This window comes from Benincasa hispida, chromosome 2 (assembly GCF_027475165.1).
Source record: "Benincasa hispida cultivar pf3 chromosome 2, pf3_genome.v1.1, whole genome shotgun sequence".
Classification (NCBI taxonomy): domain Eukaryota; kingdom Viridiplantae; phylum Streptophyta; class Magnoliopsida; order Cucurbitales; family Cucurbitaceae; genus Benincasa; species Benincasa hispida.
This window is the reverse complement of record NC_143479.1, coordinates 41,302,674-41,374,762: the sequence shown is the minus strand read 5'-3', so window position 1 is coordinate 41,374,762 and position 72,089 is coordinate 41,302,674. Positions and strand designations below refer to the sequence as shown.

General features: G+C 34.9%; 1 protein-coding gene across 1 annotated transcript; it reads left to right on the top strand.

Annotated features, from left to right (window-relative positions):
- Positions 1-60,578: 60,578 nt before the first annotated feature.
- On the top strand, positions 60,579-61,823 carry LOC150037893 (uncharacterized). The gene is made up of 2 exons (XM_090311063.1): positions 60,579-60,872; positions 61,704-61,823. Exons 1-2 carry the CDS (start codon positions 60,579-60,581, stop codon positions 61,821-61,823), a joined length of 414 nt encoding a protein of 137 aa, XP_090167189.1.
- Positions 61,824-72,089: the final 10,266 nt, after the last annotated feature.

Here is a 72,089-nt window from a genome sequence, read left to right as displayed (position 1 = left end):
GAGATTCCAAGAAAGGTATGTTGTCTTTTAGGCATGAAATTCATCTGTCTAAGGAACAGTCTCCCAAGATTCCTCAAAAGGTTAAGGTTATGAAACGAATTCCATATGCATCAACAATAGGGAGTTTAATGTATGTCATGTTGTGTATTCATCCGACATATGCTATACAATTGGAATTGTCGGCTAATATAAATCGAATCCCGGATATGATCATTGGACTGTTGTTAAAAACATTCTCAAGTATCTTCGTAGAACGGGGGACTATATGCTCGTGTATGGTGCTAAGGATCTGATCCTTACTGGATTTACTGATTATGACTTTTAGACTGATATAGATTCTAGGAAATCTAGTTTGGTTCATTATTCACTCTAAATGCAGGAGCTAAAGTTTGGAGGAGTATCAAGCAAAGTTGTATTACTGAATCCATCATGGAAGTTGAGTATGTACACCGAGAAGATGTGATTATCACATAGATTGCCTTTGAAGACAACTTGGCTTATCCATTTACAAAAGCCCTCTTGGCTAAAGTGTTTGAGGGTCACCCAGTGGGACTAGGACTGTGAAATAGATAGAACTAGGGCAAGTGAGAGAAATATTGAATATCTGATGCCCTAGTTTATTGTATTTATTCTCTTATTACTCAATATTGTATATATATTTGTATATATATGTGAAATCCACTGGAGTTTTAGTCCAAGTGGGAGTTTGTTGGGTTGTATGTCCTAAAACTCGCAATTTGTAATGTTAAACATATTTTATTATAGAAAAAATATGTAATTGACGCTTATTCAATAAAACTGTTATTGAATATGTGAATTGCACTTATAAAGACTAAATCCAATAAACTAAACATTCATGGCTATTATTTGAATACATGAACTTTATTGGAGATATAAGAGTGGATTAAGTTCAATAAATAGCCAAAATTGTCTATAGTATACGAATAAGGCTGGGTACCTTATTCTGGTAATACTATCAGATGTGGCTCACTTTGTAGTTGTTACAATTTGTTGTAAAGTGCTACAAACGAAGTGATCCTGATTCGTTCATGTATTGACATGAGAAGCGGGGCGTTCTATGCAATGAGTTTGAATAAGATCGAAACAAGAATTAAGTCACTCTTACTTTATAACGTTGTTTACTGTTTAAGACTGACTATTTCAAAACGATGACCTAGGTAACTTGACTAAATTCTGAGCCAACAATGAACTCATGTTTATTCATGATTATCCTTAGATTTGCATGAGTGAGGGTTGACTCAATAGTCTCGGCTCAATAAGCCTCTCATTTCAGTGGTAAGATCAGGTGGATAGCTAGGGACATAAGGCGCAAGACGAAATTCACTCCTACCCACTTTTAGGGATAGTAGAGCGGTTGTTCCCTTAAGTGCTGACTCTGGGTGTTGAACAAAGGGTCCTACCCTCTCATTGGCCCGAGAGAAACTTGGTTTAGTGATTGGATCACAAACCAATTGTTCATTAGAGAATCAGTGGGACTTAAAGACCAAGATGTATTCTCGGGGGTAAAACAAGTTTTGGCCTAGCCATTATTACGAACAACCTATGAAGGATTAACTTACTAATCCTGATTATATCAAGTGGACATAATATATCTACAGTGAAAGGAGTGCAACTATTGGGCTTTAGTGGAATGAACGGTAGTTAATGAATGGTGATTAATTAGGTTAAAGAGTTTAGCTAGTTAATCCTAGATCGTTGGACCCGTGATCTGTAGGTCCATGAGGTCCCCCTACTAGCTCATATCGGACTAAACCAAAGAACAATGTGACAAATGAATATATACAATATATTTAACCTAATGTTCAATTGTGAATTAAATACAAAGAGAGAGAAAATAGGAGATATTTAAATAAGATTTAAATAATTAAATATCAAGATTATGAATAGGGATTCATATTAATTAGTATTACTGTTGGATTTAATATTAAATTAAATTAATTAAATTATTTAATTAATTATTTAATATAAATTTTATCTTAAAATTAATTATTAGAATTAATTTTAAAATTAAATGGAATTGGTCAAAATTGCATTAAAATTCAAATTTGTTAACTCGGTCAAAATTGCAATGAAAGTCAATGTATTGACTTTTGACTTTGAAAATCAAAAAGTCAAATTGGTTGACTTTGGAATTTGAGAGTCAAATTTTGACCAAGTTAATGGAAAGATCGAACATTTGTGAGTGGAAAATGCCAATGTTTTCATAACTAAGTGTTGTCTTCATTTGAAGACACTTGTCCCACTAAATCCGACTTTGATTTAGTGGATTTTTTAGTGTCAAATTCTCATCAAACTCGAAGTTGCATGTTTTGCATATAATGACCTTTAAAAGAAAGAGTGGAAATTTATGAGAATTATGTGATAATTTCATAATTGTTTTTTCTCAAATACTTAGCTTTTTCCACTCCAAATTATTCACTCATTCGATCCCACCATCCCATTCTAAGGCCGGAGAATAGTCGGGAAGACTCTCGTGATGGTCTATAAATTGTTCGTGAGGAGATTGGAGTTGATTTGGAGAAGACTAGAGACTACAAAGATTGTATTTCTACTTTGCCTTTATTCTTGTTTCAATTGCATTTTTATCCTTTGTAATTAACCTAATTAGAGTACTTTAGATCCATTTTTCTTCCGCTGCACATGTGTTCGTTCCATCACTTAAAAAGTCTTGTTTGTGGCCTTCCTTCTTTTCTGGTTAATCCTATGAATTAATAATCGGATCGGCAACTGATAACAGGCTTTATCTGGGTTCAATTCCTTTCTTCCTACCTAGACAAGCATTGGATTAATTCCATCGATGCTTGTTTGGAGCAAGGTTGACTTAATATCGAGAAACAGCCACCGAGGACTTTATTGCACCTCTATGTTGGTTTTAGCAAGCTAACAACGGAAGAATTCAGGATTATTAAGCACTCTAATTCATGCATTTTAGCAAAAAATTAAGCATGTTGATACAATTTGAAGACGGTTTCAGAAATGCCTTTGAAGAACTCCTTTGATCTTCAAATTCAACTCCAAGCTTCTCAACTACTAAGTGTAGACCACCAGAATATCTTTCCTACTATTCTCTATGATCTTAGATTGAATTGTGGGACTCAAAATGAGTTGAGATTAGAGGAAATTTCTGAGGTGAACACACTTAAGTTGAGGAACTTTTCTTCAAAAAAAAAAAACTAGCAAAACCCCTTTTGCATGCCTCTTTCTCAACCCAATTTTGCGTGTTTCTAATCACTTTCACCTGCTTGAAGTTTGTGAATGGAATTTGACTCAAATTCAAAAGCAAATATAGGACAAACCCACTAATTTAGAAAAACAATTTTCCTAATTTCAAAATCAATTAATTGAATTTTTATTAAAATTGAATTTTTAATCTAATTTTCAAAAAATTAAATTAAAAAAAAAACTTATTTTCTAAATTTGAATTTTCACAAAATTAAATTAAATTAATTCTATTAATTTAATATAAAATACCAGATTAATTACATATGAATTCCAAAACCAAGAATCTCTATTCATGTAATTCGATATTTAAATCGAATTTAAATATCAACCAATTCTCCAATTTCGTTTAATGCAGTAATTAACATGTAATTATATCAAATATAGTTACTAATTCCCTTAATTTGAATTTGAATGTTTCAAATTCACTCGTCACGCTATTCTAAGGTTTATTTTGTTTGTGAGCTAGTGAGGGTACCTAATGGACCTATAGATCATGGGCTCCACTGATCCGAGATTAATCAGCTAAACTTTTTAACATAATTAACCACACTTTGTTAACTATCGTCACTCCATTAAAGCCCCGCAGTTGCACTCCCCTCACTATAGATATATTGTGTCCACTTGATATAACCATGATTAGTAAGTTAACCCTTCACAGGTTATTCGTAATAACGACTGGGTCAATAATTGTTTTATCCCCGAGATTAACTCTTGTTCCTTAAGTCCCACTGATCCTCTAATAAATAATTGGTTTGAAATCCAATCATCAAACAGAGTCCCTATCGATCCAATGAGAGGGTAGGGCCCCTTCTTCAAGACCCGAAAATAGCATTTAAGGGAATAACCTCTCTATTATCCCTAAAAGCGGGTAGGAGCGAATTTTATTCTGCACCCTATGTTCCCAGCTATCTACCCGGTCTTACCCCTAAAATGAGTGGCTTATTGAGACCTTTTTGTTGAGCCCTCACCCATGCAAATCTAAGGATAATCTCGAATAAACAGGAACTCATAGTTTGCTCAGGATTAAGGTTAAGTTACCTAGGTCATGCTTTGAAATAGTCAGTCTTAAACAATAAACAACATTACAAAGTAAGAGTGACTTATTTCTTGGTCCAATCTTATGCAAACTTTTTACATAGGATGCCTTCACTCCTCATGTCACCACATGAACGAATCAGGATCACTTCGTTTAGAGCACTTTACAACAAATTGTAATAGCTACATAGTGGTCCGCATCAGATAGTGTTACCAGAATAAGATACTCAACCTTATTCGTATACTATAGATCATTTTGGCTATTTACTCAAACTCAATCCACTCTTATGTCTCCACATAAAGTTCAAGTACTCATGTAATAGCCTTGGATCTTAAGTTTATTGGATTTATTTTTAAAACGAAATGAGCAATTCATATATTCAATAACTACTTTATTGAATCAAACTTCAATAACATCTTTATTGATTAACTGAATAAGTTTATCTTTACAAACCACGAGTTTTTTGATATAAAACCCAACACTTTATGTCTCCATCTCTCAAGTCGAGCTCAATCTCTTACAGGTATTGTTTGGTGTGGAGTGTCGCCCATAATTTTGAATGGGATTCAAAATTAAAGTATACAATATAAAAGAGTAATATAGCTGAATATTATATAAATATGAATTGGATTCATGTGTAAACTATATGTTATAATTAATATGAATAAAATTGATATTAAAACTGTAAGTTATGAGAGAGATATGCATTTGAAGATGATTCAAATGCAGCTTTATTTAAATATATGATATTTAATAATATTAATTAATTAATTTTTAATTATTGTTTATTATTTAATTAAGATTAAATTAATTTTTTTAATTTAAGTTTTAATTAAATAAAAATAAAACTCCGTAACAATTGCAATGGAGTGGTGAACGTGAGAGGGAGTTATTCTCCCTCTGACCTTTCTCTATTTTTTCTTTAAAAATACAGATTGTCGACAGTGAAGGGTGATTTTTTTTTTTAATCGTACAGATCTCATACAAAAGCACTATCTCATTCTTTCTCTCAATAAAATGACAGAAAATTCTTCCCATCCCTTCCAAAAAGAAGGTTCGCACAAGCCCTATCCTTGCTGGAGAATAGTAGGGAACCGCTTGTGGTCATGTTCTTTTTGTTTGTGATTGAAGAGTTCTTGATTTCAAGAATTGGAGAAGATTTCGAAGAAACGTCTTCAAAGGTAAATATTCTTCTCCCATTGTTGAAAATTCGGCCTCTAATATACTGTATTTTCCATTTCTTTATGATGTTGTTCTTGAATAAAATTGAGGCAAAAGCGTTCATATGCTTCCATATGAGTGATAGCTCTTAAAAAGAGCTATATTTCTTGCTTAATTTAGGCTCGTTAATGGATTTTATGTGTTAATTATCTTATTTCATAGGTATCGAGCAATCAAGAGGTATAATTAGCTATTTAACGAGAAATGAAGTGAATTTGATACAATTTGGAGGTGATTTAAGAATACAACTACACAAGACAAAATCATTCATTCCCTAATGTCTAGGTAAGTACATAAATTGCTCCCTTTAGGGCTGATTAAGGCTTGAACAATGTGGTGTTGCACCCTCTCTTGGCTTGAGATGGGTTTGGTCATAGTTGGACTAGGATTTATTGTTCATTAAAGTGCTCAATGGTATTTAAGGAGTAAGATGTAACTATAGGGGCAAAATGGTAATTTTTGTCAAGCTGTACTTACGAGCAATTTGTGAAGGGTCATTTCATTGTTGACTGGTTATATCCAATGGACATAGAACTATATCTGTAGTGCAAATAGTGCAGCTGTCGGTCTTTAGTCTAGTGACCGATAGTTAATGGATGTTGAGTAATTTAACTAAATGAGTTTAATTAATTATTCAAGTACCTTTAGAACTTCAATCTACAAGTCCATAATGTGCCCTTTATAGTTCAATAGGGATTATTGAAAATTAATTTTTGATTAATTTTAATTGTTCAAATTAGTTGAGAAAATTAATTACATGTGATATAATTAATTTAAATTAATTATATATGATATAATTAATCTAATGTATTCGATATATTATAATATAAAGTTTATATATAGAGAAATTAAATATTTGAATATGATTCAAATACTAATTATATGAATGAGATTCATATAATTGAATTTAGTATCAATGTGATTTATATTAAACACCATGCATTATTGAGAGAATTAAAACTATAGAAAATATTGTATTTGATACAATATAAACTATAACTTACATGTTATATTTGATATATCATGTAGTTTAATATATATATATATATATATATGTATGATATGATAAGGTAGTTATCATAGATATATATTAAATAATTTATTAAATTTTTTTATATTATTATATTAATTTTTTGAATTAATATGGGAGCTCCCCCCCCCCCCCCCTTTCTCTCTCAATATTACGTGGGTGGGTTATGTATGGTTGGTTTATCTTGGAGAAGACCTATCATCTTCTTCACACAGATGATTTTAGAAAGGTCGATCTCTTTGTATTAAACAAGAAACACACAAAAGAAAATTTCCTCTCTCAAACTCCCTCCCTCTTCCAAAATCTGAAAGTCCACATACTCCTTAATATTCTCACTTTACCCTAAGGAGAATACAGAGGAAACATTTGTGGTGGTGTCCTCACTGATAGCTTTTTAGTTCATGTTTGATCGTGATTGGAGATGAGGATTTTGTGAAGAAGTTGGTTTCTTCAAGGGTACGTATTTCTTCCAACCCAAATTCCTATTTCTTCATCAGTTACATGCTATAAATTTCTAAATTTATGCATAGTTTATGTATTATACATTTCCAATTATGTGAAAATGAAAATTGGGTTGATCCCCACTTCCACTACGGAACTTCACAGTTCCTTCATGTCACACCCCCTCCCGAGTTCACCTCTCGAACTCAAAAGGAGGCGAGAGGACGACAGATACCACCTTTTCATAATACCTCTTGCCCAACAAATCTATACTAGCTTTAACTTAACTTAAGTTGAGTTTTAAGAAAAACATTGTAAGTATAAATTATTTGGAAATCAGTTTATACAACTTGGAAAAGTTTTTACAATCATTTTCCCAACCCCGATTACAACTAAATAAATAATATTCTAGCTAGTGTAGACCTCGACTTCCTACAACAACCTAGACTCTTCTGCTACCTACAAAGAAAAACATAAGAGAAAAGTGTGAGCTTCAGTGAGTGGTATCAGTTAGAAATTATATTTCAATCCATATAAATAAAAGCATATCCATATTACGAGGTTAATACTCAAACCTCAGTCTCGAACGAGTTCGTTCTCTGCTCCACCTACACACACAGTAAATAGTTAAGTATAATTCTCATAATTTCGTCATATCTATTATGTCTCCTATATGCACACAGAACCTCTTCTTATGGGCTTAGAAGGTAGGCTCATCGGCCCTCTGACCATCCCATACGAGGTTCCTCCCACAGGCTTAGGAAATCATAGCCCTTAACCATCCCGTGAGGTTCTACCACGGGCTCAGAAACTAGGTTTTTCGACCCCTTGACCATCCCGACCACCTATTCTCATCCTCGTTTTGGCTACTCATTCATAACATAAACATACAGTCTAAAAGATATGCTTAGGTTCCTTAAAATAATACCACTCACACTTTTAATTGCAGGAACCTTCCTCTCTTTGCAAGTTCCCTGGTTCCCCTTGGTTCTTTCTTAACTCTCGGGCTTATACTAGTTCATTAATCAGCTTAAAATCTCATCTTTAGGGCTAGAATAACTTTAGAATACCTTATTAGACCTAAACATAGCTAACCAACTCGTACTGGTATGAAACTAGGCCCTTAGACACCTTTGGACAACAGTTTGATGAAAGGCAAGTCTTCCTTAAGTAGTTAGATGCATGACAACACCTTTTGAACCATTGGATAACACTTGATCAACTCATGGACCTAGGCTGGTTGCATGGTCTACTTCTGCTCAACGCATACCCTTTGTGGTCAACCCCAAAAACCCTAATTTTCTCTTAATCACTCCTCTTTGAGTATTCTTTGAAGGGAGAATGTGTTGTGAGCTGAAATGAAGCTTCCTTGGGGTATTTATTGGCCTTCAGAAGCATCTCTATCATCAACGACAAACCTCCAATGCATGACACTTATATTACATGAAAATCCTAAGTGTCAGCAAGATGTAATGTCCAGTTTTGGGGTCGTTGACACCTTCTACTTGCATGAGATCTTTAGTTGTCCTTCCCATGCAGTGTCCAATGCATAGGCCTCCCTGAAGAAACTCGTATTGAAGGAGATCCTTGAGGGGAAGCAGATCGTCTAAATTCTATTAGTTATTGAAAACTACATTTACAATAAACATACAAGATATGCATTCAAAATAAGATGCAGCATGCTTGATACAAGAAAAGGGTTCAAGATACATTACCTTTGAAGACCTTTTCTCTTCATTTAACTCCCTCGAACAATCACGAACTCAGGAAGTCTTGAAGACCTTCTTCAAGAACTTCTCGAACCAAACAAAGACACAACCATAATGAGCCTTTGGTATTCTCAGGGTGAAAATCCAGGAGTGGTGGGCTTTGATTATTTTGGTTAAGAGGGATTATTTGATTTTGGAGGAAGAAGATTAAGAGAACGCATGAAACATTTTCTGCAAAGTCTCAATCGTGTAATCAATGCGTTAATCGTCGAGGAAGAAGAAGAAAACCAAATTTCTTTTATTCCTCTTGCTACAAAAATAATAAACACCCACTAAGGTGGTTGAAGAGAAAAGAGGGAAGTTATTATTCAAATAATAATCAAATAATATAAATAAATATGATAACTAACTTATCATATTATATTTGTATTAAACTATATGTTATATCAAATATAACATATAACCTATAGTTTTAATATTGTATCATATACAATATAAACTATAGTTTCTTTTCTCTATTTTATGGAATTTAATATAAATCATATTTATATTAAATTTAACAACTATGAATCTCATTCACAGAAAATATATTTGAAACTCATTCAAATATCTATTTCCTCTAAATAAACTATAATGTATCAAATACATTCCGACAATTATATCATATATAATTGGAATAATTTAATTATATCAAATATTTATTTTCTCTTATTAATTTGAACAATTCAAATTAATCCAAAAACTAATTCTGAACTAAATCCTTTTGAGCTACAAAGGGGACCTTATGAACTTGTAGCTTGAAGCTCCAATGGTACATGAATAATTAATTGAACTTTTTAATTACACTATTCACCATCTGTTAACTGTCGAGCATTCCACTAAAGACCAACAGTTGTACTCTTCGCCTACAGATACTTTTTAATGTCCATTGGATATAACCAATCCACAATACGATGACTCTCCACAAATTACTTGTAAGTACAGCTGGGCCAAATTACCGTCTTGCCCCTATAGTTACATCTAACTCTTTAAGTACCACTGATTTCTCTAATGAACAATAGATCATAGTCTCACTATGACTAAACCCCTCTCTGGCCAGAAGAGGGTGTGGCACCACTTTGTTCAAGATCCAAAATCAGCCCTTAAGGGAGCAATTTATCTATTTATCCCTACATCGGGGAAGAAGTGAATTCCATCTTATGTAGCTGTGTTCTCAGCTCTCCAATCAGATGAATCGCCAAAATGGTAGGCTTGTTGTGTCGACAATCTGGCCATTCTCACCCATACAAATCAAAATACCGCCCTCATAAGCAGGAGTTCACAAGTCAATCAAGATTTAGGTCATGTTACCTATGGTCATCCTGGTGAAATGAAAGTCTTTATTATGAACGACATTATATAATGAGACTAAATATTTCATGGTCCGGTCTGATATAGACTCCTTTATATAGAATATCCCCGCTTGTATATCTAATACATGAATGATCGGGATTAGATCATTTGTAGTACTTTACAACAATTGTAACACCTATAAAGCGGGCCATACTCGTAGTGTCACCAGGATAGGATACCCAGGCTTATCCATCTACTACAGACCGTTTAGATTATCACTTAAACACCATCCACCTATATTTCTCCAAATAGACGTTTAAGTAACAATGATAACCTTGGATGTTAGTTTATTGGTTTGTGGTTGATGCAACTAAAATATCACATATTTTATAGATAAAGTGAATAAAATGTCATATATTTTATTAATCACATAAGAGTTTGTTCATACAAAGTTTACAAACTATAAGGCCTTACAAAATTATGGTATCAACCCCAACATTCCCTTAGATGTCACTCTGGCCTTTTGCATGCCCTAATATGCGTCCACCTCATCCTAGGCTCGACCAATGCTTCATTTGGTAGAGTCACGTACTCCATTTTACTATCAATCTGACCTTGTTCTCTAAGTTTTCTCTCACCAACGCGTGTAACCTAGGTTGGACCCATGGTTGCTTCAACAACCAACTTCCATGCGTCTAACACCTCCTCCATGCATGCATGGTAGTATTCTCAATGCATGCTCCCTTAGATTTGGATGTTTGGTTTCTCTACTCATAGCTTCCTCTTGAGTCTCAACAACAAGCATGCGCCAATCTTCCTCAAACATGCATCCATTTTCTTCAATCATACGTCCATCTAGGGTGTTGGGATTCCATGGTGTAGCTTCCCCTCCAAAGGTTTGTCTCATGCTTCCACCTTACTCCTCCTAGGGTTCTAATGGAATGCTTGAATCTTCCCATGTTCCAACCCTAATCTTTTGCGCCTATTATTTCCTTATGTGCCAACTCTTCCTCTTCTTCTTCTTATTTTGTTCCTATTTCCTCTTGCTATGCATAGTCTACCTTCCATACTCAAGGACTTAGCCATATGTTCTCCTTGTTATACTTTCCCTTACATAGATGCGTCCATATGGCCTTGGATGTGCTAATTGCCCCATCCATGCATCCAACTCTTCCCTTCTAAGGGTTTCCTTTCTATGATGTGTCCTATGTGATCCAACACTTAGCCAATTCCTCTCCTAGAGTACCTTATGTGTCCATGACACCTTCCTTATACGTCCATGAGGATATCCTATGCATTCACCTAGTTGTTTAATGCATGGTTCACTTTACTCCCCTCATAGCATAGCTTCCTTCTTCCCTTCACCATCCAAAGTTATCCAAAACTCTTTTTAGGATGCGTTTACTATGCCTTTATGCATCCAAGGCTTTCATTTACTCCTATCCATGAATTCAACTCTTACTCTCATAGTATAGTTTGGAAACTTAACCAAATTTTGGTCTCCCAACCCACTATGCCTTCAACACTTAGAAAGTTTTCTTCTTCTAAAGCATAGTTTAGAGACTTAGTAAAATTTTTTCTCCCAAGGCTTGTACTCCAAGCTACTTTCTACCTCCAAGGGAAATCCTATAAGGATGAGGGTGTTACACTTTATTTGAGACTTGAGCAAAGAACCCTACACTCTCACTGGCCCAAGAGGGGTTTCTATTTAATGCTTGGACCATAAACAAGTTGCTCATTGGAGGAGCACTGGTACTTAAGGATAAAGAAGTAACCAAGGGGTAAAACAGTAATTTTGACCCAGCTGGTGTTACGAAGACTCGTGAGTAACTAATTTGTTGTTATTGGTCCGTGGACACATAAATATATCTATAGTGAGAAGAGTGTAGTTGTGGGTTTTTAGTAGAGTGTACCCACAGTTAATGAATATTTATTAATTTGGTTAACGAGTTTAGCCAATTAATCTCATATCGTTGGAGCTTCTGATCTGTAGGTCCACGAGGTCCCTTTCCTAGCTCATAAAAGGAATTAAGGTAATTATGTCTCGAATAGAGTTTGAAATGTTCAAATTCACTTAGGAAATAGTACAATGTATAATGATACATAATAATATAAAGTTTATATTTTAATTAAACTTTATAATATAAATTGAATTTTGGATATGATTCAAAATTAATTTATGAGAGAATTAAATATTTGAAGGAGTTCAAATACTAAATTAATTTGAATTGCATTCATATTAAAACTATAGATTAAGATTAATGCGTATTAAACACACATTAAAATTATAGGTTATGAGAGAAGTACAATTGAATATGATTTATATGTAGGTTAAATTAAATAGGTGATATTTAATTCGATAATTAATTAATTGTAAGATTAAATAATTTTTAATTTAATTAATTGAATTAAAACTATAGGTTATGTGAGAGATGTTTCATTTAAATATGATTTAAATGAAATCATTAATTAAATTAGATTTAATTAATTATTAATTATTTTAAATTAATTATTTATTTCATTTTAAAATCAATTAATAACTTCCACATAGGGGAGTTATTAGAAATGTGGGATAGCTCCCACGTTTCATCTTTCTCCATTGGTTGATAGGTTTTATAGGAGATTATTCTCTTAACAAAAGGGTTTTGCGGAATAATAAAATCTCTTTTTATTTTCCTCAATTTTAAGATTGGTTCCCAAAAACCAATACCAAAATTCTCAAAGAATAGAGAGGTTTTGAATAGGTGGGTTGAATTGCATTCTGAATGTCGTTTGCGAATGAATGTTTACGATAAGTTTTGGCCTTAGATTTACATGTTTGATTTGATCAATTTGTAAAGGCCACTGCATTTTTTGGCATTTTATCATACTAGTCGAATCTATTATAAGTCCATGTCTAGAATTAGCACTACTTGTGGTGAAGATCGAGACCATTTTTTGCCAAAATAGTCAAATCTTTGCATTGTGCACAGTTCAGCTATGGTTCAGGGCGATCCAATTCAGTTTAGCTGGTTCAAGCTTTTATGTGAAGGAACACTTGAAGGTCTTTAAGCAGAAACATGGGATCGGACCCAAACCCAAAATTTATAGAACATTAATTTTACAGAAAAAACATATAGATTATGCATTTAAAAGATAATTGCAGCATGCTTTAAAAAAAATATTACAGAATAGAAAATGGATTTAAGAAACCTTACCCTTGAAGAACCTTTCTTCACGAGATTCCTTCTCTGAATCTTGTCACATACAATCTCGAAACCTCTAACTGTCAATGACGATTCCGCCACGAATGTTACCACTATATTCTCTGGGTGAGAATCTAGCAGTTTTGTGGCCTCTGGCTACGGAATTGTAGGAAATTTTCAGGTAAAGATTCAAAAATAAAGCAACCTGATTGGCTTCATTGATGATGGACTCATTCATCTCGACCGTATTGAAGTGGACCATCATGTTGAGAACATGTTCTCGAACAAATGCCCTTTTAAGATGTGTTTGAGAGTGGCATGTCTGAGTTGTGCAGACGGTTATCTGAACATTCCTTTCAAGGATTCCATAATCTCATGAGCCATGAGTATGGGCTAATGCTTCTTGGCCAAGACTTCGGAAAAGCTTGCCAAGATATATGCTCGGACCTTATTGTTTACCCATGTCCATTGCTCGTACGCTTCTCGAACATTTCGAGCAACATTGAGAGCTAGAATGAGAAGACAATCCTCCATAAGGATAAACGCAGGTCATCGATGATAAGGATTGTGTTGATTGTGTTTTTCCCTGAAGTGTAGTTTTTGCCCTTTAGTTTATCAGCGACGAGTAAATTTAGGGTTGCGGAAGTCATATTCAAGTAAGTCTGCTAAAACCATATAAATTATTTATAGTTAGTCTAAATTGTAGTTAGTCTAAATTGTATTAAACCATCAAGACAACCAATTAATTTTTTAGCAAAATAGTCTAATATACCTCAAGTGACATCTATTTTTCAATGATGTTTCAGTGAGGTAGGACAAAAGTCACCGTAGGGTGATCAGGTGCCCCTTCACTAAAATGAGACAATCTCAACTAATAGACATAATAGCTCCTTGTTATGTCATTATTAGTCACCATTTTTCTATCCAGAATTTGTTAAACTTTAACAATTGTTGTAAGTGTAAACCCTCATTTTACGTCCTAAAGTTTCACCCTAATGAGCCAATCGTAGGGAAAAACTGATTGGGATATGAAACTAAAGTAACCTCATCCATTGTTGGAGTTTGAATAAAGAGACATACAAAAATTCCATTCTATAATAGGGGGACGCTCAAGGTGCCACGAGGCCATTGTTGACTCACTTTTGGATAGGTAAGGATGTATGATGTTCTATGCTCATGATGATGCGATACTACTTCTGAATATGCGTTAATTATGGATGTTTATGTAGTATGTCACAAGTTTCCTTACGATGGAACCAAGTGTAATTCCACTGCAAGTTTCTCGGTGTGATCTGAGGTCGAACACGGGGACTGGTTTAGGTTATTGTGGTACGTTCATGATATATGCGACCAGGTTTTCAATCTTTAAAAGTATGTGTGTACAGGTATATAAATTGCAATAAAATAAAGTAAAGCAGTAAAGATACGATAATAAAATAAAAATATAGTAAACCTAAGCTAGATGATACAAGATACAGGCTTCATGTATGAGATGTTGGGGTCAAGGCTGGCTGTGAAAGTTGTGCAAAGACGTGGGATGCGGCGACAAGTCTGATGAATAGAATAGAAAGAGAAAGACAAATAATATAAACAATGCAAGTTCTTAATCGCATTAAAGCTACAAATACTATTCCGTTCTTCTCTTGGCGTACACCTCTAGGTAATCGTCTGCGCTCCCACATGTCTGTGGTGAAACAGAGACTAACGTAATGAATGCAAGGTTGCTTCCATGTCTGGAAGTACTACTCGCTTTAGTTAACGCATTCTTCTAACCCTCTCTGGATAGATCATAATAGAATCTTCACTTCTGCTCTCACAGGTAAAGATGTCGTCTAGCATGCCTTAGCTAAACGCATTTTATATCTTTAACATAAATTAAGTACTTGGTTAATTCATATTGCTTATCAGGGAATTAAGAAAACATCATGAAGAAAGTGATTGACGGGTGAACGGAAATAGAGAGAAAATGGTAAATGGAAGCTATCGAAACATTTAATATCTCTATTAAGCGTTTGATACATGGTGTGTGAATGAAGAGATAAAGAACAATGAAGTACAACAATGAAAGAGATAGACAGAAACAAACAAGTGCCAATGTCTTGGCACTGATTCGATGAAGATCCGCTTGCTAGATAGGATGGTTTTGATGGCAGGAAGAGCTTCCCTCTCAGGCTTGCTCCACCGGTAGCAAGGATCTTTGCACAGAGCTTTCAATCAGGTGTTTGGCAGATTAGATCTGAGATTCACCTCTCAGCTTTATCTCGTCTTCTTCCCAGATTCGTTTGCTCATCCTTTTCTCTCAACAATTTTGCAGCACTTACCCCGTATCCAGTAGCATATTTTTTTCTCTCAAATCAATGGGGTATTTATAGGTGCAGATCTTTGACTCTCTCCTTGTGGTCCCCTCTTGATTGTTATGGTAATTCCGAAGTTGGAGGGATATTATTCCTTCTGTTATGCAATCAGACCGTTAATTCTGCACAACCCTTAGTTGTACACGTGTCTCAATCCTCCGTTTTTTCGTTGCTCAGCTGCATCTTCCGATCATGGGTTCGCATGTGGTGTTTTTTTTATTACCGCATGCAGTTGAAACACAGCTCTGGATCAACTGTCGCATTGCGCCATCATTGCGGTAATCGTCTCTACATTGTTGATTGATGGGCGCATTGTGACAAAGATGCGTTGATTAGTTTCTGATGAGCCTTTAGCACAAGCGGTGACTTGGTCTCCTGTAAAACAGAGTAAAATTCGACTTGTCTTCCATCTTTATGGTGTTAGTGGGTGTAATTGCGATCATTTATAATTATTGTAATACTAGGCTAATTTTCATACAATCGACACATATTTGCTAACTTTTGGCCGCAATATCTAGATAAGGTGGCATAAATAACTTATATTTCTACAAGTTATCATACCCCCAAATTTAGATATATGCTTGTCCTCAAGTATATCTTCTACTAAGGCAATCATGCTAAATTCCTATCCTCTATTTTTGTGACGATTGGTTGCTCTGAATGCTGCACTTAGGCACATTACTTGACATCGCAATTTCGTTCTATCCTTGCTAATTCTTAGCAAGCCTTACTTTATTCTTCTATATGACAAAATTCTCCTCAAAGATGTTTTTCTAGTTTTCAAAATAGAATGTTTATCTCTTATTTGTCAAAACAACTCGATGTATCTATCTACGATGAATTGCGTCATTTCTTTATTTAGAGACTGTTGGTCATTGTTACACTCTTCGTTTTGGCTTATCCCCGCGGGTGTCATGCGGACATCCAACTACGGTTGTGTGCCAATTTCAACTTCAATTCACGAGGATTAGAAGAGTCGTCTCTTACATTTTTTTTATTATATAAATATATATATATTATTTTTTTAATTTTTTTTTATACTGCGTTGATCCTGGAAACCCATCTTTGTTTTGACTTGCTTCTACGGGTGTCATACGAACATCAAACTAAGAGCAGGCTCTTTTCAAAACTAAACTCTTATCAGGTTGGGAATATTTTTAAGGGTTTTCCCTTGCGCTGACATTGGAGTTTTTTTTTTTAATGAAAATGGACACATTTTCTTAACTACAACATAATCTTGATCTCATCTGCTCAGACCTTCCTCACCCCCAAATTTAAAGATGAGCAAGGTTCTCATTGCGTTGTTTGGACAGACTAGACAAACACTTAGAAGAAAATTTCAAAAAGAAGGAGCAGAACATTGAAAGATAAAAGATAAAGTACTGCTAAACTAAGTATTAGCTAAGTGTTAGTCAGAATTTACTAAGTATGAGAAATGTTTCTAAGTGGAAACATATATTACATCATCAGAACGCAATGAAGATCATAAAAATAAGAGATTAAGAACATTACAAAAATTGACAAAGGAAAATAATGAAAAAAGCACTAGCAAAAAGTGGAGTGAATATATACTCTGATTGTATTGACTATTAACAAGTATACAAATAAATTACAAATGAACGCATTACAAAATTTTCTATTGCCTGTACAAGAGTCAAAGAATTTTGATTACTTTACAAATTTTATTTAGAAGGGTGCATGATTCAGAATTCACACCATACTTCCAATAAACGCAGATAATTTTTTCCATCCCCGCAACACACCCCTTAACTAACGCATTTCAGGAGGATATCTCAACATAGTGCATTTGGCTAAGGACGGGCAAAGGACACATATGAGCGCAACACACCCCTCAACGCAATGCATTTGGGTGTACTAGATACACAGTCACTTACTTATTACACCCACCCTCTCATAGTTTACTTTCCTATCCTCTTAATTCATCAAAACGCTAGTCGAAAAGATCTTGCGGTGATTTATCCACTCATTCACAACAATTATATGACCAGTGCTACTAAATTTAAGATAAGGAGAAACATGCAAAATTAAATTGGAATGAAATATAAAAATATTAAAGACTGATTCTACTAGACAGTAATTGACGGAATTTAGAAAACGGTAAAAGAAAGCTATAAAGAAAGCGAGTAAACATAGATAGGAAGGTCGATTGAACGAAGTTCTTAGAGTTACCGCAATCGCTTTCCCTGCAAGCAGTTTAATTCTGCTTGCCCAAGTCAATGGTGTCCATGCGTCGATTGAAGTCGCCTCCATAGTAAAGCTTAATCCGTTGACCATTGAATTGAATGCGCTGTTTCCATCTAAAGTTGTTAGTTCCACTGCGCCGTGAAGAAATATTGTCTTGATTCGGAATGGCCCAGACTAGCGAGACTTCAACTTTCCTGGAAACAATCGCAAACACGCGTTGAATAATAATACCTGCTGACCTTTGGTGAATGTCCGATCGTGTATGCGGTCATCATGCCATTTCTTTGTCTTCTCCTTGTATATCTTAGCATTTTCATAGGCATCCCTTCGCCATTCGACCAACTGATTCAATTGCAGCTTCTAGACTTTCCTCGCACTGGCTAAATATAACTTTAGCTTTTTACATGCCCACATCGCCTTATGTTCTAACTCAAGTGGCAGATGACAAGCTTTTCCGAAGACCAGGGCGTACGAGATATGCCAATTGTTGTTTTGTAGGCAGTCCTGTAAGCCCATAGTGCTTCATCAAGCCTTGGTGACCAATCCCTCCTGGCAGTATTAACTACCTTTTCCAAGATGGTTTTGATTTCTCTGTTAGAAATCTCTGCCTGCCCATTAGTTTGTGGGTGATACGCGGTTGCAACTCGATGGCTGACATTGAATTTAGTCAATAGGTTGGCAATTATGTGGTTGATAAAGTGAGAGCCCTCATCGCTGATTAAGGCCCGAGGTGTCCCATATCGAGCAAAAATATTCTTCTTTAGAAAATTTGCCACAGTGGCCGCATCATTCTTGGCACATGCGATGGCCTCAACCATTTCGATACGTAATCAACTTCAACCAGAATATATTGATGACCTTCTGATGGTAGAAACGGGCCCATGAAGTCAATTCCCCAAACATCAAATAATTCAACTTCTAAGATTGACGTCAATGGAGTTTCATTTCTTTTAGACATATTCCTCGTCCTTTGACACCTGTCGCATTGCACAAAATGGGCATGGGCATCCTTAAACAGTGTTGACCAAAATAGCTGCACTGCAAGACTTTTGCTACCATCTTTTGCCCCCCAAAATGTCCTTCAAATAGAGACTCATGACAGATCTCTAAAATGTGCTTTGCTTTATGCTCAGGAACACATCGCCGTATTATATGATTAGGTCCTTGTCGATATAGGAAGGGATCGTCCCAGAAATAAAATTTGGCATCATGTCTTAGCTTCTTCTTCTGCTGGTATGTATAATCATCCGGTAGTTGACTATAAAATATGAAGTTTACTATGTTCGCATACCAAAGAACATTAATGTCTACTGCCATCAGCAGCTCATCGGGGAATCTTTCTTCAATATCTTTTTCTGTCCCTTGAACCTCGCAATTTTCCAATCTTGACAAATGATATACGTCTTGGTTCTCGGTACCCTTCCGGTCTTTGACTTCTAGGTCGAACTCTTGTAAGAGCAACACCCACCGTATCAACCTTGGTTTTGCATCCTTCTTCGTCATTAGATATTTAATTGTAGAGTAATCCGTATACACCACCACATTTGTTCCAATTAAGTACTGTCGAAACTTCTCCAGTGCAAATACCACTGCGAGCATTTCTTTTTTTTGTGTGGTCGTATAGTTCTCTTGCACGTCGTTCAATGTTTTTCTTGCATAATAAATAAGATGCAACACCTTATCCTTGCGCTGACTCAAAACTGTGCCCATAGAATATCCGCTGGCATCGCACGTTAGGGCGAATGGTTGCGTCCAATCGAGCGCAATCAAAATGGGTGCGGAGATGAGTGCATCTTTCAATGTATTAAATGCTTTGGTGCAGGCATCATCAAAATTATATTCGCGGTCAGCTTCAAGAAGTGCACTTAGGGGTCTTGCGATCTGGGAAAGGTTAGGAATAAATCTTCTATAAAACCCCACGTGTCCCAGAAAGCTCCTAAGTGTTTTTACGTTCAAAGGTGGGAGTAATTTGGAAATTGCATCGATTTTTGCCTAATCAACTTCCAATCCTGCCTTGGAGATTTTGTGACCCAGAACTATTCCTTCTTCCACCATAAAGTGGCATTTTTCCCAGTTCAAAACAAGATTTGTTGCCATGCATCTCTTCAAAACTTTTTTAAGGTTAGACAAACAGGAGTCATAATTACTGCCGAAGACTTAGAAATTATCCATGAATACCTCGACTGACTCCTCCAAGTAATATGAGAATATTGCCATCATAAGTGCCTGGTGCATTACAGAGTCCAAATGGCCTGTGTCAGAATGCGAACATACCAAATGGACACGTGAAGGTTGTCTTGTCTTGGTCCTCTGGCATAATTGCTATTTGGTTATACCCTGAATAGCCATCAAGAAAGTAGAAAAATTCATTCCCCGCAAGTCTGTCTAACATCTTATCAATGAACGAGAGTGGAAAGTAGTATTTTTTAGTGGCCAAATTAAGCTTGTGATAATCCATGCAGATTTTCCACCCCGTAGTTGTCCTTGTGTGAACCAATTCATTCTTTTCATTAGTGATGTCTGTCATCCCCCCTTTCTTCGGAACACATTGCACTGGGCTCACCCAACTGCTAACAGATATCGGGTAAATGACACCGGCGTCCAGCCACTTTACTATCTCTTTCTTTACATCCTCCTTCATGGCAGTGTTCAAGCGGCGTTGACATTCTACCGTTCCATTCTTTCCTTCTCCCAGACGGATCTTGTGCATACAATACGAGGGACTGATTCCTCGAATGTCAGCCAAGGTCCATCCTAAGGCTTTTGCATTATTTCTTAGGATCCGTAGGAGAGCATCTTCTTTCTCCTTACTCAATGATGCAGAAATGATAACTGGTAACGTGTCGTTACTTTCTAAGTAAGTATACTTCAGGTGCACTGGCAATGACTTTAACTCTAACACGGGTGGCTCTTCTAAAGATGGCTTAATGTGCTGCGATTTTCGTTCAGATAACTTGAGCGGTTCAAAATTCAATTCAGTATGAATTGCGGTGCAGTCCTCCTCCTCCATGTCCTTCAGGGGTTTGTGCCACTATTTTCCTCGCAGCTCTTCGATATATTGGTAGTTCTCTATATCTCCCAGGTACTTCAATGCATTGAGTACGTTGAATTCTACCTCTTGATCGTCAACCCGTATGGTCCACTCTACTTTCTGCACATCGATTAACGCTCGCCCTGTGGCAAGAAATAGACGTCCCAGAATGATAGGAATTTCTCTATCGGCCTCATAATCCAATATAACAAAGTCTGCTAGGAAGATAAACTTGTCTACTTGCACGAGAACATCTTCTATCTTGCTCTCCGGAAGCTTTATTGATCTATCGGCTAGCTGTATTGTGATCACGGTTGGCCTTGCTTCGCCAATGTCCAGCTTCTTAAAAATTAACAAGGGCATCAAATTTATGCTTGCCCTAAATCACACAGCGCGTTTCCCACCATCTTCCCTCCTATGGTGCAGGGCAATGAAAAAGTTCCAGGGTCCTTCATTTTAGTAGGGAGAGTATTTTGAAATAGAGCGCTACACTCATATGTTAGTGCAACTGTTTCATTTTCCTCGATCTTTCTCTTGTTGGCGAGAATATCCTTGAGAAATTTCACATAACTCGACATCTGCTCTAATGCTTCTATCAGGGGAATATTAATGTGTAGCTATCGGAGAACATCCAGAAACCTCTGAAACTGCTTGCTGTCATCTTTCTTTTTTAGCCTGGACAGGAAACGTGGAGGATCCAGCCGTGTTTCTTGTTCACTTTTCTGTTGGGTGAGGTTCTGTACTTGTTGTGTGTCATTGGCTAGAGGTTGCGTTGATTGAGAATTCATATCTTGAGGAGCTTCATCTTTGGTAGATGGTCTTACTTTTGAACTGGTGTTGCTTCCGTTATTAAGTAACTGGTCATCATCGATAGTCAAATTTACTAGTACTTTTGTTACCGCACGTGGTACTTTTGGCATAATAGGGGCTGTCGTTCTGCCACTCCTCAATGTCACCGCATGACATTGTTCTTTTCCTCTTGGCCCCGGCACTCCTAAGTTTCCATGCTGTGTACCAGGCACTTTCTTCTTTTATTCCCTCACAAGCTAATCTATCTGATCTTCTAATTCTTTAAGAGAGTTAGCTTGTGCTTGTCTCATTGCCTCGCTCTTTTCAATGTAATGTTTTAATGATGTCTCCAGAGACGAGCTACTGTAAGAGGTATCATATGCGAACAGTTAGTCACAGGGTGGCATACCTTGGGAATTACTTGGGCTGCAATCCGGATTAGTGAAGACTGAAGTGTTGCCTCGATCCTCTTGATAGCTGAATTTATAGAAACTATGGCCCTCCTGATTGAGATTCTCATCAAGACCAAAAAGTGGGTGACCCCACCAACCAGGGTTATGGTTGTTGCCCAATGATTCATCATAAATAGCATATAGGGTTGTTGATTCCATGGGCAGACATCACCGGATATACCTCTCCCCATTGAGTGCACTCCAATGTGGTCCCATGAGTCACCGTATTAACCTGTGTTGTTCTATGAGAGAGAGTTCTCTGCTGATTAGCCACCGTCTGGAGGAGCAAGGTCATTGTGGTCATTTGTTCGACCAATGCGCTCATTGTGTCCGTTGGCACATTGGCCCTTTCTACTCTTTCTTGCTCTGACCTCTTATCTCAAGCCCGATATTAATCCATTAGTCAGAATGTCGCGAGATGCGATCCAATATGTTCTTCACTTCCGTATATGACTTATTTATTAATCCTCCTTCTGCGGAGGCATCGGCAACTGCTTGCGTTGATTGGTCGAGGCCATTGTAAAAGGTTTCCATCAAAATACTGTCAGGAATCTCGATATACGGACAGTTCTCGCCTGCTCAAGGTTTCATAACCCTTTGGTTTGAAATTCAAAACCTTCTTCCACCTCCTTGCATTGACAGACGAAGGGAAGAATCTGTTCATGAACCTATCAATAAACTACTCCCATCCATTAATTTTATCTGGCTCTAATGCTTGCGCCCACCTCTTTGCTTCATCCGACAATGTATATGGGAATAGGTATAGTTTATGACTTTCTTGAGTTACATTAGGCATGGAGAATGTGCTACACATGTCTACAAAATTTGTCAAATGAGCGTGTGGGTATTCTCCTTGTAATCAGGTGCCCCTTCACTAAAATGAGACAATCTCAACTAATAGATATAATAGCTCCTTGTTATGTCATTATTAGTCACCATTTTTCTATCCAGAATTTGTTAAACTTTAACAATTGTTGTAAGTGTAACCCCTCATTTTAGGTCCTAAAGTTTCACCCTAATGAGCCAATCGTAGGGAAAAACTAATTGGGACATGAAACTAATGTAACCTCATCCATTGTTGGAGTTTGAATAAAGAGACGTACAAAAATTCCATTCTATAATAGGGGGACACTCAAGGTGCCACGAGGCCATTGTTGACTCACTTTTGGATAGGTAAGGATGTATGATGTTCTATGCACACGATGATGCGATACTACTTCTGAATATGCGTTAATTATGGATGTTTATGTAGTATGTCACAAGTTTCCTTACGATGGAACCAAGTGTAATTCCACTGCAAGTTTCTCGGTGTGATCTGAGGTCGAACACGGGGACTGGTTTAGGTTATTGTGGTACGTTCATGATATATGCGACCAGGTTTTCAATCTTTAAAAGTATGTGTGTACAGGTATATAAATTGCAATAAAATAAAGTAAAGCAGTAAAGATGCGATAATAAAATAAAAATATAGTAAACCTAAGCTAGATGATACAAGATACTGGTTTCATGTATGAGATGCTGGGGTCAAGGCTGGTTATGAAAGTTGTGTAAAGACGTGGGATGCAGCGGAAAGTCTGATGAATAGAATAGAAATAGAAAGACAAATAATATAAACAATGCAAGTTCTTAATCGCATTAAAGCTACAAATACTATTCCGTTCTTCCCTTGGCGTACACCTCTAGGTGATCGACTGCGCTCCCACATGTCTGTGGTGAAACAGAGACTAACGTAATGAACGCAAGGTTGCTTCCATGTCTGGAAGTACTAATCGCTTTAGTTAACGCATTCTTCTAACCCTCTCTCGATAGATCATAATAGAATCTTCACTTCTGCTCTCACAGGTGAAGATGTCGTCTAGCATGCCTTAGCTAAACGCATTTTATATCTTTAACATAAATTAAGTACTTGGTTAATTCATATTGCTTATTAGGGAATTAAGTGATTGACGAGTGAACGAAAATAGACAGAAAATGGTAAATGGAAGCTATCGAAACATTTAATATCTCTATTAAGTGTTTGATACATGGTGTGTGAATGAAGAGATAAAGAACAGTGAATTACAACGATGAAAGAGATAGACAGAAACAAACAAGTGCCAAAGTCTTGGCACTGATTCGATGAAGATTCATTTGCCGGATAGGATGGTTTTGATCAGGAAGAGCTTCCCTCTTAGGCTTGTTGCACCGGTAGCAGGGATCTTTGCATAGAGCTTTCAATCGGGTGTTTGGCAGATTAGATCTGAGATTCACCTCTTGACCTTATCTCGTCTTCTTCCCGGATTTCGTCTCTTAAGCACTCAACTCAGCCTTTTCTCTCAACAATTTTGCACCACTTACCCCGTATCCAGTAGCATATTTTTTTCTCTGAAATCAATGGGTTATTTATAGATGCAGATCTTTGACTTGAACCTTGTTGTCCCCACTTGATCGTTATGGTAATTTCGAAGATGGAGGGATATTATTCCTTCTGTTATGCAATCAGATCGTCAATTCTGCACAACCGTTAGTTGTACACGTGTCTCAATCCTCCGCTTTTGCATTGCTCAGCTGCATCTTCCGATCATGGGTTCGCATGCGGTGTTGTTTTTATTACCGCATGTTGTTGAAACACAACTCTAGATCGACTGTTGCATTGCGCCATCATTGCGGTAATCGTCTCTACATTGTTGATTGATGGGCGCATTGTGACAAAGATGCGTTGATTAGTTTCTGATGAGCCTTTAGCACAAGCGTTGACTTGGTCTCCTGCAAAACAGAGTAAAATTCGACTTGTCTTCCATCTTTATGGTGTTAGTGGGTGTAATTGCGATCATTAATAATTATTGTAATACTAGGCTAATTTTCATACAATCGGCACATATTTGCTAACTTTTGGCCGCAATATCTAGATAAGGTGGCATAAATAACTTGTATTTCTACAAGTTATCAGCCATGCACGAAACTTTACATCAAACTAATGAGAGAGACCAAGGAATATGTTGTGACACATCTTGCTCCCACTTACTATAAACACTCTCTCCATTCACCTTGATAACGACTTATACAAATGTCATACGTAGGGGGACACTCAAGGTGCCTCAAGACTGAGTATCTCACATTGTGAACTTTAAGGGAAGAACGTGAAGAGAATAAAATGAAGTACATATACCCCATTTTCCTCCCACTGAATGTTTTACCTAGGGTTAATTAACTTAGGAAAATCCAACTACTGATTTTGACAAAGTGAAAGTTTAATTTACTCAAAAACAATACTTGCCTTTGGAAAGTTAAACAATTTTGATTAAGATCTGTTAAACTCTTTAACAAACTTTAAACAAACTTCCATGCATATAACAAATCTAGCTAATTTACCTTTCCAGGTAAGTTCCTAGGTAAGGGTGTTATGTTTCTATCAACTTAAATACCCTAGCCTAGAAAGAACTAGCCTAGACAAAAGGTTCCTTTTAGATACATTTGTTACGTAGTTAATCTTTTATTAAGAATAAATTTAATCCTATTAAATCAATTAAAAGATTAAACATATAATTCTAATCTCATTAGAAATGTGATCTTAAGTTTATTTGACTCATGTTTTAAAACACTTTTAAAAGATGATTTTAACCTAAGGTTTGTATGCAACTCTGAATTATTGAGTTTAATTTCTAATTTCATTTTTGTTATAACAATTATAAGTAAATGAAATAAATTAAAACCCTACATTGCAAGTAAAGTGTACTTCAGTAATTTTATAAAAATTATAAATTAACCTAAAGTGGTGACATGCTTCATGCAATTTCATTTCATTACTAACATACATAACAATTATATACTAAAGTAATGAAATTATTAATAACACACTTTAAACATACATTCATACTATATATTATAACTATTATAATATAAATGATGCATGTATATGTTATTAATGCCTGCATGCGCAAATTATAACATTTATACTATATGATGCATGAGCATGCTATAAAATAAAACATGCATCTAAACATATATTATAACATTATAATATAAATGATGCATGAAATTAAACGCATAACCTATAGTGAGATTTTTATACTATATGGAATACAATATGACATATAATAATAAAATAATAATACATTACATGCATAATTTAAAGCCAATTAATGGATCGAGATTGGACACCTAATAAAAATACAAAATAAGAGTCAGTCGGTTCAAAACAAGTGAATCAGGTCTTGAATCACTCGACCTGAACTGCCCATCAAAGATCGCCCAAAACCAATGCATAGCAACGATGGCACAGAGTTATCACATAGCAACGGTCGCATAACACTACACCTAACAATAATCGTATAGTGTTATCGCATAACAACAATTTCACAAAGCTATCGCATAACAACGATCGCACAACACCATGCCTAGCAATGATCATATAATGCTATCGCATACCAACAATCACATAGAGCTATCACACAACCACAATCGCATAGTGCTATCATATAGCCGCTCACACCAAGTGCCATCGCGTAGTAGGCATCACCAAGCAATGATCGAATGAACTTTCTTATTCTTCCAAATTGGACTTCTCTTTCTCCAGAAAACATACTCCGAACAACACGAGCGACTCAAAACTCTAAATACAGACTCAGTCGCATTTAAACGCCTACAAGACATGGGCCCTTACAAATAAATTTGTAAATTGAATGTGATAAATATAAATAGTCCAATTCCGAAAACATCCAATAATCGTAAAAAAAATACATTCCATAGATAATCCATCACATGAATTACAAAATGAAAAATCCCTTTAGAACACTGTAAAATTAATATGAAATTTTTGGAAAATTTTTTGCCAGAAACTTGGCTCTGATAACCATTGAAGGTTCTTGAGTGGAAGCATGGGATCGAACCCAAACCCAAAATTTATAGAACATAAATTTTACAACAAAAACATACAAATTATACATTTAAAAGATAACTGCAAAATGCTTAAGATTATAGAATAGAGAATGGGTTTAAGAAACCTTACCCTTGAAGAATCCTTCTTCACGAGATTCCTTCTTCAAATCTTGTGATGTATAATCTTGAACCCTCTAACTATCAATGAAGACACAACCATAAATGTTACCTCTCAATTCTCTGGTTGAGAATCCAGGAGTTTTATGGGTTTTGGTTATTTTGGAAGAGATGGATTTTGAGAGAGATGAGAGGAAGCGATGGGAATCCAATTGTCAGAACACTTTTCTTTGGATGTATATCACCTCTTGTTAAATCACACCAGGAAGAAGAAGAAGTTCTTCTCTTCTACCCCACTAGCACGTTTTAGAGAGAAAAGAGGGGAAGAGAGTTACAACTCCCTCCGAAAATGATTTTTAAAATAAATAAATTTAATTTAATTTAATTTCATAAATCAATTTAATATATATTTATATGATAACTACCTTATCGTATAATATATATATATATATATTAAACTATATGATATATGAAATATACCACATAGTCTATAGTTTCTATTTTCTCATCAATGACATTTAATATAAATCTTTTTTATATTAAATTCAATTATATGAATCAAATTAATATAATAAATATTTCAATCATATTCAAATATTTATTTCATCTCAAATAAACTTTATATTATAATGTGTCAAAATACATTATAGTAATTATATCATATATATTTAGATTAAATTAATTATATCGCATATAATTAATTCCCTCAATTAATTTGAACAATTCAAATTAATGCAAAAATTTATTCTCATTAGTTCCTGTTGAGTTACAGAGGGGACCTCATGGACCTGTAGCTTGAAGCTCCAACGGTACGTGAATAATTAATTAAACTCCTTTACTTAAATTATTCACCATCCGTTAATTGTCAGGCACTCAACTAAAGATCGACAGTTGCACTCTTCGTACTACAGATATATTTCTATGTCCATTGGATATAACCAATCAACAGTACAATGACCCTTCCCAAATTGCTTGTGAAACCCGGATTTCCATTTTTCCTACTTAAGCAGGTGATTAAAAGATTAACTAAGTAAAAGTTAAATCCTATGTTGAAGTGAAGGAAAATTTCTAGGTGTTGAATAGATTTTCCTTGAGTAGTTTTGAGTTAAGCTTAAATTAATGAAAAATTGACTAAGTGTTAGACTAGGCATTGGCATGCATTGGCCATAAGATCTTGGAAAGATTACTTGGACAAAAGGAGAATTTAAAGTGGGAGTAACGAAAGCCTTGGAGGTTAGACCAACGCATTAGGCTGGATGGATGCATTGGATGCGTTGGACGCGTTGGATGCATTGGATGCATTGGATGCGTTGGATGTGTTGGATGTGTTGGATGCGTTGGATGTGTTGGACGCGTTAGATGCGTTGGATGTGTTGGACGCGTTTGATGCGTTTGATGCGTTGGATGATGGATGCTTGGATGTGTTGGACGCGTTGGACGCGTTGGATGCGGCAGTGCAATACTATGCGTTGATGCTAAGCCAATGTGTTGGATTCGTGCGACCTTGCGATGCATTAGAGGTTGGTGATGGCTTACACGAGGAATGTGTTGGACATAGGCCATGCGATAGACTAGGTTGGACGCATGGTGTTGGCTCTTGCGATGGCTAAGTTTGATTATGATGGTTAAGTTGGGTTGCTAGGCGTTGAGTAATGGACTATGCTTGAACAACCAAGAGTTAGACACATATAAAGGACGAGATCACATAGAAAACGTCATCAAACCATGTGTCTTCTTGGGAGGAAGCCCTAAGCCTTAAGAATTTGAGGTGGTTGCATCAGATTGGAAGCTTATGCATTGGTGAAAGGAGAAGATGACACTTTGGATTGTGCTGATGCAAGATTGCGTTGATGGTGTAAGGAAGAGACACTTGGTCATGCAGCCAAGTAGGAGGTGTCGTGTCACACCCCGCCCCAGACCACCCTTTTAGCCTAGGAAAGGGCGTGACTGCAGCAGTTATCAACCCTTTGGTTGACACTTACTGCCTAATAACTCTTGCGGAAATAACTCTTATACCAATGAAAAAATTTAACAATCAATTGATTAAGTAGGCCCATTTTATTTTACAACAATGTATCATTTATACAATTTCAAGACTTAAATACAAATTACAACAACTATAAAACCCTCTGGAAGTGTAACTGTGGCACGTGGCAGAACTTGACTTTAGTAGTACCCTGGAACTCTTCATCTTTCGCTATCTGGGGGGGTAAAACATAAAAATTGAAAACTATGAGCTATAAAGCTCAGTGAGTGGTGCATTTAGATAAACAAATAACTTTTTCAACAGAAATATACTTTTGAGAAAGCAATACATAGTCAACAGGAACATTACCACAAGTTCATTATTATTTTTCAGCCAAACCGTTGGGCAATCCACAACTCGACCGCTGGTTAAAACAATCAACATCAGCTTGACCGCTGGTTTTCACATAATAAAAACATCCCTAGTACTTTCACACGTATACTAAGACAACAACAATTCCTGTGTAAACTTTCCCTGTACCCATTATCCCACCAATGTGCACATCGACTATTTTCCCACTAACTATGCTTAGGTAACTTGACTTTATTTCCTACCGGTCGTCACCAACTATCATTTCTCGCCGAACGAAACTGACTATATTTTCTCGCCAAGTACCCTTTTCAAGCATGCTAACTATGTATCCCGAGTACAATTTCAGTTTCCAAAACAAACATACAAGCAATATCTTAACAAACATATATCCCTGATCATGCCAATTTAACATTATCCCCTATATATATTTACCTATATATAGAAATTATATCAACAATACAACACACAATAACCACTCACATTGGTTGGTTAGGAACTTTCCTTTCCGAAATTCCTTAGGTTTCCTTGGTTTCCCTTTTGAACCCTAAATTCCAGATTCAAATATCAGCTTAGATTACTCATATTTCCAAACCTTATTTTAAGATACTTCCTTCTGAAAAAATGTTCTAAAATGTCTCAGGAAACTTACAATAAAATCTTAGCTCCCAAATCTTCGTGGTTTAGCCGAAATCTTCAAAAAATCAATTCTAGCTCAGCTTACCCGATAGCCTGACCCTTCTGTCTTTTTCTCAGCTTCCAGCCCAATTCCTTGGAGCTTCTTCTCCAGTAGCCCCACCATGAAAACTAGACTCTTTTAGCTTTCATATGGCTTTAGAATCACTCCAAACTCTACCAACGCATGGTCTTGTCCCACTTAGTCCTCACACACTTTTCTTTATGTCCTTTGAAGAGAATTTGAGTTCTCATATGAAGTCCTTGGCCCTATTTATAGGCGTTCAAGATTGCTCCATGGCCGACATGTGAAACCCAGATTTTCATTTTTCCTACCTAAGCAGGTGATTAAGGGATTAACTAAGTAAAAGTTAAATCCTATGTTGAAGTGAAGGAAAATTTCTAGGTATCGAATAGATTTTCCTTGAGGAGTTTTTAGTTAAGCTTAAATTGATGAAAAATTGACGAAGTGTTGGACTAGGCATTGCCATGCATTAGCCATAAGATCTTGGAATGATTACTTGGGCAAAGGGAGAATTTAAAGTGGGAGTGACGAATGCCTTGGAGGTTAGACAATTGCATTAGGCTGGTTGGTTGTGTTGGATGATGGATGCATTGGATGCGTTGGATGCGTTGGATGTGTTAGATGCATTGGACGCGTTCGATGCGCTGGATGCGTTGGATGATAGATGCGTTTGATGCGTTTGACGCATTGGATGCATTAGATGCATTGGACGCATTTGATGCCTTCGATGCGTTGGATGATGGATGCGTTGGATGCATTGGACGTGTTGGATGCGGCAGTGCAATACTATGCATCGATGCTAAGCCAATGTGTTGGAGTCGTGCGACCTTGCGATGCGTTGGAGGTTGGTGATGGTTTGCATAAGGGATGTGTTGAACATAGGTCATGCGATAGACTAGGTTGGATGCATGATGTTGGCTCCTGCGATGGCTAAGTTAGATTGCGATGGTTAATTTGGGTTGCTAGGCGTTGAGTAGTGGACTATGCGTTGAATATCCAAGAGTTGCACATATAAAGGATGAGATCACATAGAAAACGTCATCAAACCATGTGTCTTCTTGGGAGGAAGCCTTAAGCCTTAAGAATTTGAGGTGGTTGCATCAGATTGAAAGCTTATGCATTGGTGAAAGGAGAAGATGACACTTTGGGTCATGCTGATGCAAGATTGCGTTGATGGTGTAAGGAAGAGACATTTGGTCATGTGGCCAAGTAGAAGGTGTCGGCCATAGAACAATCTTGGACGCCTATAAATAGGGACAAGGACTTCAGATGAGAACTCAAATTCTCTTCAAAGGACATAAAGAAGAGTTTGTGAGGACTAAGTGGGAGAAGACCATGCGTTGGTAGCAAGACCATTCATTGGTCAAGAAGTTCGAAGAGGGGAGATGCTGTCGGGCAGAAAAGATAGGAAGTAGCATCAACTTGGAACAAGGAGTTCTCCCAGAATACTGGTGCATTTGGTGTGGTTTCAAAGCCATCTGAAAGCTAAAAGAGTCTAGTTTTCATGGTGGGGCTGCCGGAGAAGAAGCTCCAAGGAATCGGGCTGGAAGTGGAGAAAAAGACATAACTGTCAGGCTATCAGGTAGCTGAGCCAGTATTGATTTGTTGAAGATTCCGGCTAAACCACGAGGATTTCTGGGCTAAGATTTTATGTAAGCTTCATGAGACATTTTAGAACATTTTTTCAGAAGGAAGTATCTTAAAATAAGGTTTGGAAATATGAGTAATCTAAGCTGATATTTGAATCTGGAATTTAGGGTTCAAAAGGGAAACCAAGGAAACCTAAGGAATTTCGGAAAGGAAAGTTCCTAACCAACCAAGGTGAGTGGTTATTGTGTGTTGTATTGTTGATATAATTTCTATATATGGGTAAATATATATAGGGGATAATGTTAAATTGGAATGATCAGGGGATATATGTTTGTTAAGATATTGCTTGTATGTTTGTTTTGGAAACTGAAATTATACCTGGGATACATAGTTAGCATGCTTGAAAAGGGTACTTGGCAAGAAAATATAGTCGGCTTCGGTCGGCGGAAAATTATAGTCGGTGACGACCGACGGGAAATATAGTCAAGTTACCTAAGCATAGCTAGCGGGAAAATAGTCGATGTGCACATTGGCGGGATAATAAGGTACAGGGAAAGTTTGCACAGGAATTGTTGTTGTCTTAGTATACGTGTGAAAGTACTGGGGATGTTTTTATTATGTGATAACCAGCGGTCAAGCTGGGGTTGATTGTTTTAACCAGCGGTCGAGTTGTTGATTGCCCAGCGGTTTGGCTAGAAAATAATAATGAACTTGTGGTAATGTTCTTGTTGACTATGTATTGCTTTCCCAAAAGTATATTTATGTTGACAAAGTTATTTGTTTATCTAAAGGCACCACTCACTGGGCTTTATAGCTCATGTTTTCCAATTTTTATGTTTTACCCCCTCACAGGTAGCAAAAGGTGAGGAGTTCCGGGTGCTGCTAAGGTCAAGGTCTGCCACGTGCCACAGTTACACTTCCGGAGGCTTTTACAGTTGTTGTTGTAATTTGTAATTAAGTCTTGAAGTTGTATAAATGATACATTGTTGTAAAATAAAATGGGTCTACTTAATCAGTTGATTATTAAATTTGTTCATTGGTATCAGAGTTATTTCCGCAAGAGTTATTAGGTAGTAAGTGTCAACCAAAGGGTTGATAACTGCTGCAGTCACGCTCTTTCCTAGGCTAAGAGGGTGGTCTGGGGCGGGGTGTGACATTGCTCGTAAGTACAGTTGGGCCAAAATTACCGTTTTTCCCTTGTAGTTACATCTGACTTCTTAAGAATCAGCAATCCCACTAATTAACAATAAATCATAGTCCAACTATGACCAAACCCCTCTCAAGCCAGGAGAAGGTGTGAAATCACATTGTTCAAGCCCCAGAATCAGGCCTTAAGAGAGTAATTTATCTACCTACCCCGACTCGGGGAATGAGTGAATTCCTTCTTGTGTAGTTGTATTCCGAGCTTCTCAATTAGACGAATCCCCAAAATGGTAGGCTTGTTGAATCGGCAATCTGGTCGCTCTCACTCATACAAATCAAAGAACCGCCCTCATGGGCAAGTGTTCACAACTTACTCAGAGTTCAGGGCATGTTACTTGTGTTCATCCTAGTGAAATGTAAGTCTGTATTATGAACGACATATATAATGAGACTAAACATTTAGTGGTCTAGTCTTATACAAACTCCTTGTGGTCTAGTCTTATACAAACTCCACTTTATAGAATATTCCCGCTCACATGTCTCCACATAAATGATCAGGATCATATAATTTGTAGCACTTTACAACAATTGTAACATCTACAAAGCGAGCCATACCCAGTGTCATTAGGATAAGGTATCCAACCTTATCCATCTATTACAGACCATTTAGGTTATCACTTAAACTTGATCCACCTGTATGTCTCTATATACATGTTTAAGCTACAAGATAACCTTGAATGTTAGTTTATTGATTTGTAGTTAATGCAACTAATTTGGAAATAAAATGTCACATATTTTATTACATAAATAAAATGTTTGTACAATACAATTACAAACTATAAGACCTTAGAGATTTATGGCATCAACCCTAACAGTCTGGTCTAGTTTTGTGCTGGGTTGGCTTGGTTCGTGGTTTTGGGGTCCAATTCGAAGCAATTCGAGTTGGTTTGGGTTGGTTCAGTCTAGTTCTAGAGCGGTAGAAGCTGCTTTTAAAATTTTGCAAAACTATTGTACTTTATTGCTTTATTTTATCCTAAGGGCCAAATTACTAGTTCATTTGCTATTTAATTACTTTATGGGCGTCATTTACATAAATTCCATTATAGGTCAAGCATGTTCATCCATTTTAATATATTATAAGGGTGATAATATATGGTACTAATGCATGATATATATATGTGTATGTGAGTATATATATGTATGTATATATATATATATATATATAATTCCATGAGTTATTTAATATATTTTGATATGTTAAATATATAAAATTGGAAACTTATGATGCATGACATTATTTAAGCAAATATAAAGGGTTATATTTATTAATGTTTTGTATATGTTTGGTTGATTTTCATGAGTTGTTTAATATAAGTAATATATTAATAAAGTTGAAAATCAATTTGCATTTAGCATGACATATCCATAGTTTTATAAAATTGTTATATTAAAGTCATAAAATTTGATTGTTAATTAATTAAACCATAGAAAACATGATTATACGGCAAATAATTAATTTTGTAATATTTATAAAATTAATGTTTAGTAACCGTCAATCTATAATAAAGAGTTGCATGCAAACTTAGGATCTCAGAAAATTGGAATTAATTTTAAAATTTTTAAAATTAATGTAGACCTTAGATCACATTAATTTAATAATATTAGGATTAAGTCCTATTTTTTAATAGATTTAAAATATGACTAAATAGGACAAACATGACTTTAGGTTATTAGAGAACTCTACCAGTGAAATTCTATATAGGTTGGGGGTACATAAGTTGATAGTTTACGAAACACCTCTTACTTGGGAACTTACTTGGAACTTGAGTTGAATTAACTTTAATTTTGCTAGCATGCAATATCACTAGGTTAATTAAATGGTTTAATTAACCTATAACATCAGAGTAAAGACCATATTACAAGAGTTTTAATAGGCATAGACTTAAATAGATTCATTAGCCGAAATTTAACTAAGTATAATAAAACCCTAAAATGGTAGAACACTTTAGTGGGAGAAAAATGGTATATGAGATATATCAGTTTCTAGCTCTCACGTCTCTAAGAGTTCACACCGTGAGATCCATGCTCGACTTCATGTTGCCCTAGGCATGGCCTCCGTCAGAAAGTGTTTGTGTGGGTCAATACCAAGGTGAATAGGGAAAGTGTACATAGTAAATGGGAGAAGGATCCGTGTCAACGTATCCTATAGTCTCCTCCATTAGGTTACACCATGAGATTCCTATGATTCGCCTGCATTTCATCTTGGAGCGACCACCTCTTTGGAGGACTTAATCATAGGATTCGGAACAATGAAAACTCCAATAATGGATAGGGTTTCTTAGGTTAATCTTCAATAATTGTCTTTCCTTACGGTAGCCTGTTGAAGTGTACCTCTGGGATCTAAAAATTGTTGGGTTACACTTACAAGATTAATTAAGCTAGTTAATGAATCATTGGTAAAAAAATGGTAGCTGATATCTATACAAATCTAGGAGAGGGGTAGTTGATCATCCTTCGGTGGTTGTTGGTTTAAACCTCTGAAGTATCGTTGCCAAAACTAAACCAATAGTTTAATTAGGATTCTTTGATTACTTGTTTTAGCTGAATTGATTGGATGCTTGTATTTTGTGTAACGGGTTAAGGAATAATAACTGATACGGGAAATTTTTTGTTATTCATTTCAACATGTTTTCCACAATTATATCCTTGCTAAAGAACAAAAAACTAACAGGTGAAAACTATACAACACAGAAATCTACTTGAATACAATTCTAGTTATAGATGATCTGTGGTTTGTCTTAATGAAGGAGTGTCCTCCAATCCTTGCTCAAAATTCATCCCAAGAAATGAGGGATGCTCATGACTGTTGGACAAAGGCCAATGACAAGGCCCGAGTCTATTGATGCATTGTAAATGATAATGCAAATATGGTGTGAGTTGCGGTGATGTGTTATGCATTACACATGCAAGCTTTCCTAGTAAAACCCAAGTATAAGCCTCATTAGGTTTCTTAGTAAGTCCAGGGTCGAACACAGGGACTATTGAGTAAATATGCGACAATAAATTTGATTCCTTTGCGGTGGTGAAAACAATTAAGTTAGATGGTGTTTTGATTAAGTATATTTCCTATGCGACAGATTCGAGTAAAGAGTTGATGAAATCAAGAATTTCAATGAGTATGTGATGAACGGGTTGAGAAGGGATTTATCTAACACTTCCTAAGATTGCGTTCAAGTTATGTGATCATGCTACACACACATAACAACATGTCATCTCTCAATGCAAATGCCATAGTTCCTACTTCTAGGACGCATGCGATGTGTACGATAATGTCGATAGGCTTATGTCTAAGTCTCTATTCTTGTCTATGCGATGATGAATGATGCACACATACACAAGGTGACCGCATACTATCATATCCTATTTATAGGGTGCATGAGATGCATAATAGCAAACAGAACTTATGTCTAAGTTTCTATCTCTTGCTTATGTGGTTCTAATCTGACTCTCTCAAGCCTATATTCTAATCTGACTCTCTCAAGTCTAGATTCTTTCTTTAAACTACTCTCTCAAGTATCTCTAAAGGGTGAATGATGCAAACATAAGATAAGATAATCGCATAAAGTGTAAGCCTTAGGTCTGCTAGCCAAGTACTTCTCAACCCATTCGAAAATTTAGCTACTCATGCGAAGTATGGAGAGATTGAACATAAGTTGAAATAAGATTTCCATTGTTTATAAATCAAATGCAGAATACAAAATGACAATAGAATGTAGAGATAAGAAGCTCAGTAGCAATGTCTTGCTACCCGTGGCCTTTTACACTTTCTTTTCACTCTAACTCTGCCTAGATGAATATCCTTGCTTTCACAAGTGTCGACCTTCTCTCCTTTTGTAGCACATCCCGACAGCCTTTCGAGCTGTTCGGGAATGATTTATCGGTGTCTTCTTCTCGGCTCGTCTTCGTCTTCTACGTATAAGAATGACTATGAACAGACTAACGGCTATCTATTTTGTATATGATCTAACTTGTTAACCGTTTTTACAATGGTCGCCTTTGGTATTTATAGAACTCAAGGTGAAGCAATCTTTCTCTCCAATGATTGCAATAATGGGCGGTCATTAAATCTCCTGCTCTGATACGCCGATTAAAGTTCACCAAAAGTTGAGTGTACTTGCTACAGTGTGGCGTTAATGGCTTGCCAACTAAATTCGAATTCGACTGTCATCAGCTTTCCGTCCCATCATGATTTATTATGTTGTCACCTTGATGCGCCGTCTTTATGCAGCCAATTTCTCGCGAACGCATACAATCGCATGACTTTGCGATCGCAATCTTTCAATGCGTGCGGATGCCTAATTCCTTGGACCACGATTTAACTTGCGCCAATGCATTTTTCCTACACAAAATAAGTAAATTAAATGCTTTTATGCAATGACGCATGCGATCGCAATTTCTTCAATTTAGCACTTTTGGACATGATTTTGTATATTTATACCGTCGCAATCTCTCGTTGTTTTACTTATTTGCACTGTAATAACATGTATTTCTACCCGTTATCATCTATATCTTGGCATATTTTTCTGACGTTCTTACCAAGAAACACGAGGCCAAAATCAATGCATGTCAAATCATGGAGTCCCTCCAGGAGATGTTTAGATAGGCATCTTCTCAAACTTGGCACGAGGTCCTCAAGTTCGTTTATAATGCGCGAATGAAGGAAGGTCAATGAGAGAACATGTTCTTGACTTGATGGTCTACTTCAATGTCGCCGAAATGAATAACATAGTCATCGATGAGCAATGTCAGGTGCTTTATTCTAGAGTCTCGTCCGAAGAGTTTCCTCTAATTTTGCAGCAATGTAGTTATGAAAAAAATAGAGTACACGATAACTACCCTCCTAAATGAGTTATCGACTTATCGGTCTATTATGAAAAGTAAGGGACCGATAGAAGGAGAGGCAAATTTTTTCCATTCCGAAAAGTTCCATAAGGGTTTATTTTCTAGAACTAAGTTAGTTCCCTAATCATCTGGTTCTGAGAGGATCGAAGGGGAAAGCTCCCACTGATGGGAAAGACAGGGGCAAGGCCAAGGTGGATGGTCACTGGAAATGCAATTACCCTAAGTACTTCGCTGAGAAAAAGAAAGAAAATGAAGGTAAATATGATTTCCTGGTTCTAAAAACTTATTTAGTGGAAAATGACCATAATACCTAGATACTTTATTCGGGAGCCACTGATCATGTTTGTTCTTCTTCACAGGGAATTAGTTCCTTCCAGTAGCTCGAGGAGGGTGAAATGAAGCTCAAGGTTGGAATGGGAGACGCCATTTTAGTTCGTACAGTGGGAGTTGCAAAGTTGTCTTTTGGAAATAGATACTTGTTTTTAGAAAATTTGTATATAGTTTCTAAAATTAAAGGAACCTTGTATCTATTTTTTGCTTAATTGAACAAATGTATTCAATTTCTTTTTCTTTTAATGAAGCGTTTATTATGAAAAATGGTGTGACTATTTGTTCAGCTAAATTAGAAAACAACTTACATGTTTTAAAACCAACTGAAGAAAAAGCACTTTTAAATCATTATATGTTTAAAACTGCTAATACTCAAACAAAAAAGCAAAGAATTTCTCCATGTAACAATAATACATATCTTTGGCATTTGAGATTAGGTCACATAAATTTCGAAAGGATCAGGAGATTGATAAAAAATAGATTTCTAAGCGAGTTAGAAGATCATTCATTACCTCCATGTGAATCTTGTCTTGGAGAAAAAATGACTAAAAAACCTTTTAGTAGAAAAAGTTATAGAGCCAAAGAGCCTTTAGAGCTTATAAATTATAATCTCTATGCTACAATGAATGTAAAAGCTCAAAGAAGGTACGAATACTTCATCTCTTCCATAGATGATTATTCGAGGTATTGTTACTTATACCTAATGGAACATAAGTCTGAAGTTCTTGAAAAGTTCAAGGAGTATAAGACTGAAGTTGAAAACCTGTTAGGTAAAACGATTAAAACACTTCGATTTGATCGGGAGAAGAAGGGAGTATATGGATTTAACATTCCAAAACTATATTATATAATATAGAATCCAATCCCAACTTCCAGCACCTAGTACACCTCAGCAAAATGGTGTATCAGAAAGGAGAAATAGAACATTGCCAGACATATTTCGTTCTATGATGAGCTATGCTCAATTGCCTAGCTCATTTTAGGTGTATGCGATAGAGACTGTAGTTTAAATCTTGAATAATATTCTCTCGAAGAGTGTGTCTGAAACACCTTTTGAGTTATGGAGGGGGTGTAAACCTAGTCTGTGTTACTTTATAATTTAGGGTTGTCTTGCACATGCGTTAGTGACAAATCCAAAGAAATTGGAACCTTATTCAAGGTTATGCCAATTTGTTGGTTACCTTAGAGAAAGAGAGGTGGTTTGTTCTACGACCTTTAAGAAAACAAGGTATTTGTATCGACAAATGCTACATTCTTGGAGGAAACCACATGAGAGATCATAAACCACGGAGCAAATTAGTATTAACTGAAGATGCTGAAGAGTTAACAAGAGTTGTTGATGAAGCTAATCCTTCATCAAAAGTTAATGAAGAAGCTATCACTTCAAGTTAGTCTCATTATTTCAATCATTGAGAGTGCCTCGATGCAGTGGGGGGGGGGGGGGGGGGTTATATCGCAACTTGATCGCTACTTGGGTTTAACTGAAACTCAGGTTTTCATACGAGATGATGGCCATTGAAGATCCATTGTCTTATAAGTAGGCAATGAATGACGTAGATAAAGACTAATGGGTTAAAGCCATGGACCTTGAAATGGAGTCTATGTACTTCCTTGAAGCTCTTAAACCCATAGGGTTTAAGTGGATCTATAAAAAAAATAGTGAGATGTAGCTGGAAAGGTACAAACATTCAAAGCTAGACTTATAGCAAAGTGTTACTACGAAGAGGAAAGGGGTTAACTATGAGGAAACTTTTTCCCTTGTCGCTATGCTTAAGTCTATAAGAATTCTCTTATACAGAGCCACATATTATGACTATGAGATATGACAAATGGATGTCAAAACTGCTTTTCTGAATGAAAAAACTTGAGGAGAACATCTTTATGTCTCAGCCTGGGGGTTTTAGAGCCCAAGGTCAGAAGCAAAATGTTTCCAAGCTGAATCGATCCATTTATAGGTTGAAGAAGGCATTTAAATCTTGGAACATTAAATTTGATCCTATAATCAAATCTTTTGGTTTTGATTAAAACAATGATAAACCTTGTATCTATAAGAAAATTATCAACGGTAAAGTAGCTTTCTTGGTACTTTATATGGACAATATCCTACTTATTGGGAAAGATGTAGGGTACCTTATTGATGTTAAAAAATGGCTAGTAATCCAATTCCAAATGAAAGATTTGGGAGAGATGCGGTATGTTTTTGGAATCCAAATTATTAAGGATTGAAAGAATAAAACGTTGCTTCTGTCTCAAGCAACTTATATCAATGCTGACTCGATGTCCGATGCAGAACTTTAAGAAGGGTTTATTACCTTTTAGGCACAAGGTGCACTTGTCTAAGGAATAGTATAATAAGATACCTCAAAAAATTGAGGATGTGAAACGTATTCCATATGCCTCAACTGTGAACAGCTTAGTGTATCATGCTTTGCACTAGGCCAGACATTTGTTTGTAGTGGGAATAGTCAGTAGGTACCAATCCAATCCTGGGTTAGAACATTGGACTATGGTTAAGAACATCCTCAAGTATGTTAAGAGAACGAAGGACCACATGCAAATGTATGGAGTTAAGGATTTGATCCTTATGGGATACACAGACTCTGATTTACAAACTGACAAAGATTCTAGGAAATCCAAATCAGGATAAGTGTTCACCTTGAATAGAGGAGTTGTAATATGGCATACCATCAAACAAGGACGCATTGCAAACTTCACTATGAAGGTTAAATATGTAGTTGCTTGTGAAGCAACAAAGGAAGCAGTTTAACTCATGAAGTTCGTATGTGATCTGGAAGTTGTTCCAAACATGGACTTGCCTATCAGCTTATACTGTGACAATAGTGGGACAGTAGCTAACTTTAAAGAGCCTCGTAGCCACAATGAGGTAAACATATTGAGAGGAAGTATCATTGATACGGAAGATTGTGCAACGAGGAGATGTGATCGTCACAAAGATCACTTCGGAGTACAACATCGCTAATCTATTTACGAGGGCTCCCTCGGCTAAAGTATTTAAGGATCATCTAGAGTGTCTAGGTCTGTGAGACATGTACATTGCATAATCTAGGGCTAGCGGGAGATGTGTAATGAGTATATGGTTGCCCTTATTTATTGTATTTATTTACCATTCCCATTGTTCTTGATTATTGATATTATGTACATTTCACTAACTAGAGTTTTAATTCAAGTGGGTGTTTGTTGGGTTGTATGTCCTAAAACTCATAGATAAAAAATGTAAATAATTGACTTTTATCAATAAAGAGTTATCAATGTTATTTCAATATGTGTTATTGATTGTGTTGAATTCATTTTATCTTAATAATTCTAAATCCAATAAACTAATACCCTAGGCTATCTTATGAGTCTTGTATGGTTTGTGAAGATATACAGGGATCAATGTTCAAGATATAGCCTAAAGGGTCTATAGTATAAGAATAAAATTAGGTACCCTATCCTGGTAACATTATGGATACAATCACTTTGTATTTGATACAAACGCAATGATCCAATGTGTAGATGACATGCGAGTAGGGGTATCCTATCCCATGAGTTTGTATAGGACCGGACCATGAAATAATAAATGTAACTCTATTAACTAGTTAGGTTTCTACTTCAATAAGATGACCTAAAGAACTTAATCTTAGTCTTGAGTCTATTATGAACTCTTGTTCATGAGAGATTGTCCTTTGATACGTATGGGTGAAAGTAGCCAGTTTTCCAACTCAATATACCTATCATTTTCGGACAAGTCAAGTGAAGAGCTAGGAACATAATAATTCAAGATGGATTTCACTCATTCCCGACTATAGGATAAGTAGATGAGTATTCCCTTAACTGATGTCTTCGGGAGTTGAACAAAGGGCCCTACTCTTTCACTGGTCTGAGAAGGGTTTCTGTTTAATGGTTGGATCATAAACAAGTTGTTCATTAGAGGAGCACTAATACTTAAGGATAAAGAAGGAACTTAGGGGTAAAACAACAATTTTGACCCATATGGTGTTACGAACACTCGTGAAGGACTAACTTGCTTTTATTGATCTATATTCGTGGACATAGAAATATATCTATACTGAGAAGCGTGTAGCTGTGAGTCTTTAGTGAACTGTACCCACAGTTAGCGAATATTGATTAATGAAGTTAATGAGTTTAGCCTGTTAATCTCATATCGTTGAAGCTTCTGATTTGTAGATCCATGAGGTCCCCTTTCTAGCTCGTAAAGGGAATTGAGTTAATTATGTCTTGAATAGTTTTTGAAATGTTCAAATTCACTTAGGAAAATAGTATAATGTATAATGTGACATTATAATATAAAGTTTCTATTTTAATTAAACTTTATAATATAAATTTAATTTAGGATATGATCAAAAGTTAATTTATGAGGGAATTAAATATTTGAAGGAGTTCAAATATTAAATTGATAAGAATTGGATTCATATTAAAACTATAGATTAAAATTAATGCATATTAGATGTACATTAAAACTATAGGTTATGAGAGAAATACAATTGAATATAATTCACATGGCGGTTAAATTAAATATGTGATATTTAATTTGATAATTAATTAATTAAAAAATTAATTAATTATTAATTTAATTTAATTTAATTAAATTTTCTTTAATTAAATTAATTGAATTAAAACTATAAGTTATATGAGAGATATTTCACTTAAATATGAATTAAATGAAATCATTAATTAAATTAGATTTAATTAATTATTAATTTAATTAACTGTTAATTTAATTAACTGTTAATTTTTTAAAATTAATTAATTAAAATAATTATTTATTTCATTTTTTTTAAATCAAATAATAACTCCCACATAGGGGAGTTATAAAAAACGTTGGATAGCTCCCACGTTTTCTCTCTCTCTCTCCATTGATTGATATATCTACAAAAACGTAAGTTTTTCAGGAGATTATTTTCTTTATATAAGGGTTCTGTGCAATTAAAAGTTCTCTTTTTCTTTTCCCCAATTTTGAGATTGGTTCCCACAAACTAATACACAAATTCTCAGAGAATAGGGAGGTTTCTGAATTGCTAGTGTCCGTGCTTTCAATCCCAAGGAGAATTGGTCCTTTCGTCTATGTTGGAGGTTTTTATGGAGGCTACCTAAATTTACATTAGATTGTGGTTTTTAGGTCTCCCCTTTATATTTTGTAATTTTTCCAAGTGTATTGGTATTTTAATTTCTCATTTGCTTTCGAGTTAGGTCTTGATTTTTCCACTGCGTTAGCGTTTTTATTCCTATAGAACTGGACCACATATTGAGAACATGTTCTCACACCGAGCTCCCCTCATTCATATGGGCATTAAAAATAAACTTCAGAATATTGTGCTTGAATTTTCTGGACGATTGTCGAAACATCTCTCGCAACGAGTCCATGATCTCGTGTGGAGTGACCATGTTCTCGTGTTTCTTTGCCAATACTTCAGTTAAGCTAGCTAAAATATATGCTCTGGCCTTCCAATTTGCGTTCACCCACCTCTCATATGCATCTCGAACATTTCGAGGTGTATTAGCAGGGGGCTTGGAGACATTCTTTCAACAAGAAAAATTTAAGGTCATCAATAATGAGTACAATATTAATCATGTTTTTCCAAGTAGTGTACTTACCACCAGTTAATTTATCGACACTAAGCGTATTAAGTATAGCGCTAGTCATAATGAAGATTGTTGAAACTAAATAAATTATTTATATTAGAAACATGAATAACTCCTTTAAAACCAATCAAGTTTAGCAAAATTTTAATGTACACTATGTGACATCTAGTTTTGCAATGACAGTTTAGTGAGTTAGGATGAAAGCCATCGTATGTTGGTCAATCATCCCTTCATTGAACTGAGATGCTTTAATGCCAATTGAAGGAATTGGATCCTCAACAAAAGTGAATGATCTCCTTGTGCCAATGAATTTCATTTTGGAAAAACTCAAAACAGAGAAAAATATATTACAGAAAATAAGGACAAACATTAAAACACAACATGCTTAATAGATTGAAGGGAGAAATCAACAAACCTTTAAAGACCGTCTTCTAGTGGTTTTTCTCGCAGTTTGAATTGTCGTGAAGTTCACGAACATTTGTTTTCTTCCTCAAGTTTAACGTATAGAGAACACCACCACTTGATCTTCCTTTTTATTCTTTGGATAAGAATCAAACAAGGAAATAATTTTGAGAGAGGGCTTGAGAGTTTTGCAAAGAATCTTCTTGTTTCAAAAAATTCTTTGTATTCCTTTCTCTCCCAAGCTTAACTTTTTTTTTTTTTCACATTATATGAGAGAGAGAGGGATGTTATGTCTCAATAACACCCCAATCATATGTATAGAATAACTCCCAAATATTATTAAATATAATTTAATGTAATTCAATTATTAATATTAATTTAATTAAAATATATATTAAATCATTTTTAATATATAATTAAATAAGATTAATTAATTAACAATTAATTAATTAAAAATTTAAATATCATATATTTAATTTAGTTTGAATCATACGCAAAAAATATTCTCTCACATAACCTATAGTTTAATATGAATTTCTTTCATATTAATTTTAATCTATAGTTTTATATGAATTTTATTCATATAAATAATATTTGAATCTTATTCAAATATTCACCTCTCTCATATAATAAAATATAAGTTTAAATCTCATTCAAAATTAACTTTATATTATAATATATCCATATAAATTATATTAATTGTATCTTATACAATTAATTTTCCTATTTCATTGAACAACTCAAATTAATCCAAAATAATTTATTCTTATTTAACCTTTATGAGCTGACAAGGAGACCTCGTGGACTTACAGATTAAAAGCTCCAATGATGATTAATTAAACTCTTTAATTAAATTAATCAACATTCATTAATTGCAGGTCACTCCACTAAAGATCCACAACTGCACTGTTCGCACTGTAGATATATTTTTGTGTCCATAGATATTACCGATGAACAAAAAGTCGATTCTTCACGAATTGCTCGTAATTACTTGTGGGTCAAATTAACGTTTTACACCTATAGTTACATCTAACTCCTTAATCGCTACCAATCTCTCTAATCAATTATAAACTAATCCCTCTCGGGCCAGTGAATGGGTGAGACCTCAATGTTCAAGACTCAGAATTAGTTATAAGGAAGCAATTCATCTACTTACCTTAAGACGGGAATGAGAGAATTTCATCTTATGTAGTTGTGTTTTCATATCCCTACTCCGAAAAATCCCTAAAATGGTAGGCTTATTGAGTCGAATATGGCCACTCTCACCATATAGATCAAAAGATTGCCCTTATAGGTAGGGCTTCACAACTAACTTAGGATTAAGGTCGAGTCAATTATGGTCATCCTAATGAAATGTTAATCTCTTCAAGTAACTGTATTATAAGGATAGACTAATCATTTCTCGGTCCGATCTTATTAAAACTCTTTGTATAGTATACCCACACTGACATGTATCCACACGAATAATTAAGATCTAATCATTTATAATACTTTATTTCTATTTTAACAATTATAAAGTGGGCCCTATTTGTGACGTTACCAGGATGAGGTACCCAACTTTATCTCCATACTACAGACCATTTAATTACTTAATTAACATGATCCACTTGTATGTCAACCACATACATATTTAAGTTACATAAAATTACATTGGATCATAGTTTATTGGATTGGGTTAATGTAGTATAAAATTTAACCAAAATAATTCATTATTTTATTAAATAAATAATTTCTATTTACAATTTTACCAACTATGAGAATCCAAAAGATTTAGGACAGCAGTCTCAACACGGAGAAGATGACTCGAAAGAGAAGCTTTTACATCATCCATCGCAAAGCACAAATTCACGTCCACCTTTGATCGACGAAAGCACAAGAAGGTAGCTAGAAATCTTCATCCCTAACCTTTCATTTTTTATTTTATATTGTTCTTTCATTCGGTATTCTCTTCTATGCACAATTCTACTAGATCTTGTAACGAACTATTTTCATCTTAATATCTATATCATGACTTCATCTTCTACCTCTTCTATTTTTAGTCTCCTTACCATGAGTAGCTAAATCTCTAGTGAGTTTAGAAGAGTTAATCCTCATTCCGATGAATTTAATGATCAATCAATTGTCCATTCGGGTAATGAAGCTTCAAATTCAACTTGTGATTCCTTTTAACCATTGGGTTCATAGGATAACAATTTAATACTCAAGAGAGCAAGTGATTGTGGATTTCATTGACCCCCAATAAATAATGTGTTTAGAGATAAACACTTCTTCCGTTCCAAATAACCTAAGAATGCATCATGGAGACATAATTTATGTGGCTAATTTACCGATAGGTGAAGTCCTAAAGGTTATGAACATGAACATGAACTTGTCATTAAATTCAAATGTTTGAGGATTGCTTATTCCAATTCCATTTTCTCATCTATTTCATCTATATATGCTTATGTGCTACGCATTTATAAGCACACTTTCTCCTACACTCTCTAAGCATCTTTACTTGCATTCATTTAGTTCATGCTCAACAAATTACTCAAGTACCATTCATTTATGAACACCCCTTGCAATCAATAGTAGAGATTCATTAACTGAATTCTTTCTTATTTTTAATTTAAATCTCATATTCAACCTTGATTCTCACTGAGGCTACCTTCTAATTAGTTTATACTTGAGCTGTTAGAAGTAAAACTTGTCTAAATTATTAGAAAACTATTATGCATTATGGAACAATTGCCCTTGTATATGTAATTATGTACTCCAATATAGATTTTTGATCGAGGATCATTAGAGGTTGTGTTATTTTGGGTTAACTAGGGGTTGTGCCGATCCTTCGAGATCATTAAAGGTTTATTTTCCTTCTAGTTCACTAGATAGAGGTTTGTGTTTCCTCTGGGATTCACAAGATTTATAAGTACATCTCACCTATGGTAGGACAAATTTAATTATTCACCCAGATAACCAAGATAAGTTAAAAGTATGTATATCACACTAATATGAATGCACAACTTGATTCCAATAATAAGCTTACTTACTTAGTATTTTTATACTCACCCTTTCATGTTATATCTTTTATGTAAAGAGATGGATGTATTGGCACATGGCAAGAAGATTTGTGATAGTGTCATGGAACATGTTAGGAGCTTCCGCTTAGTTTTTTCATGTTTTTATTACAAGTTTTTTGCTCTTCGAGTTTTAGAACCTTCAATGTCGTGTTTTGAATTTTGAAATATTTTCTTGTTTAACTATTATTTCTAGAAGGACCTCACCAAATACTTTAAGATATTTGAATAAATATTTTTTCAATATTATTTAATTCATTAAATTGTTTTGATTTTAGTCAAATGTATAAAAAGGTTTTTCTTTTTTTAGGTTTATGCATGTATATAGTAATAACTATGTTAGTATTATAGGAAAGTTTGGTCGTTACAAAAATATATCAAAGAACACTTTTACTGAAAGAAAACTAACTAAATTTGAAGCCCAAAAAAGCAGCTTTTTAGAGTTTCTCAGCATCCAACATTGATTTGAAGTGCTTGACTATATATTTTTGAAGTTCTTTTGTTGTTTTCCCATGAAGTAAACTAATGTTAGGTTAGATGGGCAATTTTTAAAACAATGGTCGTCTCAATAATATATTCAATTTTAAGAATTCCCTTCTAGTTCCAAGCTCTTTAACATATTAGAAATTGTGCAACCTATTAATTTGCATTAGAATATACTAAAATGCTAATATTTTGCTCGATAAAGTTCAAAATTATATATCATTGTTTATTCATTTAAAAAAAAAAATACTTTTGAATTAAACACTTATCCAAATGATATACACTCAAATGTTCTAAGATGTGTCATATTACTTGAAATACAGTGCATAGCAAAACAACATAATGACATTTTTTAAATCCGGCAATGTTTGTCTAGATAGAAAAATTTTTAAACTGAAAATTGAAAGTTTAGACCCGTTTGGTAATTACTTTGTTTTTTTTTTATTGTTTTGAAAATTAAACCTATTTCCTCTTCCTTTCTTACAATGATTTACATTTTTTTTCAGTACAATGATCCCAAAAACAAAAACAAGTTTTCAAACGCTACATTTTTATGTTTCCAAAATCTGTCTTAGTTTTTTAAAATCAATGCATTGGTAAAAAATAGATAAGAAATGCAGAAATTTGGAGATGAAAGTAACACCATAGATTTAACTAATTAGTTTCTCTTTACCAAAAGTATCGTTTGCCACTTTTAGGATAGTATTTACAACAAACATCAAATTAAGACGATGTGGTCGTCATTCTTGTACGCCACGCTAAATGGTAAAAAATAGCAAATACCATCTTGGCATGAACCTATTTTAAGGTCATCTCTCTTTAGCACCATTCAAAGTTCCTCGGTCATGATGGAACTTATAAATAAGAAGGGATAATAGAAGATAGATCATAAAAAATTAATCAAAACCATATAGAAAGATGAAGTCGTGGTTGATATGTGTAGTCTTTATTAGCATGTTGGTGGTCGGCCCAGGAGTGGCAGCAGAAAAAAAATATCTTCAATTTCTTGATCCTTGCAATCAACCTAATCCACCTCCAACATGTTCAGAAGTGAAAGAGCAGGTTGAGGCTAACCCCTATAATAGAGGTTGCTCTGCAATTCATCGATGTCGTGGAGGATGATGCCAATCAATATTCCAAGCCTTGCACGACGCTAAATGTTTAAAGGAAAAAAGACTATACATGCCTTTAATGTCGCATCTTTACTAAGTTAATTAATCTTATATGTGTTCACATTCTTGTCTTCTATTATATAAATAATTAAATACTAATAAAGAAATTACTTTTGCGAACAAGTAATTGAAATCCGCTTTGAACACAATTATATTACTCTTGTTTAATATCTCTTAATTATGTTGAATTAAGTTGGAAAGGATCCTAATCTTAATTTAAGTAATTTATTACATTATATTAACTAAATCAGCAAAAGCATAATTACATTATAAAATTATAAAAATATCCTTTTATTTTCCCTAACAATTTTAGTAATTTCGTCTGTAATAATTTCATCTTGTGCTTGTTTCTCCAGTCTATATCATTACTTTTCTCCATCAAATAATTTATAGCTTTGGTTAAAGGTAATACGACACCAAAGTATTAAAGACGTATGTGAAATGTTGTTCATTGTCTTTGATATTCAATTATCCTAATTTTTGTGCATTGCCCAACTCTTTAGCCCATTTGACTTGAAGATACAATTTATTAAAATAAATAAATGTAAATAATAATAATTTATCCAAAATAAGGAAAATTATTTGTTCAGATCCCTAAAAAATATCAAGGAAAAAGAATTACGAGGTTTAAAAACTGTAACTCACTTTCTTTGAGTAACCGTCCTATTAGTTTTTATGCATTGGGGACCGTATTATTCTAAGTTTTGGGTGGGAGTCGTATTTCATACTTTTATATTTTCTTATCCTATCATGCATGTTTATGAGTATTTATGGATGTTATGAATGAATAAATTCCATATGCATGAGTGTGATGATGATCACCTATGAGATATTTTTAGTATGCAAGTTAGATGATGAGTTATGGATGTATTTAAGTCCATCTTGAAATCTCCCTTATCACAAGCACGCAGTCACTTTAATTTAGAACATGTAACTGAATGAGGATTTAATTGGAATTTATTTTGTTGTCACCTAGAAGGCTCCATTAGTTAGAGAGTATTGTGCATGATAGTTAGTAATGAATACTAATAAGAAAGAAAAGATATATCCACTTGTATATATGTTGTTAGCAATAGAATGAAGGGAATAAAAGAATATCATTTAAGAAAAGAACAAAAAAATTAAACTTGTAATGTATATATATGGATAGGGGGTAAAAAGAGCTGTCTTTCTTGTGATCAATCAAGAAGCCTGAAAATTGGCTAGGTATGAATCTCTATGGTGAATGTATAGAAGCTAGTGCCCCTATATAAAAGAATGCAAGTTTAAGACGTTATTAAGTATGTATTTAAGGCATCATAGTTTATATATTACTCTTTAAAATGTATTGATGCTTGATTATCAGTGCATGATCCAAAATAGGACAAAAATCGATGGGATTTTATTAAATTGGAGGTCAGAATCAAAATTTTGAATTGTGACTAGTAGGCACACACGGGAGATTTAAAGATTTGGCTTTGAAAATCTCCACACAAGATATATGTTTTGAATGTTTCTGCTTATGGATCTAATATGGTATTATGAATGTTAAAGTGGGAATCACTTGCATGTGTATTTTGAACTTCTCTACGATTTTGTTTTACATTTGCGCAGGACTAGTTAATTTCTAAGTTTGGGGTGGTGAATAAAGCACTTGAAAAGTGCTTTCTTTGCTTCTTCTTTGATTATTTTGGTTGCATTTGATGTGTTTGCTAGCATTTTCCAATGAATAATCAAAAGAACGAGTATGGGAGGTCAAAGGGATCAAATCAAGCCAAATTTACAAGAAAATGGAAGAAAAAAACCAAAAAAAAACACCCTAAAAATAGGGCAACGACGGGGCGCTAGGTCGGCCCAAATACCTGAGAGTAAGGAATTTTGCCACACTGAAAAAGTGTCACGAAGCTTTATGGTAGTGCCACAGCACTAGGCAAGCGTCATTGTGCATTATTGAGCTGCAGCGTTGTGCCCCGGCAAGGGGACGCGAGCGAGAGCCTCCAAGTAGACAGCGCCACGACAATATCCTAGAGGCCACGACGCTAAGTTTTTGTTTTTTTTTTTTTAAGAATTTTGAAAATTTGGAAAATTTCCTCTATAAATTCTAGGATTTTTTAGAGGCCTCCATCACAAAATTCTAGAGCCCTAAAGTGTGTTTATGCTACAAAAAAGAGTTAGAGTGTGAGGGATTAATCTTGGAGGCAATTTGAGTTTCTGAGGTGAAGATCAAAGTATTTATTGCGAATCCAAGAGATGACAGAGGCTTCAAAAAGGTTCTTCTTTGTTTTCCTTTCACTCTTTGCTATCATGCTTGCAAATTTGTATGAAAATATGTGTGTTTGAGAGCAATGAATGGCTAAACTATTTAGTTTTAGTGTACTGATGATGTTAATAATGAATTTAATGTTTGAGTGCTTTCATGGATGATTGTTGAACTATATGTTTTTCAATGATATTATGTTCAATTCTTATTGGTTGGCCTTCGATGAATATTAGGTTTTTTTTTAGATGTATGCCCTAAAGTCTTGTAGATAAGTAGATAAATTCTTCCCTTAAGGATTGATTCTGGGGCTTGAACAATGAGGTGTCTCATCTTCTCCTGGCCTAAAAGGGGTTTAGTTATAGTTAGACTATGACTAATTGTTCATTAGAGGGATCATTGATACTTAAGGAGTTATATATAACTACAATGGTAAAATGATGATTGGACCCCGTTGTACTTACGAGCCATTTGTGAAGGGTCAACATGTTGTTGATTGGTTATATCAAATGAACATAGAAATATATCTATAGTGCGAAGAGTGCAGCTGTCAGTCTTTAGTGGAGTGAACAACCCTTAATGAAGGTTTATTAATTTAATTAAAGAGTTTAATTAATTAATCATGTATTATTGAGGCTTCAATCTATAGGTCCATAAAGTCCTCTTGTTAACTCAATAAGCACTAATGAGAATCAAATTAATTTTGGTTCAATTTGAATTGTTCAAATTACATAAAGGAAATTCATTGTATAAGATACAATTAAAGAATGTATGTTGATACATTATATTAGTTTTATGAGAGAAATAAATATTTGAATAAGATTAAAATATTAATTATATGAATATGATTCATATAGAAACTATATGTTAAAATTAATGTGAATATGATTCATATTAAATTTCTATATAGTTTTATGAGAGAAATAAAATTTGAACATGATTCAAATATTATTTATATGAATATGATTTATATAGATACTATGTGTTCAAATTAACGTGAATGTGATTCATATAAATATCATATGTTGAAACTAAGATAAATATGTCATATTAATACCATAGGTTATTTAAGAAAATAACAAACTATAGGTTATATTATATGTGATATAATATAAACTATAGGTTATACTTTATATGTGATATAATATATAGTCTCTATATATTAAAATAGTTAATATATATTATAATTCATATTATTACCATAGGTTATTTGAGAGAATAATAAACTATAGGTATTATATGTGATATAATATCAACTATAGGTTATATTTTATATGTGATATAGCATATAGTCTATATATATATATATATATATATATATTAATTCAAATTTTGAATTTGAATTTAATTTAACAACTCCCTTTGGGAGTTATTCTATCAATTTTTTTGTTAGAAATATGGGGAAGCGGTTTCCCTTATTTTCTCAATCACGTAAAAAAAAAAAAAAGAAAGATAGTGAAAGGATGATATTTTCTTCATCCCTCACTATCTCTCTCTGTTTTTTTCCTCTTAGAAAATTCTCTGAAACTCTCATTCTTCTCTGTTTACCAAGATTGAGCAAGCCCATATAACTGTAGATGATTCTCGTCCTTGAGATTAACAAGGAAGACCCCGTGGTGGTGTCTTCGTCTATGTTCATGTTGATGTCGAGTTTGGGAGATTGAGAGAAGCAGTTCGTATTCGTGCTTGAGAGAGGAAGTGAGAAGATGGTATTCTTCAAGGATATGTGATATCCTTTCCCTCTTCTCTATTTTTATCACAGTACAAGCATGCATAGAATTAGTTATGTTTATCCTTTAGTTTTTGTCACTTTGAATTACTCTGTACGTTCTATAAAACGAAATTTAGAGAAAATGACATCCAATTACTTTCGCTACGAGGAACTCTAATCCCTTCAAGGTTGAATACTTGAATTGATAGATTGAATATTTGACCAAACCTATATCATTGAATCATTATTAATCTCTCATGAAAATAGTTAGGTTCATAGTGAAGGTTGTTAATGATATATTGCTTAATGCCTTTCTTAATTCGGTATCCATAAATTAGTTATCATTTAAGTTTGATGAGAATAGGTTTTTTTTTTCCACAAAAACTAATCTTGATTTAAATTTCTAGACTTAAGCATAGTGTTTACACATAATTCCATGAATTAGCTAAAATAGACTTAATGAAGTAATTAATACATTAAACACTCTAGAACACTTTAACTCTTAAATTTTCTCAATTTTTTTACTGTTTGACTACTTTAAAATCTTTCACAAACTCAAATTCAATTTCAAATCCTTAGCTAGGCCAAAACGATTGATTTGATCTTTAAGAATGAGACTAGGCCTTCCATGTTGTTTTAATTATTATAGGTTGATCACGTCCACTTGTGTGCTTGCATCAGTTGTCGAGCGATAAGGTGGCGAATAACGTTTGATGTGGGAGGGGAGGTGGTGGACAAAGTGGGTTTGGATGTGTAGCAAACGTGAGTTAAAGACGAGGGGTTGTGGAGGCTAGAGAAAGGCAAAGAAATTAATTCCTCTTTTTCTTTTATATATATATATATATATATAACCTAAAATTGATCGATTAAATCCCCAAATTTCTTTTTTTTTTTTTTTTTTTTCCTTTTAAACTTCAAATCTTCCATATGTTTCAAACCTTTTATCTAACTTAATTCAACCCTTCCAAATCCCGTATCAAATAAATTCAAATAACTAATTATCCTTTCAAATAAACTCAAACTTCGCTTTGAAAATATGAAACTTAAAGAGATAAAATCAAATAATTTGAGATAATTAATTTAAATTTAACTAAAACTCGAGATGTTACAAGTTTTTTTTTCCTATTTATGCTTGACAATGAAAACTACATCATGAAATTATTCTACAATTTAGGTTCTCAATTTTTTTAGTTTTTATCTAAAAGAAAATCAAAGCAAAAGGCGATCATACATTTTCGCTGGGATTTGATCCCTTTTATTTGTATCAGATTTAATTTTTTTTTCTTTTTACTTTGATTCATGTTTTAGATTTAAAAGTCGGAGAAATTATGGTGGGTAGGGTTTTCTGTATATGTGATGTATGGTTGATGTTTTAAGGTTTGCATAATAAATGTTTATGGTATTTCGCATTATAGATCTACAGTTTTTATTTTGATTTGATCAATGTAAGGGCTTCTTATTTTTGGCATTAATTTCTGGGAATCGAGTTTGTACGTCCGTGTAATTTGTGGCAAATTGTTATTATGAAAAAAGGCTCAAAATAAAGCAAAAAAATGAAGTTTAGAATGAAAACTTGAGGGATTCTCTGCCGCAATGTCACAACACTAAACCATCCATCATTAACTCTCCCTGTTAGAACCAAAAATGTATTATCTTCCCCTTTTTAATTCTAGGTTATTACTATGTTTTAATGTTTTTAATCAGTATTCTCTAGGTTTCGGGTGCCTAAGAGGTATAATCAGTCGTTACCAACTGTCCGGGTTTAATTTGGAGTAATTACGAGCTAAATTGAGCAACCAAACTTCAAAAGGCTTAAAAAGGATGAATGCCACTGGATGGAGCGTTGCACAACGCTGCAAGGAAAAAGCTTCATATAACATTGGAAAATAGGGCAGCATTGTGATGCTACAAAGTTTAACGGAGGCAGTGCAGTGTGCATGTGCATGCGAGCGTTGCATGCTTGTTTAAATGCCTTCTTCTTCATTTTTAGGTTATTCCAACATCTCTAATCAGCCTCCAGCCGATTTCTCCACCTTCTCACATGTTTCACTTGTATTTTTCTCTAATTTCTTTCTTCTTCTCATGTAATTAGTTGAGATGGAGCTCGAATTTGTCAGTTTCATCCAATGAGAAGATAAGTTCTTAGTGTTTTCTCTCGTCTAGGGATTTAGAGGAACTCAATGTAATTTTTTGGAGAATTGTTATATTACAATGTATATATCTTGTTTATGGATTTTCACTCTGGATTTACTGATCGCGAATTGCAATTTCATGTATTTTATTCACAACCAATACTTGTTTGTGCAGATCCATGTTTAAGTTAACCTTGATTAAGGCAATGAACCATAAGAAATGGGAGATTAAAAACTTGCGTAATTGTGAAGTCGACCGCATTAGGTAATGCTTTAGTCAATCTCGATGTGAAAATCATATTAAATGAGTTAACTAGACGGTAGAAGTTAATTAGTTCATCCTAGCATCTCCCTAAAGCCTAATGGGATTAGTTAATGTGTTTTTAGAAAATTCGTCTTCTCATGTTAGCTAATTAGATATTAAGGATGGTTAATTAGGATTCTAATTAATTTGGCTAGGCATAGGCAAGAAAGGTTAAGTCATATTATGAAAATTCGATGACCTAAATTAATGCAATGACTCGACCACTCAAATATTCTAATAGGGCCGTTACTCTTGAATATACATTTTCATTCAAAACAGTTTGACCGACATAGCACACGTTCAGTGACACAAGAAAGATTATTTCAAACCAAAAATATTAAACTGACAAACAAATCAAGTACACCAAATGTAATATCTTAAATTTGTTCGTAATATAAATTCAGTATTTTTGTAATATTTAGGGACATTTTTGTTAATTTTGAAATTTAGTTTTGTTTAAAGGAAAATTTGGGATTTGGTTTGAATTAATTAATTAATTAATTTTTATGTTAATATCAAAAATTGAATTTAAATATGGGAAATTGGTTTGATTTTTTTTATTTGAAGAGGAGGATGAAAGGGTTTTAAAATATATATATATATATATATATATATATTTGTGTATTGAATGAAAGAATAAAATATAATCGAACAAAATTTAATTTAATTTGGAAGGGAAGTAGTTAATTTTGAATTGAGATTAAAAGATGGATGGTTATAGATGGATTTGGAGTTATATGAATTTAATTTGGAGTTATTGTCAAAATTAAATTCAATTGGAGGGAAAATAGTTAATTTTGAATTGGAATTATGAGATGGATAGTTATAGATGAATTTGGAGTTATTGTCAAAATTAAATTCAAAATTGTGCAGGCTAATTGTCGGGTTGTTATAGATAGGAAGAATATAACATCCCATGTATTCGTAATTTTGAATTAAATTCACATGAGTTTATCTCTTCCCTCCCTCCCTCTCTCCCTCACGCGCGACACCCCTCACCCCCCTCAATTCTCTCTCTCTCTTTTGTCTTCACAAAATGCCCCCACCCTCTGAGATTTTTTTCCTCCCCGTCGTTCATCCCTTCGCCCAGCAGCCACACTGCCACTTGCCTCTAACCAATGCCCCATCGAAGACAGCATCACTCCGCTCGCCTCCAACCAGTCGTCGCGCCGTCTGTTAGATTTGAGCGTAACACTCGTCCACTGCCACTATAGATCTCTTAAAGGTTTTGAAATATTAAAACCAAACATTTCGAGAGGAATTTTGGACAAGATTAGTAAGTTATATTCACTTTGGTAATACTAGGAAATTGATGGACTAGGTCAAGTATGTGTAATGATATGACTTTTGGAATATCTAGCTAACTTGATGTCATTGAAAGAAGCCAAAATAGTGGGACATGAGTTTGGACTTAAAGGGGATAAAGTAAAGTGTTATTTGTTTAGTTTGAAGGATTATTTTAGAGTACTTATATTAAATCCAGAGCCTTATTGTGATGAAGATATCCAAGTCGGACAAATTTGAATAAACAAAAGTCTTTTGGAGTGTAAAAGCATGAAAATTGACAAAAAAAAAAGTCTACAAGATGGAAATTCTTAGTAGAGAGACTTACTTATAGAAGAGTTAAGGAAATTATACTATTAGTAAATACTGCTACTATTTGATTGCTTGAGCTATTCTTGGAATTAATTATGTGCAATTCATTGCTTGAGCTATACATTAGTAAATAGATTATGTTCCATTTGGAAAGCGAAAAAAAAAGTGGTGTCTTGAATTTAGTGGTTTTATCAGAGATAGTGTGAAGAAGAGAAAAGTATCCAAGGAAAGTTTACTCCTTTGGAAAGTGAAAGGAATTTAAGGTGTTCAAAACTCCTAGTTAAGTATGGTTGGAGGCATGATATGAGGGGTTACAAGGTATTTGTTTTGGTGTAAAAGAAGTATATCTCATTATCATGTAGAAATTTGGGACAATATGTGTTCAATGGGAAGATAGCTTACATAGGTGATTGGGTATGGAACTTGGTTTTAACACAAAAATATGATACCAAAATAAAAGTTTGAGAAGGGATAAGCAAAAAAAAAAAAAAAAAAAAGAGTTACTAATAACAGTAGATGTTCAAGAACTATTGACAAGGTATAATGAGGCTTCATTAGTTAATAGGTAAATTATTGAGGGCATTAGTAAGATTTAAGGGATTTTGACTTTTTGTTCAATTTGGAAATATGAACTAGTAAAACCATCAATTTGATTGAAAAAGAAAAATAATTCAGCTCGAGATAGACAACAGTGGTATATGCACAAAAGTAAGAAAGTTTGATCGTCCAAGAGCACTATTGATATAAAAGTTAAACTTGGTAATAAAGTTGACTTGATAATAAGAAGTAGCTATAAGTGGGTTTGGAGCATTATAAGATAGTATGTTTTCTCTTCCATGGGCAATGAGTTAACTAGCTTTCAAGAGTACGAGTAATCCAAGCTAGGACTTATGAATCAAGAAGGTTTTATCATAAAAACTAACTTCAAGGATCAATTACAGTTATTATGAAGTTATGAAAATGTGTTATCTATTGACTGATGCTTTAGCATCCAGGGACTTCAAAACCTCATTTTTGGGGAATTTCTAAACTCGTCCGCAGTAAGGTCTAAGTAATGATATGTGATTGTTTTAAGGCTAAAAATAACATCAGGATTGGCTCGAGCAAGTTTTATAGCCCATGGTAGTATAGAGCCTCATGATGAGTTTCTTATGAATGTGAGACTTAATTAGACAGAGTTATTCTCAGACATGTAGACCCTAAGGATTACATCATAGTCGATGCTTCTAGAGTAGAAGCAGTTTTCAGTTAACCAGATTTATTCCATTACATTTCTTTAGATGACGCATTATATAGTATGACCAATTTCTCCACCGCTTGTATGAAGATTTTCCTGTGACAGTACGGTAGGCTCAAATATATGATTTTAGTGGATGGGACTTTTTTAAGCTCACGATAGTTTGCACAGTTCTCCACGTGAACGTGTTAAAGTGTTATTATCTTGAGTTTCATAGTTATATATGGAAGGGTTGACACATCTCTTTTGATACTAGTTTCAGTTATGTCAAATAGTGACCCACGTCTTACATCCATTTTTTTTAAGAGTCTCCCAGAAGGTGATGGATCTCAGTCATAATTTATTATAGCTTTTCACCTGCAGATTGATGGTCAAATAGAGCGTTTGAACCAAAAAAAAAATGAAGAATATGTTATGTGCTTGTGGGTGGGGTTTTTGAGGAGTTGGGACTCTCATTTCCATTTCATAAAGTTTGCTTATGTTAGTAGTGTTAGAGTTAGAAAACACACATAGAAAGTAAAATAGATCATTAGGCATTCTAATTCATTAATTTTGGCTTTAAATTAAGCATGCTCATAAACTAATAAGAGGGTTTTATAACATACCTTTGTAGAACCACTTGAATCTCAATTCCAACTGCAAATCTCCTCCAAATCTACTTGTGAACCACCTCAAGGCCTTCTCTACTATCCTCTTGGTGCCTTAGATTGAGTTGTGGGACTCAAAATAAGCTTGGATTACAGAAATTTAGAGAAGAAGTCACTGCATCACCATAGAAGAAGACCTTCTTCAACCTCAAGTTTTTTAGCAAAAACTATCACAAATGCATCACCGATTTCCACTTTAATCTTCTCTATTTATTGCAAGACTTTCATGCAAAGAAGATTGTTGCATGAATTGCACCTCATGCTTGAAAGATTGACTCAATGAAAATGGTGGAGAATGTGTGAGCTACTAGGATGAAAGTGGAGAAATCCCACTTTTGGGATTTTCCATTTTCCATCCTTTCAATTTTGATTTTCTAAATTGATTTCCGAAATCAATTTTTATTTTCAAAATTGAAATCTTTTTTAATTTTACAAAATTAATTCATTAATTAATTTTTTAATAAAATTAATAATAAATAATTGATTAAACAATTTAATTAATTCTTATTAATTCAATATCAAATATTAAATTAATTTAACATTAATTCCACCATCATGAATCCCCATTCATGAATATAATATTTAAATTATATTTAAATATTAATTAATTCTCCAATTTCGTTTAATTCCAAAATTAAACGCGTGATTATATCACATATAATTACTAATTCCCTTAATTCGAATTTGAATGTTTGAAATTAACTTATCGCGTTACTCTAAGGCTAATTCATTTGTGAGCTAGTAAGAGGACCTCGTGGATCCATAGATCATGGGCTCTAACAATCTGAGATTAATTGGCTAAACTTCTTACACTGAATTAATCCTCATTCGTTAACTATTGGGTCACTCCACTAAAGCCCACAGTTGCACTCCCCTCATTGTAGATATATTATGTCACTCGATATAACCATGATTAGTAAGTTCACCCTTCACAGGTTGTTCGTAATAATGACTGGTTCAAATGGTTGTTTTACCCCCGAGGTTACCTCTTGTTCCTTAAATTCCACTGATCCATTAATGAACAATTGGTTTGTGATCCGATCAAGAAACCGAGTCCCTTTGGGGCCAATGACAGGGTGGGGCCCATTGTTCAATACTCGGAGTCAACACTTAAGGGAACAACCTCTCTACTATCCCCGAAAGTGGGTAGGAGTGAGTTCCATCTTGCACTCTATGTCCCTAGCTATCTACCCGGTCTTACTCCTAAAATGGAGGTTTATTGAGCCGGCGTTGTTAAGCCAACCCTCGCCTATCCAAATCTAAGGATAATCCTGAATAAACAGAAGTTCATAGTTAGCTCGGGATTAAAGTCAAGTTACCTAGGTCATCGCTTTGAAATATTCAGTCTTAAATAATAAATAAAGTTATAAAGTATGAGTGACTTATTTCGTGGTCCGATCTTGTGCAAACTCATTGCATAGAATGCCCCCACTCCTCTTGTTAGGACGTGTACGAATTACGATCACTTTGTTTGTATCACTTTACAACTCCTTGTAACAACTACAGAATGGACCGCATCTGATACTATTACCAGAATAAGGCACCCAACCTTATTCATATACTATAGATCATTTTGACTATTTACTCAAACCTGATCCACTTTTATGTCTCCACATAAAGTTCAAGTACTCATTTAATAGTCATGGATCTTTTAGTTTATTGGATTTATTTCTAAAACGAAATAAGCAATTCCTATATTCAATAACAACTTATTGAATTTTCAAAATAAGTTTTATTGTTTACAAACCACGAGTTTTAGGACATAAAACCCAACAAGTAGTCACTAGACTAGTATTGGCATGTCACCATTTGAGGCCCTATATGGGAAGAGTTGCAGGTCTTCTGCATGTTAGGATGAAATTAGTGAGAAAAAGTTGCTAGGACCTAAGCCAGTACAAACCACGAGTGAGGCAATATAGAATATTAGAGCTCGTATACAAATAGCTCGAGGCTTAAAGGCCTAGAGTTTGAGACTAGTGATAAAGTGTTCTTAAAAATGGCACCTATGAAATGTGTTATAAGGTTTGAAAGAAAGGGAAAGCTGACTTCGCGATTTATTGGGCCTTTCAAGATCTTGGAACGAATTGGTCCTGTAGCTTATCAGTTGGCGTTGCCACCGTCACTCTCTTTAGTTCGTAATGTTTTCCATGTTTCGATGCTAATAAAGTACGTGACAGATCTGTCCCATATGGTGGACTTTGAACCATTGCAGTTGAATGAGAACTTGAGTTATGAAAAGAAGCCTGTAAGAATTCTCACCAGGGAGGTGAAGACGTTATGCAACAGGGAGGTAGCACTTGTGAAAGTTTTGTGGTAGAACTATCAGTTAATAGAGGCTACATGGGAACGAGAGGGTCAGATGAGAGCCTAGTACCCGAAGCTTTTTTAGGAAGGAACTGTTGAGGATGAAAGTCCTTTAAGGATGGAAGAGTGTAACTCCTTGAGTTTGTTCGCAATTTAAATTCAATATCTTCGTAATATTTGAGGACATTTTTGTTAATTTTGAAATTTAGTTTTGTTTAAAGGAAAATTTAGGATTTATGTCAGATTAATTAATTAATTAATTTTAATGTTAATGTCAAAAATTGAATTTAAATTGGGAAAATTGGTTTGATTTTTTTGATTTGAAGAGTAAGAGGAAAGGGTTTTTAAAAAGTATGTCGAAAATGAAAGTATGTTATTCGTCGAAGAATCGCAAATGAACAGGATGTTTTAGATAAGACACAATACTGTTTGTCTATAATGGAGCTCTTATATCTCGTGAGTTCTTTTTCAATCTTCCTAATTCGTTTGATGATCCAAGTAATAGTGAATATAGAAAAGTCCATGTTAAAGGTGTTTGTTTACTATTTCACCAAAAGTTACAATGCATTTCTTGACCGTGATGATATCCCAACTCTTAGTGCTCCACATCCTTCTATAGAAACTTCGTGATGATATCCCAACTCTTAGTGCTCCACATCCTTCTATAGAAACTTTGAGGACTGAGCTAACTGGGGGCACTTATTCTTATTGACCTTTGTGTGGTATCAGACCCTCTTAGTGCCCAACCATTCTTACTTCTTCAGATGCTCTAAATCCTGCTACCAAGTGTATCAACCTAAGCTATGAGCTTTTTTAGGTATCCCATGTGCCAGACATTGTACACAACATTCGGCCTCTTAGAGTTGATGACATTCCCGTGCCTGAGGATCTTCACGCTCCTGTTTTCATCAGAAGGTGGACTGTTGATTCCTTCTAATATTGGAACACGTATCTTACATCTGCCATCTTCTGAGACCCGAACTTTGAACGGCATAATTCGTTCTCTTACAGATCGATAGATGGTTGTGGATACTCTGCTTTAGTTGTTGACTTTGTCGTTACCCTCTAATGATGCCCCGTTTACTTCATAGTGTCCTTCGTCTCCACATGCTTAATTTTCTTTTTTCGGCAATCACAGGGGAGTGTTGTTGTGGTGTTGTTTCTTTTTTTGGTGGTATTGTTGGTTGGTTGTTGGTGGTTGTCTGGGCAGTTTGGTTGTTGTTGTTTTGGGGGTTGGTTTTTGGTTTTCTTGTTTTTTGTTTCCTTGTAGTTTTTGTTTGTGTTATTTCATGATTGCCAACAAAAGAAAATTGTTATGCCAAAGGGGGAGATTGTTATTGTTTTTATTTGGCATGTAAATTTTCCTTTCTTGAAATATTGGATCTCTTCCGGTTGACTTCGTGTTGGACTATCCGATTGGTTGTTTCTGGAATGATTCTAGTCTTGCTGGTTTCCTTGTTTGTAACTTCCTTGTATCAACCTTATAAAAAGAAGTATAAGAATGTCTCATTTAGTTTTTTTTTTTATAATTGATTGGTGTGTTGTTGTTTTTAGTGTACAGTTATTGCTGAAAGCAAAAAAATGAAGAGGTCTAGAATTTTGTTATCATACGTGGGTAAATCCTTGAAGAGAAGCGTTGAGTTTAGGGGGAGCCTAAACGCACAAGATCAATAAAGCCTGAGCCGAGAAAAGATTTTGAGATAGGTGTCGACAAGTTTAGGGGGAGTCAAAATAAATTTCCTATCTAATGTTTACTGTATTACATGATATTAACTCTATAAGTTACGTTGTTTCTCTTGTAAACCTTCTGAATTATACTGAGCTTCTCTTTAATTTGGGTACTCTGCCCCCAAGATGTAGGTAAAGTTATACTGAACTAGGTTAACATATTGAGTGTTATTTTTCTTCTTTGTTTGTTTCTTTTGTTTCATTACTTTTGTTAGCATCATTGTGTCCATCATCATGATAGGATAAACTAACATGTAATTGAAGTAAACAGAATCAATAAGCACTTTAATTATATTTAATTTGAGTTCTAAAAGCATGCTTAAATAGAAATTTAAGAAAAGAGTTTCTGAACAATATATCTTTGATGAATTCTCCCAATTCCAAGCTGATCTTCACATGATTCCAGTTCCAAATCTTCAGTGAATCACAAAGAGATATTCTTTACTATTCTCAGCCTTGAATTCGACTGGTGAAACTCAAGATTGAAGTGAATCTGGTGAAGGATATCAGAGGATTTTTTAGGAAGATAATGTTTTTCAACAGAAAACAATTTTCGGTCAAAATCATTCTTCAAACTCTGAAATTGAAGAGTTTTATGAAATTTTTTCATGCAAGCACCACTGAACAAAGATTATGCCAGCTACAATTGCATGATTTAAGTGGGAAATATGTATGTATAGAGAAGGAACAACTACTACTTCTCTAAATGTGGGAAGATCCCACTAAAAATGAATTTTCAATTCAATTAACTTTAATTAATTCTAAAATTAATTAAAACTTAATTTAATTAATTCACAATTAATTAAATCCAAAATTGTCAAAACCAATTTCTCAAATTGAATTAAAATTGAAAATTAATTTTATTTTTAATTAACTAAACATATTTAATTGATTAAATAATAATTAATATCAAATATTAAATTAATCACACACCTGATTTTAAACATGAATCTTATTCATGTAATTAATATTTAAATCTATATTTAAATATTATTAACTTTCCAATTTTGTTTAGTTTCGATAAATTAAAAGTTAAATAATTATATCGAATATAATTATGCAAACTCTAATTTTTGAATTTGAATTTTGTCAAATTCAAACTCTAATTTTAATTTGAATATTTTCAAATCGAAATACAATTTGTACGATTGAAATTGATATCATTCCAAATTCACTCAATTCATTAATTCAAGGTATTCATGTTTTACGAGCTAGTAGAGAGACTTTATAGAACTACAGATCATGAGCTCCAACGATTTAAGATTAATTGGCTAAAACTCTTTAGACTAAATTAATAAGTATTTGTTAACTATCAAGTCACGCCACTATAGCTCGATAGTTGCACTCTCCTCACTGTAGATATATTTTTGTCGACTTGATTTAACCATAATCAAGAAGTCGACCCTTCACAGGTTGTTCGTAATAACGGCTAGGTCAATATGTTATTTTATCCTCGATATTATATCTTTCCTTAAGTTCCACTAATTCTCTAATGAACAATTGGTTTGTGATCAAATCACTAAACTGGATCCCTTTTGGGCCAATGAGAGGGTGGGGCCCCTTGTTCAAGACTTGGATTCAGTATTTAAGAGAACAACCTTTCTCCTATCCCTAAATCGGGTAAGCGTGAATTTCTTCTTGCACCCTATATCCCTAGGTATCTATCCGGTCTTATCCCTGAAATGGGAGGCTTATTGAGCCTGTGCTATTGAGCCAACCCTCACCTATGCAAATCTAAGGATAATCCAGCATAAACAGGAGTTCATAGTTAGCTCAAGATTAAGATCGAGTTACCTAGGTCATTTAAGTGAAATAGTCAGTCTTAAATAGTAAACAGCATTAATAAAGTAAGAGTAACTTATTTCTTGGTCTGATCTTACGCAAACCCATTACATAGGATGCCCCCACTCCTCATGTCAATACATAAACGAATCAAGATCACTTCGTTTGTAGTAACTTTACAACAAATTGCAATAACTATAGAGTGGGCCGCATCCAATACCAAAATAAGATACCCAATCTTATTCGTAAACTATAGACCGTTTTGGCTATTTACTCAAACTTGATCCATCTTTATGTCTCTACATAAAGTTAAAGTATTCATATAATAACCATGGACTTAATTTATTGGATTTAGACTTTATAAATGCAATTTATAGATTCAATAACAACTTTATTGAAGTAATGTTGAATAACATCTTTATTGATAATTGAATATGTTTAACTTTACAAACTGCGAGTTTTAGTACATACAACCCAACACATCATATATACAGTTGACTGCTTATACGTTTTTCAGATTTGTAAACACTCTCCCAAACTTTTCTGTTATTCACCAATCTTCCAACCCATGGTTGTTTTCATCAATTCCCTACAACTTCCTTAGCTTTTTCCTCAATTAACCTTTCAGCAGCCCTGCATCCCCTTCTCTTCCATTTTCCCTCGTAATTTCTTGCAAAATTTTGAACTTTACCCAAATAAATTGTTTCCCCCGACTTCCACCTCCCTTTTATCACTCTTCTATCCTCAACTCTTCAATTCTCTTCCACTCAAAATTTTAATTAACCTAAACCAAGGATTTCTTTTATTCTAATTTCCCACCATTCAAATTAACTCCAATAGTAAGACCAAATTTTAATTCTCTCTCAATTTCATCAACCTCTCTCTCTCAGGTACCCAAACTTTTCCTATCGAATTTCCTCTTACAAATAGTAATATTAGAAATTGATTTTACATCCCAATTTCTTTTATATTCTTTCCTCCTCAACTTTTCTTATACCTCTATTAATATTTAAGCAGCTCTTAACATCTAACTTACCTATTAAAAAAAAAATTACCTATTAATACTAACTTTTACCCTTAGTTCCAATCATACTAAATTCTCCTCCCTTTTACCTTTGAATAGTTAAATAGAAGTGATTAATAATTTTGACCAAATTATACCAACACTTACCATTAATTTCTTTTTAAACAAAATTTAACCTTAATGATCAATTTGCCATTCAATTAGATCCTTTACTCTAAGGCTCAAGAAGAATAGAAAAAAGTTCAAGGCTTACCGTGATTAAGCACATTTTCATTTCTGTAATGCAGCGTCAAATCTAACTCGTGAGTTATTTTAACTGTCACACCCCATCCCAAACTACTCTCTGAGCCTAGGAAAGGATATGACTACAGCAGTTATCAACCCTTTTGTTGACACTTACTGCCTAATAACTCTTGCGGAAATAACTCTGATACCAATGTGCAAACTCATACACAGAGGATGCCTCTTAAGCTAAATTTATTAAGTTTAAAAAACAAAACATATTTAGAGTAATTACATTACTAGTTTCACAAGTCTCGATGGCTAAAACCTTAGTCCTTATATGAACAACTGTAACATGTGTACAATATTTACAGTAACCATCAAACAGACGGGTTACAATATCTTTGTCCTTTAGTGGCAGAGCAGATGCAGAGCTATCTCTTGAGGATTTCACTGCTACCTGAGGAAAAGGAAAACTTTTGAAAACAGGATGAGCATGCTAGCCCAGTGAGTGACTTAAGAAAGAAAACTTATTCTCATGCAAAAGTCTCAATAAAGAGATTCAACTGAAATATAAATTTCTACAGTAACCTTGTACTGCAGTATAAACATTTTCCAAGAATAAAGCATATAAAGCTATTTTTATCAGAAAACATTAAAACTGTTCCTTAGTTGAGAATAACCCTGTTGTGGTTAAATCCCAACGTCAACTACTAGTCAAGAGAGAACCCTTTTGCTCAATCTCTGACTTTAACTACATACGTGTATGTGGCCATACTAAGTACTGTCATACCTTAGGTACTTCTGCTCAAATACCTTATCTAAACTTGTCCTTCAGTATCGAGCTACTCGGATACCTTCTCAATTGTTATTCAGTATCGAGTTGGTTAGATACCTTCTCAAATGTCCTTCGGTATCGTGTTCCAAGTAAAACTAGTCATAAAATGACTTTATCTTTAAAGCATGTAAAGCATAACACATAGAAAATATGTCTTTAAAGATACTAACGCATGCTTGGTGTATTTAAACACACATAAATAGTTTTTCAATAAACTTTCATACATGGCATGTATTTAAAACATAACTCATGGTTTGCTTGGAAATTACTTGTAAAACTAGCTGGCATGAGAATAATCTTTCTTTAAAACATGGTTTCTTTAAAACATTATAAATATTTAGTCAAATATTTAGTCACTCACCTTAATTCTTTAGGAACCTTTCTTTCTAGAAGTTCCTTGGTTACCTCGGGCTCCCTTTTGAACCCTAAGTCCAGATTCAATTTAAAGCTCAGATTACTCATAGAGCCTTATCTTGAGATACTTCCTTCTGTAAATATGCTCTATAATGTCTCAGGAAGCTTACCTTAAAATATTTGCTCAGAACTCTTCGTGGTTTGGCCGAAATCTTCAAATCCTCAAGACTAGCCCAAGCTTACCCGACAGCTTGACCCTTTTGTCTTTTCCTCACTTTCTAGCCCGATTCCCTACCTTGAAAACTAGACTCGCGGAGCTTTCAGGTGGCTTTAGAACCACTCCAAACGCACGAGTATGTTGGGATATATCCTCGTCCCAAGTTGATGCTATTTCTAGACTTCACTGTCCAACTGCGTCTCCTCTTGAAACTTTATGACCGACGCATGGTTTTGCTCGCATGTGTTCTTTCATCAACATATAGTTTCCTCAAAATCAACCTTCATATACTCTTCTTAATGTCCTTTGAATTATAATATGAAGAGAATTCCTTGGCCTTATTTATAGGCATCCAAAATCTCTCAAAGGCCAACACCTCCAACTTGGCCGCATATCCAAGTGTCTTTTCCCCACACTATCAATGCAACCTTCATGCCATTGCAATCTAAGGTGTCTTCCTCTTCCTTAGCCAACACAAAATGCTTAAATTTGCATGTCTTCTTGTACATCCACCTCATTTGCTTAAGGCTTAAGATTTCTCTCCAACAAGCCACATGTCTAGATGACGACCTTGAATGCATCAATCCAATCTCATATGCGCCCATTGGTGACGAAAAATTATTAGCCGTCAAAGACTTGATGACTAAAATTATGTAGGACGCAATATGCGATGCATGTCTTAGGTTATGCATTGATTATCATGCATCGGTGGTCATGCGTTAGAATGAACTATGCGTTAACGAATGTATGCGATGACCATGTGTTCCTGTCACAAGTTTTCTTACGCTCGTGCCAAGTATAACGCGAACGCAAGTTTCTTAGGTGATTCGAGATCGAACTCAGGGACTTGTAACTAAATGCTATATGGTAATGTGTTTGCGACGGTTGAATAAATGAATGATGGGGGGTTTTAAGCTACAACCTACTCCTACTCCTAACTAACAAACAACGCAATGAGAAGTATGAATGAGAGGTAGAGACACGACAACTGTTGACATAAAGTAAATGGATGGAAAATAGATAAAATGTGGGGATGTCTTCATCACAACCCTTAAGAGTGACTGCAAGGGCAACCTCAGCCAAGCAAGCTATGCGATCATGCTACACACACTTGTACCTAAATCTAGGACATATGCGATGTGTATGCGAAATGTCGAGATGACCGCATACCGCCATCATATCCTACTTCTTGGATGCATGCAATATCCTCTCTATAGGGTGCATACGCTGTGTAATAGCAAACAGAGCTTATTCCTAAGTTCTTCATTCTTACTTATGCATTCCAATTCGCTCTCTCGAGTCTTAGATTTGGTTTTTAGACTACTCTCAAGTATGCCAAATGATGAATGATGCGCTCATAAGAAAGGTAACCGCATAAACTTGGCTGACGTAAGATATTCCTATCTTTAGTGCATACTTGCTTACATTGCTTAATACGACCAACCACTTATCCTCCGGGGCAGTTAGTTGTTGCTGACTTTACTGATAGTGTTGCGTCTGCCTATAGACAGACATTGCAATAGCTTCACACTAAGCAAATAAAGTTTTCTCACACTCTCACACAACGCACACCTTCCGGTGGTTTGCTACATGCTTCATATTCCTATGTTGCATGACTAAGTATGCGATACTCTAGCAATCTCACTAAGTGATGCAATGAAAGTTAAGGACGCTAAGTAAAGAAAGATAGAGATGGAATCGAAGGAAACGCAGAAATGCATTGAACACACAATGTATTGATTTCATAATCCAAAATGTAATACAATACAATTAAGAAGAGAAGAGAAAATGATAGGACCAGCTGGAAGCAATGTCTTGCTTCCAGCAGATGTGTGTCAAGGCTGCCGATGGTCCATGGATGGGTGGTGGAGCTGACTCTTTCAAGATCTAACTTCGGAAAAGGCTCTGATCGTCACTTGGAATGGAGGAAAGAGATGAAGAACTCTCAGCCTCTCTTTTCACGCATTAGTCTGGATCACAGGGATCCGCCCTAAGGCGAGCCTCAAGCGAAAAACCCTGGATTATTTAAAATTATGCTCGGCGGCTTCTATTTATAGAGCTTGATCGCGGACAGCATTAATGGACCTGCTCTGATTTTGACATTAGCGGCGCATTGGTCCTTTTCTGAATCTCTGCTGCTAACGCGTGGTAGGTGAAATGTCAACATCATCTTTTGATTTTCCTGAGATATGCGTTAATGCTTCCATTCCACCAACCTTGCAGTGATCCTGCTATTATGGTTATCGTGTAGCCGCAATCTTGAAATGATCGCAATCGCTTGGTTACCGCAACTTCTACACGATGACCGCAATCGCTTGACGATCGCAATGCCTATGGGATGGACGCATGCGTTTGATTACCGCAACACCCATGCATTGATCGTATGTGTTCGCGTTTGCGATGGAGAAGTTCTCCGTATGTGGTCGTCTATGCGTTAGCCCGGGTTCCGTGTCTGCGTTCAATTCCTGCGTTAGCTACAAAGATAGACAATTCAACGCATAATAACGTATAATAGTGGGTTAGCCGAGATTCTTAATGTTGAACGACGAAAACTCATTTTTTTCATGAATTCTTAATATAATTGCCACATATTCTGCTTAACAGCCCTCATAATTCTAAATAAAAGGCCTAAGATGACATGCATTTCTGCATGTCATTACCCATTTAACCATAAATGTGTCCATCCAACCACAAATGCATTCATCTAATAACGAATTCGTCCATCCAATTGCCACAACATACCTATGTTCGTACACCACCAATTGGCGCATGCGTCCATCCAACATCAAGATGCGTTCATGCATCCAATTGACGCAACTTGGTTACATATGCTAGATGCTCGCAAGGTTCATCTTTGGCCGCATATCCTTCTCTTTCGCATGGCTTACATTTGCCCTATGCGCTCAACTAGGATAATGACCAACACTCTTCCAACGCATACTATTAGCCTTGTCCTATGCGCCCACATGCCCTCAGATGTCCAATGCATATAGCACATCACCAATGCATAATAACCTTATGCACCGTAAGCCTTAAGAACGCAAGACGTTTCATTATGCGTCCACCATGGCTTGTCTTATCGCCGCATAGCTGATCGTCTAGTACTGCTGTCGCATAGCACCATCGCATATCGTTGCCACATAGCACCATTGCATAGCGTTACCGCATAGCACAATCGCATAGCTTTGCCGCATAGTACCATCGCATAGTATTGCCGCATAGCACCATCACATACCGTTGCCGCATAGCACCAGTCTATCGCACGGCTCTTGTTCATCGTGTAGTGCTGATGTTCATCATCTAGAGAAGCACGACTATCATTTAGCGCTATCGCCTAGCTTCCACGCTTATCGTCTAGCCCTTACACTGATCATGTAGTACTTTGTCTATCATATAGCCCGATCATCCAGCGCTCGCCTACACGATCGCCTATCTCATCGTGTAGCGCTGCTTACTTACTATACGATCGTCTACCTCATCGTATAGCACCATTCCTTTGCTACACGATCGTCCAATGCCCATGCCCGCACAAACTTGAGGCTGCTGCATGCTTTACTAACCTCTCAAGACATTGGCTGCCGCATGCGTTTCTCTTGGTCACACTTTGGCTTCCTTCAACGCCCAAATAACCTCTAAATGAGCAAGGGCAACACATGGAACAACACTTAGCCAATTTTCTGGCTTCCAACGCATGAGGTACACTTAGCCAATTTTTCCAAGCTTTACCCAAGAGTTAAGCTTTCAACTTCACATTTTTCTTCTAATTTTTCACCCTTTTCTCTACAATTACACATTAATTTCCACATCAACCTACTCACCAAACTGGTCTCAGTAGAGAACATACTCAAGTGGAGAAATTAGGGCTTAGGATTCACATTAACTATTGAGTTCATAAGGTAATAATTAACTACTCGACAAAGCAAGTGATTGTGGATTTCATTGACCTGAATAAGTAAAGTGTTTAGAAATAAACACTTCTTTACATTCCAAATAACCCAAGCATGCATCATGGAGACGTGATTTATGTAGCTAACTCCATAGGAGGTAGGGTCCTAAAAGTTATGAACATGAACATGAACTTGTAATAAGTTTAATGGTTTGAGATTTGCTTATTCCAACTCCGTTTTTCATTAATTTCAACTTAATCTGCTTTTGTGCTATGTGTTCATAACCACACTTTCTTCCACACACTCTTTCAGCACCTTTACTTGCATTCATTTAGTTCTTGTGTTTCATAAATTATTCAACTACCATTCATTGATTAACACCACTTTTGTTCAATATTAGAGATTCATTTAATTGAATTCGTTCTTATTATTAATTTCAATCTCCGTGTTCGACCTTGATCATCACTAAAACTACCTCTTAATTAGTTTATACTTGGGTTGTTAGGAGTAAAACGTGTGCGGCGAATTATTAGAAAACTATTATGCATTACGGAACATTTTCCCTTGTATCCGTAGTTATGTACTCCAACAGGGATTTATGATCCCAGGATCACTAGAGGTTGTGTTTTTTTGAGGTTAACTAGAGGTTGTGATCCTTTAAGCTCATTAGAGGTTTGTTTTCCCTCTAGTTCACTAGATAGAGGGTTGTGTTTGCTTCATGATTTACAAGATCTATAAGTTCTCACCTATGGTAGGATGAGTTTAATTAGTCACTCAAATAGCCATTCATGATAAGTTAAAGTATGTATGTCCCACTAATATGAATGGATTTCTTTGATAGAAATGCACAATTTGACCCTAGTAGTAGAGTTACTTACTTAGTATTTTTGTACTTACATTTTCATGTTATATGCTTTTATGTAAAGGGATGGATGTATTGACACATGGCAAGAAGAACGATGATAGTGTCATGGGACAAGTTAGAAGCTTCCACTTAGTCTTTTGATGTTTTTGTTACAAGTTTTTTGCTATTCGAGTTTTGGAACCTTTAATGTTATGTTCTGAATTTTTAAATACTTTGTTGTTTGACTATTGTTTATAGGAGGACCTCATCAAATACTTTCAGATATTTGAGTAATTATGTTTTTAAT

Excerpts from the sequence above, each read along its gene's own strand:
- LOC150037893 (XM_090311063.1), top strand. The coding sequence starts at position 60,579 with ATGGCACCTATGAAATGTGTTATAAGGTTTGAAAGAAAGGGAAAGCTG. Across the intron at positions 60,873-61,703 it reads AGACGTTATGCAACAGGGAG|GTATCCCATGTGCCAGACAT; the intron begins GTAGCACTTGTG and ends GAGCTTTTTTAG.